General features: G+C 47.4%; 1 protein-coding gene across 1 annotated transcript; it reads right to left on the bottom strand.

The window, feature by feature from the left end:
• Positions 1-15,974: 15,974 nt before the first annotated feature.
• On the bottom strand, positions 15,975-38,254 carry LOC139279703 (serine/threonine-protein kinase Sgk1). Its single transcript, XM_070898842.1, has 13 exons — positions 38,041-38,254; positions 37,441-37,516; positions 35,838-35,913; positions 35,708-35,751; positions 34,746-34,803; positions 34,479-34,562; positions 33,808-33,939; positions 32,693-32,805; positions 27,857-27,980; positions 26,571-26,666; positions 24,833-24,988; positions 23,699-23,788; positions 15,975-18,564 (listed from the first exon to the last, which is right to left on the bottom strand). Exons 1-13 carry the CDS (start codon positions 38,108-38,110, stop codon positions 18,394-18,396), a joined length of 1,290 nt encoding a protein of 429 aa, XP_070754943.1. The 5' UTR covers positions 38,111-38,254; the 3' UTR covers positions 15,975-18,393.
• Positions 38,255-72,089: the final 33,835 nt, after the last annotated feature.

Here is a 72,089-nt window from a genome sequence, read left to right as displayed (position 1 = left end):
CATGCGGCAAACCAGTCCCACCCATCCCTTCCCTCAACGACTATCTGTCCCACCTGTGACAGGGACTGTGGTTCCCGTATTGGGCTGTTCAGCCACCAAAGAACTCACTTCAGGAGTGGAAGAAAGTCTTCCTTAATTCCGAGCGACTACCTATGATGATGATGAAAAGTAAAAGGCATTTGGGCCTCAAAGCCTCAGCAACTGGCCAAGGTAACAGTGGTTTGAAGTCATGCTATCGGTGCCTGGGACAACACATTGCTCAAAACTGTCCATATGTGAAGACAGAGTGTTTCTTCTGCAAGAAAACCGTACATTTTGCGAAGGCATACCGACTGAAGAGTAAACTGATATTGAATGCTAGAAGTAGAAATCGCCAGACACTACATAGCATTGCAAAGAAGGAACAGGATGAGGAGGATCTGGAGATTCACGTCATTAGGAGCACGAGGGTATCTAACAGCGATTTACAAAGTATCATCATCCAAGTAGATGTTGCAGGAACCAGGATACCCATAGAAATTGACACTGGTGCATCCATGAGCATAGTACTTGAATCGCTATATCTCGACAAGTTGAGTGATTTTTCTACTGGAGAAATCGAAGATAGAGCTGCGAGGCTACTCAGGAGAGCAAATTCCTGTTGTAGGACGTATCACCACACTGGTGAAATGCAAGGATCAGTTTCAGAGCTTGCCTCTCATAGTAATAGCAGGAAACAAGCCTGCCTTGATAGGTAGAAATTGGTTGGGATCACTGAAGTTGGATTGGATTTTTTGTGTTAAAATGACATTTGCATCAAAAGATGGCATCATCAAGCAGTATCCGAAGATGTTCCGTGAAACAGGCAGTCCAGTCTAAGGCTTCAAGGCGAGTAGCAGAGTGCAGAAGGACATTAGACTAGTTTACTGCAAGCCACGTCCTGTACCATATGTACGCAAAGAGAAAGTTGAGCAAGAACTCAAAAGACTAGAAACTGAGAATATTATCTCTAAGGTAGAAGTAGTGTTCTATTTTTCATACATTGATGAACTGCCAGTCACAGCTGAAGAGATTGGTAGAGGAACCAAATGTGACCCAGTTATCTCAAAAGTGTATTATTACATAACAAATGGATGGCCAAACCAGGTATCAGAGGAAGATATTCATCCATACTTCATTCGTAGGAATGAATTGTCAGTAGATAAAGATTGTATCATGTGGGATGCAAGAGTAGTTATTGCAAATAAAATCAGGTCCAAATTGTTAGGAGATCTTCATGACCAGCACCTGGGAATGTGCTTAACCAAGAGTTTTGCATGGAGTTACTTATGGTGGTCAGGTTTAGATAAAGATAGAACACATCGTTAGTCAGTGTACAACATGTCAATCGGTAAGCAAGAAACCACCAACAGTACGATTACTGCCATGGAAATGGCCTCCCAGGGTGTGGCAAAGGTTACATGTAGATTTTGCTGAGCTAGAAGGACAACAATTCTTAAGAGTGATTGATTGTCATTCGATGTGGGTAGAGGTGATTCCAACGCGGAAAATAACAAGTAAAATAATAGACAATTTGCAAAGATTATTTTCTTCATATGGCTTCCCAGAAGAAATTATATCTGACAATGGGTTGCAATTTTGTTCAGAAGAATTGGCACAGTTCATGAGCAAAAATGGTGTGAAACACACCAAAGTTCCACCATACCACCCTGCTTCAAATGGTGCAGCAGAGCACACAGTACAAATTGTAAAACGTGCCCTCATCAAGCAAATGTTGGATCCAAATCTAAGGAAATGGCAGTTGTCGTTAGATCACAAACTGGCTAATTTTCTGATTACTTATCATAATACTCCTCATACAACTACTGGTACAACAACAGCAGAGTTGTTTCTGAAATGATAGCCACAAACCAGATTATCGGTGCTAAAGCCAAACTTGGCACAGTCAATAGAAGAGAAACAATTAAGACAGAAAGAGAATCATGATAGAGGTAGAGTAAGAGAGAGAAGTGTGAAATTGAATCAGAAGGTTAGAGTGAAGAACCATGACCATAAATGGTTAAAGTGGTTACCAGGAAGAGTGGTGAAGATATGTCGCCCTCGCACATATTTGGTCAAGATATTTGATCATGGAAAGGTTAGGTTTGTTCACATTGATCACATTTTACCTACGGATGTGGAAGCAGTTGAAAGTTGGAATAATTCGATTATTTCTGATGAGTCAGATAGTCTTGTTACAAGTAGAATACCAGTAGCAAATCCTACATCAGAAGTACTGGAAACAAGTCCAAGAGAAAGTTAGAATTTAAATCTGAGTCCGAGTCAGGCAGACAAACAGTCTGAAGTTGTATAGAGTTCAAATGCAGATCAAATGTTGCCCTTGGAGAAAAACTTTTCTCAGGCTCAGCCTAGAATGAGTCTAAGTTGGACACTGTTTGGAAAGTTCTGTTTGAGAGCAAAAATGGTGTGAAACACACCAAAGTTCCACCATACCACCCTGCTTCAAATGGTGCAGCAGAGCGCACAGTACAAATTGTAAAATGTGCCCTCATCAAGCAAATGTTGGATCCAAATCTAAGGAAATGGCAGTTGTCGTTAGATCACAAACTGCCTAGTTTTCTGATTACTTATCATAATACTCCTCCTCCTTCGAAACAGAAAACCAGTGGTTGCTTGATTTGTAAATATGGAAAAATAAGTACATATCTTTTGTTATGTATACCATGAAAGTTATGAATGATGATTATTTTGCTATGATTATTTCTTCAATAAGGAGGGAGAAGTGTAATAGAGCTCCCCTAGTGGATTACTGATCCACCTAGAGGACTACCGATGTACTGCAACTACTGATGTAAATAATAAAGAATCATGTGACACAGGTTTTCTGTTAAGGAGCCATCTTGTGTAGTGTGTTTGTTAATGATATTGTAAGAATATATCACAGAGGTGGTGGTGTTCCCATGCGCTTGCTGCCCTTGTACTTCTAGGCGGAAGAGTTTCTGAGTTGCTATCGAAGAAGCCTTGGCAAGTTTCTGCAGTGCATCTTGTAGATGGTACACACTGCAGCCACGGTATGTCAGTGGTGGAGGGAGTGAATGTTTAAGGCAGTGGATGAGGTGCCAATCAAGTGGGCTGCTTTTACCTGGATGGTGTTGAGCTTCTTGAGTGTTGTTGGAGCTGCACTCATCCAGGCAACTGGAGAGAATTCCATCACACTCCTGTAGTTTATAGATGGTGGAAAGGCTTTGGGGAGTCAGGAGGTGAGACACTTGCCACAGAATACCCAGCCTCTGACCTGCTCTTGTAGTCACAGTGTTTATGTGGCTGGTTTAGTTAAGTTTCTGGTAAATGGTGACCCCCGGATGTTGCTGGTGGGGGATTCAGTGATAGTAATCCCATTGAATGTCAAGAGAAGGTGGCTAGACTCTCGATTGTTGGCGATGGTCATTGCCTGGAACTTATGTGGCTGGGTGGGCTGAAGAATGTCCGAGGGGAATGTCGCCGTCGGGGGTTAGATCGGCGGTGCGCACGGTGATGACACGCTTACCACGGATCAGCAGCAACGGACGGTAAGGGCGGGGGGGGGGGGATCGGGGCATTGCCGGGAAAACTCGGGAAGGCAATTGGGCAAGCAGCGGCCATTCCATTAAACGTCACTGGCCACTCCACCCTGCAGCATGGCCGCCGTTTTGCAGTGGTAACAGGCCTTAATGGGAGGGGCAATTTCGGCTCATACTCAAATCCTCTTGTAATAAAGGCCAACATACCCTTTGCTCTCTTAATTTCTTGCTGTACCTGCATGTTAACTTTCAGTGATTGGTGTAAAAGGACACCCAGGTCCCTCTGAACACCAACATTTCCCAATCTCTCACCATTTAAAAAATACTCTGCTTTTCTGTTTTTCCTACCAAAGTGGATAACTTCACATTTCTCCCCATTATATTCCATTTGCCATGTTCTTGCCCACTCACTTAGCCTGTCTATATTCCCTTGAAGCCTCTTTGCATCCTCCTCACAACTTACATTCCCACCTAGCGTTGTATCATCAGCAAACCTGGATATATTACATTTGATTCCCTCATCCAAATCATTGATATAGATTGTGACTAGCTGGGGCCACGCACCGATCCTTGTGGTACCCCATTAGTTACAGTCTGCCAACCCGAAAATGACATGTTTATTCCTACTCTCTGTTTTCTGTCCATTAACCAATCCTCAATCCATTCTAATATATTACCCCCAATTTTGTTCAATAACCTCTTGTCGGATAGATGGCAGTGTTATAGCTGTCCTGGAACATCTTGGCTCGAGGCACGGCTAGTTCTGGAGCACTAGCCTCCAGCACGAAAGCCAGGATGTTGTCAGTAGCCTTTGCTGTATCCAGTACGCTCAGCCATTTCTTGATATCACGTGGAGTGAATGGAATGGGCAGAAGACTGGTTTCTGTGATGGTGGGGACAGGAGGAGGCCGATATGGATCATAAGAACATAAGAATATAAGAAATAGGAGCAGGAGTCCCTCGAGCCTGCTCCGCCATTTAATAAGATCATGGCTGATCAGATCATGGACTCAGCTCCACTTCCCTGCCCGCTCCCCATAACCCTTTATTCCCTTATCGCTCAAAAATCTGTCTATCTCCGCCTTAAATATATTCAATGACCCAGCCTCCACAGCTCTCTGGGGCAGGGAATTCCACAGATTTACAACCCTCAGAAAAGAAATTCCTCCTCATCTCAGTTTTAAATGGGTGGCCCCTTTATTTCCCCAGCACTTTTGGATGAAGATGGTTGTGAATGCTTCAGCCTTGTCTTTTGTACTCCGTCATCATGAGAATGGGGATACTTATGGAGCCCCTCCTCCAGTTATTTTTTTAATAGTCAACCACCATTCACGACCAGGTTTGATCTCGTGGCTTGCTGATAATGGTATAATGAGGGATTTAAAAAAATAATAATTCATGGGATGTGGGCATTGCTGGCAAGGCCGGCATTTATTGCACATCCCTGATTGCCCTCGAGAAGTTGGCGGTGAGCTGCCTTCTTGAACCGCTGCAGTCCGTGTGGTGAAGGTGCTCCCACAGTGCTGTTTGGGAGGGAGTTCCAGGATTTTGACCCAGTGACGATGAAGGAACGGAGATATATTTCCAAGTTAGGATGGCGTGTGACTTGGAGGGGAACGTGGAGGTGATGGTGTTCCCATGAGCCTGCTGCCCTTGTCCTTATATGTGGTAGAGGTCACGGGTTTGGGAGGTGCTGCTGAAGAAGCCATGGTGAGTTTCTACAGTGCATCTTAATGGTGGGGACCTCAGGAGGCACTTCTGGATGAAGATGGTTGTGGACACTTCAGCCTTGTCTTTTACATCACGTGCTGGGCTCCGCCATCATAGAGGATGCAACTCCTCCTCCCACTAGCTGTTTAATTGTCCACCACCATTGTGGCAGAACTGCAGAGCTTTGTTCTGATTCATTGGTTGTGGGATCGCTTAGTCCTGTCTATAGCATGATGTTTCCGCTGTTCAGCTTGTATATAGTTCTGCGTTGTAGCTTCACAAAGTTGGCATTTCTATTTTAGCTATGCCTGGTGCTACTCCTGGCATGTGCTTCTACACTTCTCATTGAACCAGGGTTGGTTGCCTGGCTGGATGTTAATGTAGAGTGAGGGATGTGCCGGGCTATGATGTAACAGATTCTGGTGGAATCCAATTCTGCTGTTGCTGATGGCCCATAGCGCCTCGTGGCTGCCCAGTTTTGAGCTGTTAGATCTGTTCTGAATCTATCCCATTTAGCACGGTGGTAGTGCCACACATGATGGAGGGTGGCCTCAGTGTGAAGACAGGACTTTGTGTCCACGAGGACTGTGCGGTGATCACTCCTAACAATACTGTCATGGAGAGATGCAGCTGCGACAGGGTAGATTGCGGAGGACGAGGTCAAGTAGGTTTTCCCCTTGTGTTGGTTCTCGTGTTGGTTCCAAAAGTGACATGAGGAAAAACTTTTTTACGCAGCGAATGGTTATGATCTGGAATGTGCTGCCTGAAAGGATGGTGGAGACAGACTCCATCGTGGCTTTCAAAAGGGAATTGCAGGGCTACGGAATAAGGGCGAAGGAGTGGGACTAGCTGAAGTGCTCTTGCAGAGAGCCAGCATGGGCTCGACTGGCTGAATGGCCTTCTGTGCTGAAATGATTCTATGATTCTATGATTCACTGCCTGCTGCAGGCCCAGTCTGGCAGCTATGTCCTTCAGGACTTGGCCAGCTCGGTCAGTCGTGGTGCTACCGAGCTGATGGACATTGAAGTCCCCCGCCCAGGGTATATTTTTCCCTTGCTAGTCTCAATGCTTCTTGCAAGTGGTGTTCAACATGGAGGAGTACTGATTCATCAGCTGAGGGAGGGCAATAGGTGGTAATCAGCAGGAGGTTTTTTTGCCCATGCTTGACCTGAAGCCACGAGACTTCACGGGGATGGAGTCAATGTTGAGTACTCCCTGGGCCACTCCCTCCTGACTGTATACCACTGTGCCACCACCCCTGGTGGGCCTGACCTGACGGTGGGATAGGACATACTCAGGGATGGTGATGGAGGAGTCTTGGACATTGGCTGAAAGGTAGGATTCTGTGAGCGTGACTATGTCAGGCTGATGCTTGACTGGTCTGTGGGACAGCTCTCCCAATTTTGACACAAGTCCCCAGATGTTGGTGAGGAGGACTATGCAGGGTTAATTGGGCTGGGTTTGTCGTTGTCGTGTCCTTAGCCGGTGCCGAGGTCGATGCCAGTTGGGGGTTTCTCCAGTTTTATTCTTCTTATTGTTTCTCATAGTGGTTTGTTACAACTGAGTGGCTCGCTGGTCCATTTCAGAGGGCAGTTAAAGAGTCAACCACATTGCTGTGGGTCTGGAGTCACATATAGGCCAATAGGCCAGACCGGGTAAGGACAGCAGGTTTCCTTCTCTAAAGGACATTAGTGAACCAGATGGGGTTTTACAACAATCGGGTAGTTTCATGGGGCTAGAACCTCCACTTTTTCTGCCTGCTTAACACCCACATAACGGCCATTTTACCGCTGAAATGACGTATAACGCCCAGATATCACTCATTTAGCCAAAAAATGGAAACTGATGCCCATTTTTAGGAAACATCGCTGAGCGTTACTTTCCCTGTGTTCTTAACGCAGGGAAAAAATATTACCATCTGCCCAATTTTTTGGGGCGGAATCATGAGAATGGGCGAAATCAACACCCATAATATCGCCCAGCATTAATTTCCGCACTGATTTAACGTGGAGATTCAATAATACCGCCCGCCCACTTTTCTTTGTTGTAAAGAGCATATTTACCGAAACTACCGACCATGAGATCACCCAGCATCAATTTCACCACCTCGCACACATATCGGCCACAATATCGCTCTCTCAAAAAAATGCCCACAAAGAGTGGAACTGCTCTGAACGAACACCAGTGGTAACGCTGGCATTTTTAAAATCCCACTCTTACGTGAGGAGCTGATATCTGAACGATTTGCCTGAAAGAGCATTATGTGAGTGACAACGCTGACACACTGCTGTGTGTGTGCAGCTCAGACATCAATGGTGCCCATCAACTTGGTGCCAGTTAAAGTTTACGTTGATTGATGTTAAGCTGTATTTAACCCTTTCATGTTAAAGAATCACCCGTGTGTAACGGTGCAGCTATCTGAGACAATGCGCAACAAGGTTATGTTCAATACCAAAAATGTTATGCCAACCTTGGTCTGAAATCATAAGTATCACAGGCAATAACACCCAACCCCCGCCCACACCACACTTTTTCCACCATTGACATCAATCAAATGTTCCACATGTCCAGCAACACAGAATACAAAGGCAAAGCAGGAGCGTGGTCCCCAGCTCCCATACATTGCAACAAATTGCATACACTCAGATGGAGATATAACACAGCCATCACCTGCGCACATGCACTTCACTTTCCTTCCCACTCCCCTTCTTCTCCCCACCTCTACCCCTTCCCCTCTTCGCTCCACGACGCCTGGCCGAGGAACTCCTCAGGCGGTGCCTCATTGGGGGGAGCGGTGAAGGCAGGTGCGGTCGCTGTATGGGTACGGGAGCGGGGGGCTGCCGAGGGGGTAACATTCTCTGATGCAGAAGCAGGATCTTGGTCTTTGCTCTTATCTGTCATTCGCAGTGGTGGTGCGGAACCTAGGGGTGGAGTGCTGCGTTCGGGGACCATTGGGAGGCCTGTGGCAGCAGTGCCCCTGGCTATCGCATCCAGGGCCTCCGCCATCCGCGGAATGTACTCGGTCATGGTGGCCAGCTGTTAGGATATGCCCCCCAATGCTTCAATGAGCTGGTCACCAACATCTACAGTCCTCCTGGACAACTGTAGCATCTTTCCGCTGTCATGTGGCGCTCGTGGAACAGACCACGAGACCTCTGCGGGGTCGGCGCCGTCCTGGGACAAATGAGGCGCTTGGAACCGGTACCACTAAAGTGGAGGCGGGAATGACCGGAGGACCACTTGATGACCTTGGGGTGGAATGGCTTCTGGAGCGTGGCGATGCAAGTTCCTCGAAGTCCGCGCTCTCATCCGTGGAGAATAGACGCAGCAGATTGATGGGCGAGAATCGGAGTTCCTCAGCACCAGATGTAGGATTCCGCCAACTCCTGCCCCGCGCCCCCACCTTCTGGCCTCTGTGGTCTTGCCGTGGGACGTGCTGCTGGCTGAGCTGCAAAACACAAATGAGGTTATTAGAGGAGAATGGGGTGACAAGGTGAGTCCAGCGCTACACACAGCATATGCATGACAAAAGCACCACCGCTCTCAAAATCATCCCAGACATCACATTTCATGACCATCAACACATTTGCATTGCAATGAGTTTCATTAGGCCAGCATTATTTCTATGACAATTTTAGAAATCATCTATCATGTACGATTGTTCGGATACGAGGGGGTGTGGCATCTATTGACTTTACATCACGCAATGGTGTGAGCTTTACTCACGTGGCATCACTTCAGGGTCTGCAGATGCATCCGTGGCTGTCTGGGTGTGCATCCCCATGAGTGCGAGCACCCGCTCCTCCATGTCAGTGATGTCGCTGGGGATTGGTGGCCCCCCACCCGTTCACCTCTGCACGGACCTCATCGTCGATAGCTTCTTCTGTCAAAGGTGACAGGACGACATGGCATGAGATCATTGCGTGATATCATTGCTAGGTACTGTCACAGAGACTGGTACAACACATAACCGACAGATGTAATCATGATTATTATGATAATTATCATTCTTTACCTAAAGACATAAAACATTCCCAGTAAGAGTGAAAGACCTCACATCTGATGATAGTCACTCATGACTGTTATAAATCAAATTATATAAATACATAAGTACATGTAAATCAATGTAATAGTTATTCTTGCGGATCCCACAAGGTTGTTCCATCGTTTCCAGCATTTTTTGCCCTCACGAACCTCGTTGGTCGCCAATGAGACCACCTCTGTTATCTCGGTCCATATCTTGTGGTAGGCCTTTGGGATGGGCTTCTCACGCCCTCCCTGTGTCAAATCACCCCAGCGTGACTCAACCTCCTGCAGGAGGGAGGCATTTGCCTCGTCCGAGAACCTCCTGGTTCTTTGGGCCCTCCAATGTGCTCCTCTCCCACCTCACTGCTCTCTCTAGCATCAGTCTCCACAGCATGCTGTGATGCCTCCTCCTCTCTCTCCATTATAGGCAAAATTTGGGCAAATATGTGGCTGGTAACACCTACTTTTTGTTTGCCTACTTGCTGTGAAGCACTAAAGTCTCCCTTCTTCCTCCCAAAGCAGCCACACCACACCAGACACACCTTCAGTCCCTCTGAGCTCCTTCTCTCTCTGTCTCCTCTTCTGCACATGTCATGATGACCCTTGACCTCCTGAATCGCGGGCATCGAGCGTTGCCATGCCATTGCTAAGGACGGCCACACTTTACGGCAGAAGGTCAAAAATTTTAATGCTACCGCCCATTTTATATCACTCGCGGTAACGCCCATTTTCAAAAGTGAAGACTAGGTGCTTTGAGAATGGGCGAGAATCTGAAAACCCTTTTTTAACACCCACGCCGGAAATAGCGCCGATTTTTGGGTAATAACCACAACAGTGGAGGTTCTAGCCCATGGTCACCATTACTGATACTAGCTTTATTCCAGAATAAATTAATTAACTCAATTTAAATTCTCCAGCTGCCATGGTGGGATTGAATCTCATGTCTCTGGATCATTAGTCCAGGCTTCTAGTCAGTAATATAACCACTGTGGTACCGTTCCCATATTCTTTGTGCTATTCGCCTCAACAACTCCTCTAAACTCCCACCAAGTACCGTTTACCCATCACTCCTGTGCTCGCTGACTGACACTGGCATCCAGCCCAGTAACGCCTCAATTTTAAAATTCTCATCCTTGTCTTCAAATCCCTCAGCGACCTCGCCCCTCCCTAAGTCTATAACTTCCTCCAGCCCTACAAACCTTCAAGGTATCGGCGCTCCTCAAATTCTGGCCTCTTGCGCAACCCCGATTTTAATCGCTTCACTTTCGGCGGCCATGCCTTCAGCTGCCGAGGCCCCAAGCTCTGGGATTCCCTAAACCTCTCCGCCTTTCTACCTCACGCTCATCCATTAAGTTGCTCCCTAAATCCTATCTCTTTGCCCAAGCTTTTGACCATCTATCATGGTATCTCCTTCTGTGGCTCGGTTTGATTGATAACGTTCCTATAAAGCGCCTTGGGACGTTTTACTGTGTTAAAGGTGCTATATAAATGCAAGTTGTTGTTGCTATCCCTTAGTGGCCCTATCCCTATCCTGTTATTTATGTGTCTGTACATTACTTTACTGTTTCTTTTTATATTGCTTGAACATTTAATTAGCAGCACGGGGTTCCTGTGTCTGCTATGTTAATTAACCCACTTGTCTAATAGGTTAAACCGGTTGACAAAAGAATTTAATCGAACAGATTATATAGAATTAGATAGAATGTAGAGCACAGACCATTGAGCCCAACTGGTCCATGCCGGGCATCGAATGCAATCAGGATCTGCTTCTAATCCTTTCTCCCTCATGTCTTTTATCTAACTCCCCCTTCAATGCATTTGTTACTAATATCACACAATTACATTTCAAACCATTCATTTTGTCCCGTTGAGAACCCCAGGATCGGGCTGCTGTAAACGTCAGTTAGGCATTGATGAAGTGTTTTGTTCTGTGTAATGTGAACACAAGTGCACACACAAATCACTGTGTCGTGAGCAAGATGCACTTTCTCTTTCTCTCCCACGGTACAAGTGCAGAAGGTTTGTGTTATTTTGATCAGTGGCAGCCTCTCTCTGCTGTATCACTGCCCTCTGCTGCATTCCATCTGCAGCTGCCAATAAAATGTGCAGCTCCAGCGACAGTAAAGCTGAAGCTCTAAATTTTCCTCAACATTTACACTAATCGAAGTGTGATATCCATTGCATGCTGAACTTTAGGACATGGCTTAATGGTTGCCACTGAGAACATTGCATCACCTCATCATCATAGGCAGTCCCTCAGAATCGAGGAAGACTTGCTGCCACCCTTAGCATTAGTTCTTAGGTGGCTGAACAGTCCAATAAGAGAACCACAGTCTCTGTCAGAGGTGGGACAGACAGTGGTTGAAGGAAAGGGTAGGGTGGGACAGGTTTGCCGCACGCTCTTTCCGCTGCCTGCGCTTGGTTTCTGCATGCTCTTGGCGACGAGACTCGAGGTGCTCAGCGCCCTCCCGGATGCACTTCCTCCACTTGGCCAGGGACTCCCAGTGGGGATGTCACACTTTATCAGGGAGGCTTTGAGGGTGTTCCTGTAACGTTTCCTCTGCTCACCTTTGGCTCATTTGCCGTGGACGAGTTCCGAGTAGAGCGCTTGCTTTGAGAGTCTCGTGTCTGGCATGCGGACTATGTGGCCCGCCCAACGGAGCTGATCGAGTGTGGTCAGTGCTTCAATGCTGGGGCTGTTGGCCTGGACGAGGACGCTAACGTTGGTGCGCCTGTCCTCCCAGGGGATTTGTAGGATCTTGCAGAGATATCTTTAGTGGTATTTCTCCAGCGACTTGAGGTGTCTACTGTAAAACGATAGCTGCATTTCACATTCATTGTTTTTGAAGCATTTTAGACTGCTTCTGAGAGACTTGGTAAATTGTTATGCACTTTGCATTACTGAGGGAGTGCTGCATTGTTGGAGGTGATGGGGCCGAATTCCCGGGTCCGGATAAGGCCGTTAGCGCTGGAATGCGCGGGAATGAGGTGGGCAGACGGCGGAATCCAACAGCCACGAATTTTTAGTCGAATGGCTGCTGGCCAAATTCAGCATGGGGGGGGGGGAGGGTGTTTCTGGCGGTCTCTTCCTACGCCCTGCCGCTGCCGAGCGGCCGTGTGTGCGTCATCAGTGCGCGCACCGCCAGGACCCACCGCCTCCGTCCATATTCAGCCCGAGAAATCTAATGCCCGCCAAGCGGTGCCCCCGACAGCTTTAGCTGTCAATGCACCTTTCATTCCCTCGGTCAGCCCTGGCTGTGCGGCACCCATTAAAGGCGAGGGCCCAATGCCGCCACCGCTGCCATTTCATTTTTTTTGCCGACCAACTTCCAGGTTCGGCCGGACTATCGGACCACCACCCCCCCTCTCTTGGGTACCGGGCCGCTGGCCCGGCCGAAACCCTCCCTGGTGGCCCAGTAGCCGATCCTGAAGATTCACCGATTCTCTTCCCTTTAACGGAGGGGAGAGACGTGGTGATGCAGACACGCACTGACGTCACCACCACTCCGTTGCTGAGTGACAGCGGCGGAGAATCCGTCCCGCCCCCACTTCCCCCCCCCCCCCCCCCCCCCCCCCCCTCACCAGCACTTACCGCCACACTTCTTCCCCCATTATGGCCAACTTCCTGGCCGCTTAAAAAAAAAGACAAAGACCTGAATATCAATCAAGAGTCGACCACCTCCGAGACGGCGGTAAAAACACTTAAAAAAACGGTAAGCGCGTCAGCTTTCTGGCAGGCCTGAATTTCAGTCCGATGTCTTTTAGAAACATAGAAATATAGAAAATAAGTGCAGGAGCAGGCCATCTGGCCCTTCGAGCCTGCACCACCATTCAATATAATCATGGCTGATCATGCAACCTCAGTACCACACTCCTGCCTTCGCTCCATATCCCCTGATCCCTTTAGCCGTAAGGGCCACATCTAACATCTAAAAGTTGCGCACCTACACCAAGGAGCTGATCCCAGTCCTTGGTAGTGCGGATGTAAGTGTAATCCCTAATGACGTGGTGCACAAGTTACCTCTGTGGATTGTTGCAGATGTTAGCCCAATTGGATGAGATGTTAGCCCAATTTTCCTTTTCAAGTTGATGCAAAAGATCCCATGGCAGAACACGAAGAGCTGATGGATTGGTCATTCATCTCAATTACTATTTGTAGAATCTTCCTGTGCACAAATTGGCTGCTACATTCCCTTGCAGAAAAGCAGAGACTTTACTTCATAAGGTAATGAATTGGTTGCAAGGTGCCCTGCGATATGGTGAAGATGTAATTCATTGTGCATTGACCTTTCTTTTCTGGTTGTTGATTGGGCACTTAGCCCCAAATTAGTTTGGGAATCACACTGTATAAAAGTTAAAAGTCCAGGTTTACAGCTGATATTTAATACAGTCGCCATTGATGTTATAGCGTCATCATCATCATAGGCAGTCCCTCAAAATAGAGGAAGACTTGCTTCCAATCTAAAAGTGAGTTCTCAGGTGACTGAAGAGTCCAATATGGGAATTACAGTCCCTGTCACAGGTGGGACAGATAGTTGTTGAGGGTAAGGGTGGGTGGGACAGGTTTGCCGCTCGCTCCTTCCGCTGCCTGTGCTCGATTTCTGCATGCTCTCGGTGACGAGACTCAAGGTGCTCAGCGCCCTCCCGGATGCTCTTCCTCCACTTTGGGCAGTCTTTGGCCAGGGATTCCCAGGTGTCAGTGGGGATGTTGCGACCACAAGCTTGGTGCCAGGTTTGAGGTCCTGGTCTTCAAACACTCTCTTCCTCAGGCAACCGAAGGCTGCGCTGGCACACTGGAGGTGCTGTAATCGTGACCATCTTGAAAAAAGGGGACAAGTCCGACTGTGGCAACTACACAGGAATCTCCCTGTTGTCGGCCACTGGGAAAGTTATTGCAAGAAACCTCCTGAACTATCTTCTCACTGTGGCTGAAGAGTTCCTCCCGGAGTCACAGTGTGGATTCCGTCCACTAAGGGGTACAACAGACATGATCTTCCCCGCGCGACAACTACAAGAGAAATGCAGGGAACATCACCAACCCTTGTACATGGCCTTCTTTGACCTCACAAGTGCCTTTGACGCTGTCAACCGTGAGGGACTATGGAGTGTCCTCCGTTTCAGCTGTCCCCAAAAGTTATAGCACCATCAAGTGGGCAAATTGTTTTTTCCACTCCATTTATCTCCTCACTAGGGGAATTTCCCAGATTTTTCTCTTGAATTGGCTCAGATTTGCCCTCCCTCCCCCATTTTAGCCTCTTCCAAATTCCATGGCCGCTGGTGGAAGGGGAAGGGGTGATGCTCGGTCGCACAATGATGGCATGGTAGAAGCTCAATGGACCAGCTAATCTTCACCCACTGTCATTCTTCTGTTTGCATTGGGCCCAAGCTCACTTCACTGAGGGGCCTCTGCTTCTGCTCAAGTGTTGCAAGGTGAACATCCAGCTCATAAACCAATGGTCATGAGGAAATTGCAGAGCCAATGCAACAGCTCATGTGTCACAAGATCAGCTTCGCAATGAAACCAGGAAGTTCCTTCCTGCTGAAGGCTCTAAAAACGTTGAGTGTTGTGGACCCACCGCAATGAGAGAAACGTCATGCCACGAGATTCGTAAGATCACAATACAGATTTGTTTTAAATCCAAAGTAGTGACTAGTTAGCAGGTTGTTGTGGATCAGTTAGCCTCTTCGCTAAGGATTGCTCCTTAATTGTCTCTGTGGGGATCATAGACTGATGCAGCACAGGACGTTATTCAGCCCATCGTGCCTGTGCTAACTCTTTGAAAGAGCTATCCAATTAGTCCCATCCCCTGCTCTGTCCCTGTGGCCCTGCAAATGGTTCCAAAGTATTTATCAAATTCCCTTGACGTTTACTTTTGAATCTTCCACCGGCCTTTCAAGCCGTGCATTGCAGATCATAAAACATTCAGCTCTCCTGCTCCTTGGTTCTTTTGGCAATTATCTTAAACCCGTCTTCTCTGGTTATCAACTTGCCCATGGAAACAGTTTTTCCCTTAGTTACTCATTCCGCTTTCAAAACCCCTCCATTAAATCATCTCTTAACCTTCGCTGCTCTACAAAAAACAATTCCATCTTCTCCAGTCTGATAACTGAAGCCCTTGAGGAATTTACTTAAATTGGTCTCAGTTTTCCTGCCTTCCCCAGTAGATAGCACCAGTGGGTTGATGACGCCCTTCAATGAGATCATGGCTGATCTTCTACCTCACCTCCACTTCCCCACATTCCTTGGTTCCCTTAGTGTCCAAAAATCTATCACTCAGTCTTAAATTTACTCAATGACTGAGCATCCACAGCTCTCTGGGGCATAGAATTCCAAAGATTCACCACCCTCTGAGTGAATAAATTCCTTCTCATCTCAGTCCTAAAAGGCCAACCCCTTATTCTCAGACCCCTAGTTTGGGACTCCAGCCAGGGGTAACATCCTCCCAGCATCTACCCCATCAAGCCCTGTAAGAACTTTATATGTTTCAATGAGATCACCTCTCATTCTTCTAAATTCTAGGGAATATAGGCCTAGTCTACTCAATCTCTCCTCATAGGACAATCAGGATCAGTCTGGTTAACCTTCGTTGCACTCAAAAGGCAAATATATTCTTCCTAAGGAAGAACAGCAAGATGAAACTTAGAAATAAGATGGCTTGCTCCACTATGTTAAAAAAATAGAAACAAAACCAGCTAGTCTTTACTGTAATAAGCATTCTGTTTATTGTTTGGTCAAAATTTGTAGATTTAGAAATATGTTGCAGTTACAAGTCAATAAACACTGCAATACAAATGGTCTGATCTTGTACTGTGCTTATGTATATACAATATATCTAGAGATCTATATTTCACATAGGCACAAACACCAACTCAGTATTGCACAGATTTACATTGTTTTTAAACATTAAATTTCCAGATGAGTCTTCACACAAATCCACGTGTCTAAAACAAATCTAGATGGACTTTCAATCAGATTAGCCATTTGGGGAGGGCCATGTGCAACAAAAATTGTAAACTTATTCTTTGAAAAATTGACAATGTTTCTACACAGGCCAGCTCTTGCCCCATTGGTTGGCACTTGGTACCAGTGCCAGCATTGTCACTAGGCTTATTAAGCAGCTGGAACCAATAGACCAAGGGAAAAATGGCTCTTGCACTTTAAAATGTGAGATCTCCTTATTCATTGTCTCAAACTGCTCCCAATGCTAATACTTCACTCTAGTTTATAGGTTAAGATGCTCTCTCCAAAATGACGGTGTTTATACAGTTCAGGAAATTGTCAATGTTACATGTTCACCAGTACGGATATCCTAGTGACAGCACTGACTGAACCTATTATTAGATCACACCTATCCACTTTGTAACACAGCAGCGACATAATTGAAGACTGAGGCTGCGTGAGGCAAGTACGGTACTTGGTCATCAAATTCTTTGCTAGGATTAAAAAAATAACTATTTACCGAGTTTCAAAAATCAAAGATACATACCACAACATTTTAAACACTGCTCTCTCTCTCGCTTCTAAAAATGTTTCCAAGGAACGCCTTTGTTTACAACATGTGTAAATAAATACAAATTTAAATATAATCTTCCAAATATGAAAGAAATATCAATACAGCAGTTAGTTTTGTTTAAACCCGTTGAGTACAGCATACTCTATCTTTCACACTGCAATCTCATCAGTACATCAGTACATCTGTCTGGCTAGCACACTGCCATGTCCCACAAGGATAGTCCAAGTCCTCAGTTATTGAGAGATCCTCCTTTAATAATAAGTCTTGAACTTGTTCTCTTCATTCCCTCTCCCCTCCTTTTTAATTCTTCATCCAAAAGGTGGCCCCTGCCCCCCTCCACAAATTCACTCCTCTTCTCTCCCAGAAACTCAAAATTGGAGAACCCCCAAGCCTTTCCTTACACCGCTTGGCATCACTCAATTCTGATTTATTGTGTCTCTTTTGTTCAGCCTTTATGTTGTCCTGTGGACCTGCATCTGGGCTTCGCCAATTTAAAACAGACTCTTGAATGATTGATTCATGCTGTCAAATGATAAATATATAGAATTGGGAATAATTTAGTTCACAATATTCAACAAAACTAAAGGACTAGTACCTTTGACACAGAAAGATTAACTATAGTCTTCAACGGGTCAAAGCTTAACAGATAAGAATTGACATTCAACTCTTCATTTGAACACAGTTGCTCTTCTAAAAATTAAAAATAAGACTAAAGGTCTTCAGCCCATACAGTACCAACATATTCAATATTGTGGACAAAATAGTAAAATATATGCACATGAAAACACATGCAAAGTCTTAGTCCTGCTGGTATTAAGATTTCAAGTTTGAAAATAGTCCTGACTATTTCATCATTAAGTACTTTAAAGACTACATCAGTTGCTGTGTGGAATGTAGTATTTAGGATTAGGGTTAGATCAGTTGCTGTGTAGAATGTAGTATTTAGGGTTAGAGTTAGGGTTAGATCAGTTGCTGTGTGGAATGAAGCATACTGCTGGCAATGGAGAACAATCCCATGGATTTGATTGAACATGGGCACGTGTCCTTTTCCCCAAAAGGTTTTGGAAAATGGTAGCATCATTTGCATTGTGTACCAGTAATCACTTTCCCTCACAACCAGTGTCTGAAGTATGAACTGGTTTTCTGCCAAATTCTCACAATTAAAAAAATAAGCACTGGAGTTAAAGTGGTTCAATTTGAGAGAGTTGTCAGTAGAATGTTTAATGCACTTTGCTGCTGTGGTGGTGCTCATCTACCACATGCATAGCTCTGACGTATGTGCTTCGTAGTAGTGATATATTTCAAATGGACAGTCACCCTCGAGATCTCTTGTAGAGTACAGGTATGGGCAAACAAAGGAAAACTGAATATGGTCACACTTTATACATGGCAATACTTAAGAGGTAACTGGGTTCTTTCACTGGTGAGGTTAATGAAGACTGAAGTCCACAATAGGAAGACCCTTTCTCCTACAGAAAAGTTCTCTTCAGCAAAGCGATTGAGAGAGGGCAACTCATGCAGTAAGGTGCGCAATGTGCTAATGGTTTTTACCTCAGCTGTTTTGTTATTTAAAAAAAAATGATTAGAATAGTCCAGCTGATTTATTATAGATAGGTATTATCTACAGGAGGAACATAGGAGAATCCAAGGAAAGCTTCAGCAACCTCACTGGTACTAGATGTAATCAGAAAATCTTCAGAGGAACTTGCAACTGAGTTTGGAACTGGCTGTTGGGTAAATTCTGGGTCAAAGTGCTGCAGATCAGTGGGTCCAGACTGTGAAAGACAAATAAGAGATCAGAACCTTTTATTAAGATGGAATTTTGCCATTACACATAATTGCAAAACATTTATTGTGACCATCCTTAAGTTCTAAGCATTACCACTCAAACATAAAAGAATTTCATACAAATGTATTATCGGTCATTTTAACTTTGATCTAATTTAAAGAGGTAATGGTTATGCCAACTTAAAAAAATTCCATTCGAACTGGTTAAATGTTCAAAGGCCAATATCCAAAGAGTGTAATATTAAAAAAAAAGGAAAAATATACCCCAGTAAATAATGAGTATCTGGGTCTCCACTACACCCGAGTGTGTAAACCCATGAGTACTGAATCCAGCCAACAACTGATACCAAGCACACTGCACTGAAGAACCTTTTCATGTTTGAAGACACTGAAAACATCCACTGCATTTCTGGAATGCATTGCTGGCCCACTCCCCACTATTTACAGTGGCGTGTCCATATGAATGCGATTGGTGGTATGGGAAGCGCTAGGAGAGTACTCAACCACTGTATATACTGAAAGAAAATTACCAACAAATACCTACTGGAAGTCCGTATAACTGAGAATAAAGGTGTCTTCATTAATCATCCTTAAATTGTCAGAATTCCTTGTCCAATAAATGCAAGTGATTGTTTTAAAAGTAACACGATTATTGGTCAGATTAAATTGATTACATTTCTGTTCGGCCGGTTATTTTTTTTTGAAAATGGGTATTTCACTCATTACAGCACAAAGAGCAGAGTGCATTCTGACATGTGTACACAACCTGAAATTAGGATCAGTGAAGGAGGTTTAAAGTCAGTAGCCAGAGCTTTCTACTTTGACTCAAAAGCCACTGTTAAGTACTTGAGTGAAAGAATTGCTTTTCTTGGAGGATATCAGATTGGAGAAAATATATTTTGACCAATTGAAAAAAAACAGCAAGTTTAGAAAACAATTTTTAAAATCCTATTTGTTTGAGATTATAGCTGAAGCACTCATTTTTCCTGATGAAATCAGCCTCTGCGATCAAGGATTCCTAGTGAGAAATCACAGTTGATTCTTCCCAAAATAAACAGAACTAGAACACTCAAACAGGCAACTTTGAAATTGCCATCACTTTTTGATTATTTTAAATGTGGCAGTTTTACGTAATGGTAACTACACCCAATACCTAGAACTAAATAGCAGCAGCTTTTTCAAAGAATACTCAAACGTCACTATGTGGTAACACCTTTTGTTATCAGGGTTTTGCACCTTTCACATCCTTGCAGCCTGCGATAGCAGGAAGCTCAGTTCAGAGAAAACTAGGGTGTGCCTGAAATGACTACGCCTCAGCGTATAACATATCTGAATCTTCCTTCCATTTCAGAAAGTTCCATAATCAAGCAATATCAAATGTACAGCCCCAGCTTATAGCGAGCATCTTGGCGTCAACATGATTTGTCTGCTATATGCAGTAAAACCAAAAATTTCATTTATTTTACAAAAAACAGAAAATCTCTGAGCAACTGTCTCTTCTAATTGTTAGCAGTTGCACCAGAATCTTGCCACGAAGGTAATCACACTTTAACAAGGTACAAACAGCTGATTGCTGATGTCAGGCCCTCTAGCAGTTTGAGTCTTTTAAAATCGGTAAATACAATTCAGGGAATTAAGATGTGAACAGTTCATTAAAAACAGCTCGAGGGCCTGAAATTAGCAGAGCCTTTTAAAAAGGGTAAGTATTTATTGAACTGGCCAAAATAGTTGGTGCTGCTTAATACGTTATAAGCGGCACCTTTGTGATTGACTCCTGTGGTTTGACAAATGGTTAGCACGCCTCAATCATATGTTTCAATAAGATCACCTCTCATTCTTCTAAACTCAAGTGGGTATAGGCCCAACCTGCTCAATCTTTTCTCATAAGACAACCCCTTTATCCCAGGAAAAAGTCTAGTGAACCTTCTCTGAACTACTTCCAATGCAAGTATATCCCTCCTTAAATAAAGAGACCAAAACTGTACACAGTACTCCAGGTGTGGTCTCACCAACACCCTGTAGTGGCAGCAAGACTTCCCTACTTTTATACTCCATCCCACTTGCAATAAAGGCCATTGTTCCATTTGCCTTCCTGATTACTTGCATACTAACTGTTTCATGTATGAGGACACAGATCCTTCTGCCCCACAGCATTCTGTAATCTCTCTCCATTTAAATATTCTGCTTTTCTATTCTTCCAACCAAAGTGGATAACTTCACATTTTCCCACATTATACTCTATCTGCCAAACTTTTGCCCACTCACTTAACCTACCTAGATCCTTTTGCAGATTCTGTCCTCCTCAACTTGCTTTCCCACTGATCTTTGTACATTACACTTGGTCCCTTTATCCAAGTAATTAATATAGATTGTAAATAGTTGAAGTCCCAGCACTGATCCCATGAGGGCTTGTCTTGTGCAGTAACCTTATGTGGCACCTTATCGAATGCCTTTTGGAAATCCAAATAAACTACATCTACTGGTTCCCCTTGATCCACCCTACTTGTTACATCCTCAAAGGACTCTAATAAATTTGTCAAACATTATTTCCTTTTCATAAAACCATGCTGACTGTGCTTGATTGTATTATGATTTTCAAAATGTCCTGCTACTGCTCCCTTAATAATGGATTCCAGCATTTTCTTAATGACCAATGTTAGACTAACTGGCCTATAGTTTCCTGCTTTCTGTCTGCCATCCTTCTTGAATAGAGGCATTACATTTGTGGTTTTCCAATCCACTGGGAATCATAGAAACAGAAATCTACAGTGCAGAAGGAGGCCATTTCGGCCCATCGTGTCCGCAGCGGCCGACAAAGAGCCACACGGCCCTCGGTCAGCAGCCCTGAGGGTTACATATAAACCCATGAACAATGAACAATGGTGGACAGGTAAAGAGCATCCAACCCAACCAGTCCGCCCCACACAACTGCGATAACTCAAGTATCGCAACATTTTACACTCCACCCCAACCGGAGCCATGTGATCTCCTGGGAGAGGCAAAGATAAAAATCCAGGCCAATTGGGGAAAAAAAATCTGGGAAAATTCCTCTCCAACCTATCCAGGCGATCAAAACTAGTCCAGGAGATCACCCTGGCCATATTCGATTCCCTGCAGTACTCATCATATCTGCACCAGCCAACAAGAGGTTATCCAGTCTAATCCCACTTACTAGCTCGAGGTCCATAACCCTGCAGGGTACGGCACTTCAAGTGCTCATCCAAGCAACTTTTAAATGTGGTGAGGGTTTCTGCATCCACCACCCTTCCTGGCAGCAAGTTCCAGATCCCCACAACCCTCTGCAAGAAGAAGCCTCCCCTCAAATCCCCTCTGAACCTTCCACCAACCACCTTAAAACTATGCCCCCTCATAATTGACCCCTCCACCAAGGGAAATCAGTCCTTGCTGTTCAGTTTATCCAGTCCGCTCAGAATTTTACACACCTCAATGAGGTATCCTCTCATCCTCTGTTCCAATGAGAGCAAACCCAACCTATCTAATCTGTCCTCAGTAAAGATTTTCCATTCCAGGCAGCAAATCTCCTCTGCACCCTCTAGTGCAATCATGTCCTTCCTATAATACAGCAACTAGAACTGTATGCAGTGTACTCCAGCTGTGGCCTAACCAAAGTTTTATACAATTTAAGCATAACCCCCCTGCTCTTGTATTTATGCCTTCTTAACCACTTGGCCTGCTACTTTCAGAGATCTGTGGACAAGCACTCAAACGGTCCCTTTGTTCATCTACACTTTTAAGTGCCCTACCGTTTAATTGTATACCCTTTTCTTATTAGCCCTCCCAAAGTGTGTTACCTCACACTTCTGAAATAAATTCCATTTGCCACTGTTCTGCCCACTTGACCAGTAGATTGATATCCTCCTGCAGTCTATGACTTTCCTCATTATCAACCACAGGCCAATTTTAGTGTCATGTGCAAACTTCTTAATCATGCTCCCTATATTCAATTCTAGATCAAAAAGCAAGAGACCCAGTACTGAGCCCTACAGAACCCCACTGGAAACATCCTTCCAGTCACAAAAACATCGATCGACCATTATCCTTTGCTTCCTACCACTAAGCCAATTTTGGATCCAACTTGCCACTTTGCCCTGGATCCCATGGGCTTTTACCTTTGTGACCAATCTGCCATGTGGGACCTTATCAAAAGCTTTGCTAAAGTCCATATATACTCTGCACTCATCGACCCTCCTGGTTACCTCCTCAAAAAATTCAATCAGATTAGTCAAACACGTACTTCCCTTAACAAATCCGTGCTGACTGTCCCTAATTAATCCATGCCTTTTTAAATGTAGATTTATTCTGTCCTTCAGGATTTTTTCCAATAATTTTCCCACCACTGAGGTTAGGCTGACAGGCCTGGAATTACTCAGCCTATCCTTCTTAAAGGGTACCACATTAGCAGTCCTCCGGCACCACGTCCAAATCCAGAGGACTGGAAAATGATGGTCAAGGCCTCTGCTATTTCCTCTTACTTTGCTCAACAGCATGGGATGCATTTCATCCGGGGCTGGGGACTTATCTACTTTCACAGCTGCTAAACCCCTTAGTACCTCCTGTTTATTTCATCCAGAATTTCACTCCTCCTCGATAGCAGTATCTGTATTGCCCCTTTCCTTTGTGAAAGCAGACAAAGTATTCATTAAGAACCATACCAACATATTCCACCTCCAGAGATTACCCTGGTGGTCTAATAGGCCCTATCCTTTCTTTAGTTATCCTCTTGCTCAAATATATTTACAGAACATCTTTGGGTTTTCCTTGCCAAGAATTTTTCATGCTCTCTTAGCATTCCTAATACCCTTTTTAATTTTACCTCTGAACTTTCTATATTCCTCCAAAGATTCTATAGTATTTAGCCGTCCATATATGACATAAGCTTCCCTTTTTTTCCTTTATCCTCCCCTGTAAGTCTCTAGACATTCAGGGAGCTCTAGAATAGTTACTCCCACCCTTTTTCTTTATGGGCAGTAAAAACTGAAATCACAAATAGAATTCAAATTGAAGGAACATAATTAGTCTCAAATAACATTCCTTGTATAAAAGCAGCCTGAAGCAGATTAGTATCTCCAAATATAGTCCAAAGACTGAGGTTCTACTCACCACTGCAGGAACAAATGGAGGAGAGATTTTCTTAGCCATGAGGTCATCCCAGTTAATTGGTGAAAAGAAAGAATGGAACTTTAGCTCCAACTGTGGAAGTGAAGAATAAAGAATTACAAACCATGTTAGGCACCGATAGGTCAGTGAGTTTATCCAGACAGTAGTTGGCTGACAGGATTTGGTTGTGTGATACCCTGACAAGGTTAAATAGCTCTCAATCTCACTCTCCAGACTCATACACAAGGAACTGCCCCTTGGGGGAAATGCTGCTGAATGCTTGGAAGCTACAGAATCATCCCCCAGCAAAGTCAATGCCTTCAGGAAAGTAGGGGAGCAGGGTGAAAATAAATTAGCAAACAAAATTCCAGCAATAGATCTCTGGGATTTGAATGCTGCAATTGAAACTGGATCAGTACCAGCACAGGAAGGACCAGGTGGGAAGGCTTAAAATTTAATTGGGCTGAGCAGTTATTTAATTTGAGAGGAGAACAAAGCAAACTGGGCAGTACAACGGAGTGACATTTACATTACTCTTACAAGGTCAATCCCAGTGTAGTGTAACAAACCTGTAAGCAAATGGTGCCTTGCATTGCTATTGAAAAATGTTGAGAAGGCTTGATGTTCAAATTTACCAGATTGATTCCCAGGATGGCAGTACTGACACATGGGACTGGATCAACTGGGCTTGTATCCACGAGTTTAGATGAATGAGAGGGGATCTCAAACATAAAATTCTGACGGGATTGGACAGGTTAGATGCAGGAAGAATGTTCCCGATGTTGGGGGGGAGTTCCAGAACTAGGGTTCACAGTCTAAGGATAAGGGGCAAGTCATTTAGGACAGAGACGAGGAGAAACTTCTTCACTCAGTGGTTAACCTGCAGAATTCTCTACCACAGAAAGTTGTTGATGCTAGTTCGTTAGATATAGTCAAAAGGGAGTAAGATATGGCCCTTACGGTCAACAGGATCAAGGGGTATGGAGAGAAAGCAGGAAAGGGGTTCGGAGGTTGAATGATCAGCCATGATCATATTGAATGGCAGTGCAGGTTCGAAGGGCCGAATGGCCTGCTCCTGCACCCATTTTCTACGTTTCTATAACCCGCCCCCCTCACCCCACACTATTAGTTACTTACAAAGTCATCCTTAGCCCCCAGTCGCTGCCCTCTGTCTTTTTGCAGCAGACCCTCCAAGAGTTGATGGGCGGAGTTGGACACATTGGGTTTGAGCTGCAGTGCCTTGTGTAGGATGTTGTTGTACATTTCAGCTGTGTTTCGGCTGTAAAATGGGGGCTGAGAGAGAAAGGATTGGATTAGAATCTGGTGTACATGCAGAATCTCAAAAACAGGAATGGAGGTCACAGCTTTCGCCATACAAAGATACAAACAGTTTTCAAATAAAAGGAGCATTTTACTTTCTGAATGCAACTATACAAATGGAATGGAATGCATTTATTCTCCATGTGACCTTATAGCACCAACTTCAAAACCTTCCATGGTCACGCTCCATTCAAATGCCCCAATCTTCTCCTTCGTACATCTTCCACTCTGACTCTGGGCTGCGAACCTTTCCTTGCCACTCCACCAACAGCAGAGCCTTCAGTCACCAGCACCCTACTCTCCAGATCTCATTCCTCAAACCTCTGCCTTTTTACCACTTTCCCCATCTTCAAAAGCCTCCTTTAGCTTTGGGCATTCTCATCTACTTCCTGTTCAGCTCCCCGATAAAAATACCTTGGGATATCTTACCCATGTAATTAGTTGCTAATGTTAAAAATAGCTGGTGCACATTAAAGGACTCAAACTTAAAATTGATTTTTGCTAAATATTTTAGGGGTAACCGGTTGCTCAGTGTAATTCCCACCTTGGAGTCAGATGAAGGGATCAAACCTCACTCCAAACAGCCCTGGCTGTGAGTACCAGATGGATATCCAGCTCCGGTGAGAATAGGCGGTCCACCCCCATCATAGAAGCATTGAAGCACTGACCACACTCGATCAGTTCCGCTGGGCAAGTCACAGTCCGCATGCCAGACACGAGACTGCCAAAGCAAGTGCTCTACTCAGAGCTCCTTCACAGCAAACGAGCCAAAGGTGGGCAGTGGAAACGTTACAGGAACACCCTCAGAGCCTCCCTGATAAAGTGCAACATCCCCACCGACACCTGGGAGTCCCTGGCCAAAGACCACCCTAAGTGGAGGAAGTGCATCCGGGAGGGCGCTGAGCACCTCGAGTCTCGTCGTGGAGAGCATGCAGAAACCAAGCGCAGGCAGCGGAAGGAGCGTGCGGCAAATCAGTCCCACCCACCCCTTCCCTCAATGACTATCTGTCCCACTTGTGAGAGTCTGTGGCTCTTGTATTGGACTGCTCAGCCACCAAAGAACTCACTTCAGGAGTGGAAGAAAGTCTTCCTCGATTCCGAGGGACTGCCTATGATGATGAGGGGGCTCTTTAGTTTTGGTTGCAGCCCATCTCGGAGAAAGTACTCCAAAGATCAGGCAACAGGAAGTCACCTCAGCTACTCCCCTACATCTTTTGAATAGTGCCACAGGATCTTTTACATCTGCCCGAGAGCAGACAGGGCCTCGGTTTAACGTCTCATCTGAAAAAAAAAGGTACTTCTGACAGTGCAGCGCTTCCTCAGTACGGCACTAAAGTGCCAGCCTAGATTATGTGCTCATGTCTGGAGTAGGACTTGAACCCATGCCCTTCTAACTCCAAGGTGAGAGCGTTACTTGCTGAGCGTTACCAGCTGGGAATGTGGGATGACTGAATGAACCCATTTATATTTACTTGCCATCACACAATAAGTGTTATTAGCGAAAGTCACATGGTCTTGGATATAACCCATTGTATGATTTATTACTGATACCTACTAATCCATACAGCATTTCATACAGCACTGATCCTAGGCACCACCAATCAACTGTTCGATCATAGGCTTGCTTCTGTAACACTTCAGGGGCCAAATACTGAAAAGGCACAAGCATTTATATTAGATACTTTTGCAAACCACCTTATGCTGCATTTACATTACATACTTCAGGTTTTTTTTTTGAGCAATGGAGATGTAATCGTTGCCCACGCCACATATGGGGTCAGGTTTGGACTACACTGATGGCTCGCCATGTGTCAATAAATGCTGGTGCCAGCCAAGGTTCCGACCACCAGCGCACGCGGTGCAAGTTACCCCCCGCCCCCCCAACATTTTAACTCTGGGTAAAGGCCTGAGACAAGTTCAGCTCATGTCAGCCATGACCTCCCATATAGAGTAAAAAGGGATTTTTCACATTGAATCAAAAGCCCCCCCCCCAAAGACATTGGCTCCCTAACACAACCCTGGAGGAGTACATTCAATTAATACTGGATTAAGTTCATGAATGTTAGCTCCCAATCAGGAAAATTGGAAAGATTTTGTTCTATCCAATCACGGACTGGATCAAGGAGAAGATTCCCTCTGGTTGCCATGTGCAGTGCCATCAGCCAACTTAGGGGGGGGGGGGTTGGGGAGGGATTTCCGATTTTATACTGAAATGATGAATGTGTTTAAATAGAATGGGGTGAGAATTCCTGCGGGCATTCTCCTCATGGAAGATCCCCGGATAACTGATGGAAAGTTTTTCAATGCAGTTTCTCCAGGTCAGAGATAACCAGCAGTCCCCCCCCTCCCCCTGGGGGAAGAGCACATCCAATATGATGTATGATTTCAATGGGAGTATGTCGAAATCATGCACAGGCAGCGGAAGGGGGGTGTGGCAAACCTGTCCCACCCACCCTTTCCTTCAACGACTCTCTGTCCCACTTGCGACAGAGACTGTGGTTCTCGTATTGGACTGTTCAGCCACCCAACAACTCATCTTAAGAGTGGAAGCAAGTCTTCCGATTCCGAGGGACTGCCTATGATGATAATCAATGTGTGGCGAGGGGACGAGATTTCCTCTGTGTGCTACGTGTAACAAAATGTGAGCCTGTTCTCCACCAGCAGGTTTCTGATTTTGTAACAATGAGGGAATCTTGCTGTGGTGGTTATAGTCAACCAGAGGACACAGCTGTCCCCCACAGCTGTCTGTATCTACCTAGTGCAGCAGGGTAAAGATGCAGTCACCTGCGATTCCATTTCCAAACCCACATGTCACAGTAGGAAAGAGGTTTGATACTTTACCTCTGGGGTACCACAAAATGTGGAGGTGGTTCCATTTGGTTCCACTCCTTCTTTGCACAAGCCAAAGTCTGTTAACACGATGTGGCCCTGAGAGTCCAGGAGGATGTTCTCAGGCTTCAAATCTCTGCATTAAAAAAAAAGTGTATATTTATTAATTTATGTTGGTTGTGTACGCAAAGATAGAAATGAATGCAGGAGCCGACACGTGTCGGGCCAGTTACAAGGAAAATCTGGTGAAGCAAAGAAAGCCATCATTGAGGCAGACAACAACCTTCATTGATCTAGCAGCCTTAACATCGGTAAAATGTCTCAAGAAGGAAGGACTGAACATACAAGACAATAAACTGATCTCGAACATTCCTTCCAGCTAAACTGTGACAGCAGGACGAGGGACAGGTTCCAACTGGCAAGTAATTGAAGGCCAATGTTAAGACTTTTTTTTCACCCCACTCGAGTGATCAATATTTGAAATGAACATGTGTAGGGTGGTAGAGGCAAGTCTTGGGATCATTTAAAAAAAAAAAACAAGGGTGTAATCTTAACCAGAGTCACTGGGCAGGAAACCCATATTAATCTCCATTCACTCCAGTGGAGAGTCATATCGCACAGGTGTAAAACCAGAGCTATACCCGATCTAGTCAGTTTCCAGAGGCGTGCGTCAGGTTAATATCACCTCCCAATTCAGTGATGGAGTGGAGCACTAGCTGGACTGATGAGGCAATATCGACTGAATGGCCACAAGCTTCAGGTTGTGAGTTTATTTAAGATCTTTCAAGTATTACAGTTCAAAAATTGTAGCTTTTAACATGTGCCCTTTTAGAGTTTGAGTCTCAGATTTGTATGTAATCTCTGAATTATGGCATCACATGGTATGTATACACCTTAGAAATAGTATGTATTGCAGTCCAACTCCGGAGTCATAGAATGAATTGTTCCCTGTAGACCGTGGGCCGAGTTTTAAAAAAATGCTTTTCTGTGGCCCCCTCTGTGGAAGTACTTCATATTCACACCATTAGTTTAAGGATCACTTATCACAAAAACCAATGTTCCCTTCTTCAAAAAGTGAGCATTTTGCATAAACCTCGTCAAAACCCAGAGTGATGATGTAATTGAGAGTTACTTAAATGACCAATCACAACTGCTGTATTTGTCAGTACCACAAAATCAGCCAATCACGATCTCTATACTAGATCGGCTGGCATGCACGTAGTTGCGGGAGACAAAGGCAATATTTCGGACGAGCTGGAACCCCTCCTCTCCTGAGTGTTCATCGGTGGAAATTTACTGGGACTAGAGAAGCTAAAATTGCAGAAAATGCAATTGGAAGTTTAGATCTGGAGCTGGTTATTGCACTAGAAAGTCTTGCAACAATGTCACATTCGATTGGATATCATCGGCAGTGCTAGATGCAGTTCACTGATAAATCCAAGATCGACAGAACCAAGAAAAACCAAGAAAGTCAAAATCAGAACTATGAATGCGAGTACATGTGGTTTTACAGTATTTTCTAAGAAACCGCGTCAGCTTACAAAGGTTTATATCCAACTTTTATTCCTTATTGCAATGGCTATGTCGTTTGACACACTCCATTCCGTGGGCCTGCTTCAGCCCCATACATTTCTTTGTGTAGACTGACTGACTAAACTTCTCACTCTGGTCATAACATGCACAAACAGCAAAATCAGGTATTTTGACCAAGGGTCATGGTCAGTGGGGCCAATTAGAATAGCCATTTTATCATTCCTCTGCAGCCATTGCAGAACCAGTACAGAAAGAAGGAGAGGAGTGAAGCCACCACCAAGGCCCGACTGCTTCGCTCAAAGACGGCAGACCCCAAGGTTATACCTGCGAGGGCTTCCCATCTTCTTCCAGTGCCTGCTCTGCAAGAAGGGCAAGAACATTGTGGAGAGACAGCAGAAAGAGAAGAGGAGAAAGACTGGTACAATGCGAGACTAAAACTGCAGGTAAGCTGCTCTTGGCAGCAGAAACCCACAAAGATGAGGCAAACCTGTTGCATATCCGTGGACAAGATCTTGTTGCCCTTGATGCTGCTACCAGAGCTACACCAGATTTCTGAGCAGAAAGGCCCTCCAGAAGGCAACCAGACAGGATATCAGCAGTTCTGTGATGGTGATAGAGGGCAGGATTGTAATGAGCCATGAAGTCCTTAGGATGACAAAGCTGAACAGTTTGTTTAAGAAATGCATTTTTAAGAGGGTATCGATGCTTCTTATAAAATATATAATCTTAAACGTAGAATGCAAAAATCTTCTGTCCTGAAATTTGTCAGACCACCACAGTAATGAGTGTGATCTTGTTTTTGTAGAAGATCTTGCAATAGAAGTCGTGGTTGAGGAGGCAGTCAAGAGATTTGCTTTCAGAAATAAGCTCAAGGGAACCCGACAGACATAGATACCAGCCTGGATCGTGGAGCCATAAATTCCCATTCGAGGATTGGATTGAAGACCCGATTGCAGACCCTTGCACCGTGCTGCTCGGGCACTGAACCATTTAATGAGAGAAGTCTGGTGTTGTCCCTCCGCTGAGATGGCCACAACTGCCAAGGAATTAACTCTGGATGCTGCAAAGAATTTGGCAGCAGATGAGCTTTTTAATTTCCTGGCATGGACAATGAGAATCACCAGTGAGCTTCCAGGCGACAATTCACAGGCAGGTGACATTAACAGCCACCAAGGTAATTTAGGTTTGCCAAGAAATCATGAATCTCAGATTGAAAGGGGGGCAGCTCATTGCTAAACAGTCTGGTCTGGCCTTGTCTGACACATGACTGGCTCAGCACAGTTGATTGGCCTTCTGCACTGCTCTTCAAATTCTCACGTACAAGAACATGACACAGCATTGGCTGAGCTTCAGATTCAACGAGGTGAGCAGTAAATCCCATCCAGTATCAAGTCCACTGTACACACTACACTGGTTTGGGACAACAGTGATTTCAGACTGGAGACACTGTCAGGAAAAGGCGCAACTCAATACAAGTGGCACAATAATTCAGCAGACCAAAACAACCAGAACTACCGGCCTTGAAGAAAACAAGAAAAAGGATCCCAACAACACCCCCACAAATATTGAGTTGTATCGCAGAGATCGAAGGGAAGGCCCACAGCCATTCGGTGAGGGTGTACAAGGCATTCGATAAGGTGCAACATAAAAGGTTACTGCACAGGATAAAAGTTCACGGAGTTGGGGGGTAATATATTAGCATGGATAGTGGACTGGCTAACAAAAAGTCGAGACAAATGGGTCACTTTCCAGTTGGCAAAGAGTAACTAGTGGGGTGCCGCAGGGATTGGTACTGGGGCCTCAACTATTTACAATCTATATTAATGACTTGGATGAAGGGAGGGAGTGTAATGTAGTCAACTTTGCTGCTGATGATGCAAAGATGGGTGGGAAAGCAAGTTGCAAGGAGGACACAGAATCTGCAAAGGAATATAGATAGGCTAAGTGTGTGGGCAAACATATGGCAGATGGAGTATAATGTGAGAAAGTGTGAGGTTATCCACTTTGCCAGGAAAAATAAAAAAATCTAATTGTTATTTAAAATTGGAGACAAACTACAAAGTGCTGCAGTACAGAGGGACCTGGGGGTCCTTGTGCATGAAACAAAAAGTTAGTGTGCAGGTACAGCAAGTAATCAGGAAGGCAAATGGAATGTTGGCCTTTATTGCAAAGGGCAGAGAGTATAAAACCAGAGAAGTCCTGCTACAACTGTACAGGGTATTGGCAAGGCCACACCTGGAGTACTGCATACAGTTTTGAGCTCATTTAAGGAGGGATCATAGGCGGCCCCTCGTATCGAGGAGGACTTGCTCCAACGTCAAAAAGGGATGAGTTTCAATGAAGGACCTAATATTTCAGGTCCCGAACTACATGTTGAAGTCTGGAAGATGCCTGTGTATGGATTTAAAAAAATATATAAACGTGGGATGGCCGTTGCACACCAGCCACCACACAGGCTTGACAGAGCTAGGCCTTGGTTCAGTGGCAAGGTTTAACCAATACGACTGGAGACCAGCTCTGCTGCACGGACCTAGTGCACACACATATTGCAGTGTGCAGGAGGGATATACTTGCATTGGAGGCAGTTCAGAGAAGGTTCACTAGGTTGATTCCTGAGGAGGGGGTTGACTTATGAAGAAAGGTTGAGCAGGCTGGGCCTATATGCATTGGAGTTTAGATGAATGAGGGGGATCTTGCTGAAACATAAGATACTGAGGGGGCTCGACAAGATTGATGGAGAGGATTTATCCACTCATGGGGGAAATCTAGAACTGGGGGCATAGCTTAAGGATAAAGGGTCGCCCATTTAAAATGGAGATGAGGAAGAATTTCTTCTGAGGGTCGTAAATCTGTGGAATTCTCTGCCCCAGAGCTGTGGAGGCTGGGTCATTGAATATATTTGAAGGTGGAGATACAGATTTTGGGAAGATAAGGGAGTGAAGCATTATGGGGAGCAGGTTGGGAAGTGGAGCTGAGCCCAAGATCAGATCAGCCATGATTATATTGAATGGTGGAGCAGGCTCGAGGGGCCAAATGGCCTACTCCTGCTCCTATTTCCTATGCTCCTATGCCTTCTGAAAATCCAAATACACCACATTCATTGGTTCCCCCTTATCTATTCTGCTAGTTACAACCTCAAAACTCTAACCGATACATTAAACATGATTTCCCTTTCATAAGCCCGTGCTGACTCTGCCCAATCCTATTATTTTCTAAGTGAACACAAGACACTCAAGTGCACAGAAGGAAGTAACAGAAAGGACATTGTCTTTGCGTGTTAAGCAGACACACGGTTGTCTAGTTCTAGTCACACACCTGTAAACAATGTGCAGCGAGTGGAGATAGCCCAATGCACTGGCAATCTCTGCAGTATAGAACCTTGCTCTAGGCTCCAGGAACACACGCTCTCGCTGAAGGTGATAGAACAGCTGAAAAACACCCAAACAAAAAGATTAATCTTTCAGTCGGTTACCATAAATCGCTACTTGCATCACAAAGGCAAGCAGGGCCTAGAACGGCTCAGAAACCATCTCGTACTGTTGTTCACAAAAATACAAGCATGCAGTGGATCAGGAATTGATGGCATCCCACAAATAAAATACTTAATTGTACTGAGATTAAAACACTAAATTGAAATTAATCTTTTCCCCCAATCCAATGTTTGCCTTACCTCTTCTATCCTAAATTTAAATGTCACCAACAGCACCCAAATGCCTATTCTCCTCATGACCTTGAACTGGATGTTATCTAAAACATACTTCAGGTGGGAATCCATCAGATTTCCCCCCCCACCTCCACATACCTAGTGGGACAGTGAGGCAAATCATGGCCCTGCCTACTGTCTGAAATGTTTTAATATAGACTGGGGACAATGGGACTCTCCCCAGCATGTATACAATGGGTATTGACTCAAGAAAATGGAGTAGAGAGCATTGAGTTTTAAAAAAAATAAATTGTCTGCTTCAAAAATAGTAGAAAAAGAACGACTGCTCAATATCTGCTGGCTGGAGTGATTAATTTGGAAGTCAAGTACACTAGATACCATCTAGTTTAAACTTTGTGAATTGTATCACAGCAAACGTGATAATTTCACAGCAATTACTGTCCTTTTGTCAGAGCAACAAACAGACTGAATAAAATCTATTAACCCAGATGTGTGCGTCAATGGGTTATGTATCCAGAGCCAAGCCTAATCTAATGCCAGTGATGCTGAAAAGCCACCAGCAGGGCTCAGTGGATAGCAATCAGATCAGCAGATGAGACCAACAAGTTTGGCCTGACCAGAGTCAGCATGTACTAGACACAGAACCTGGGACTCTGGTCTGTACACTTTCATACCATAGCTTGCATTGCCTTTATCTGCTGATCATCAGTGGAATGGGGCGTTGGGGATTCTTTTTATGCTACTAAAGTTACTATGAATTACTTACTTCACCACCGTTCACATAGTCCAGGACAAAGTAGAGCTTGTCTGTAGTTTGGAAAGAGTAGTGGAGCCCTACTAGGAAAGGGTGGGTCATGTTTTTCAGGAGGACACTGCGCTCAGCCATGATGTGTTTTTGCTGAGAATAGAAACAAAAAAAAACATTTAGCTTAGTGTTGAAAGGGTATAATTCCACCAACTGGTACGTGGGACGAGAGCCAGGGTTTTCTGTAGAACCAGCAAGTCAGGTGATTTTGTAAGATTGGAATTCCTGACACGCCAAAGTTTCTGCTTATCTCAGTAGCCCTGTTCAAGGGTGGGACCTCCCAGTTAAAGTGGGCCAGCTGAGAGGCACGATAGCTATTCCTAGTCGTGGCCAGTACCACCCTTCAGGTGGCCACCAGGGGGCATGCACCAGCAGCTCTGTCTCCCTCTGGTGGTGAGGGACCCGTGGGTTGTTCCAAAGTGCAACTCAAATGGAGGAACTGAGTGTGAAATAAAAGTTGCATCGGCCATGCTATGGTGCCCCAAAATTGTGTGCGACCACAGCACTATGCTTGTTCTAAAATCCCTTAAACCAGCAAAAAGAAAGGGGTGCATTACAGTACCAGATTTCCCACCTCCCCACTGGCTTTAGGTTCTGCTTTGACATTTTAATAATTAAACCACAAAGCCTACCTCTTTCTTCTTCAGGATCATCTTCTTCTGCAAAACCTTTACTGCAAAATATTTCTCCGTTTGTTTGTGCTTGGCAAGAAGTACCTAGAATGAATGATGATCACATTCTCAAATTGCAATCGGTACAGAAAGATTTGTCCTTCTATGGCAGATTAAAGCATCAACTACAAATTCAGTGACTGAAGTCCAGCAAATTAACACTACATCAACTGATGACATCAGTAAATTCAGCTATCAGAACAGATAACAAGGAAAGTCTGCACCAACCTTTCCAAAGCTGCCTTTTCCAATTATTTGAAGGTAGTCAAAGTCTGACGGCTTCACACTGTATAAAAAAAACATGTTATTTTAAACCATAAAATGCAAATATTAGAGTTAGAGTACTGTTCTTGTGAAATAATTACTTTATGTTGGCAGACATGGCAGCCACCTTGCATACAGCAGAGGAGTGGGACTAGCTGAGGTGCTCTTGCACAGAGCCAGCATGGGCTCATTGGGCCGAATGGCCTCCTTCTGTGCTGTAACCATTCCAAGTCTAAATCCAACAAATGGCAGCCCTAAGCAGCCAGGTTATGGTGATTAGTTGCAGGAGGAATATGAACAACATGTACTGCATTTATATAGCACCTTTAACATAGTAAAGCACCCCAAGGTGCTTCAAGAGTATTACAAGACAAAAAATGTTCTACACCACAAGATGAAATTAGGGCAGGTGACTAAAAGCTTGGTCAAAGAGGTTGGTTTTAAGGAGAGTCTTGAGGAAAGAGGGGTAGAGAGGCAGAGAGGTTTAGGCAGTGAGTTCTGGAGCTTAGGGCTTTGGCAACAGAAGGCAGGGCCACCGATGGCTGAGCGATTATAATCAGGGATGCTCAAGGGGACAGAATTGGAGTGCAGATATCTCAGGGGGTTGTAGGGCTGGAGGAGATTACAGAGATAGGGATAAACAGCACCAAACAAACTTGCTCTTCTTTGAGATGAAGCCATCAAATCTCTAATATACACCTGAACCCTTGGAACAGAAAATAATAGATAGTTTACCTATCCTATCCAAAAGGCAGCACCTGTGACAATGCAGCATTCCCTTGATACTGTAAACCAATATGAGCTCAAGTTCTGGAGTGGAACTTGAACCGTAACGTTCCAATTCATATGGAGGTACCAACAAACTTAGCCAAGCTGACCCTGTTAAACTATCGGACATATTTCTATGTGTCGTTATAGGTTCCTACCTATATGATGTTGGAAGGTCAAAGTCCTCTGAACCAATGCTTGACTGTAGGGAAATTAAAATGGAAATTGTTAGATTTGAGATTCAAATGCCATGGAAATGTGCTAAAAAAACTTACAGCATATACTCACTCTATTAGAATTACAATAGGCTTCTGCTCCCTCTGGTTGGTTTTGGTCAATTTGTAAGAAAACACAGACATCCGGGCTGCAAAATATGAGCATTTATTGTAATTGAGTGAAGACATGAAACAGAGATGACAACATCGTGACAATTTTAAGAGCAAGATTTATGATCAAGAGACTGATTTGCAAACCCACAAATAGAACTGTGCTTATTTTCAGGAGCTAAGTCTTTCTTAGGCAGTCCCCAGAGCCGAGGATGACTTGCTTCCATATTAAACAGCGTTCTAAGGTGATTGATGAGACCAAAGCAGGCCAGGTCCCGAACTGCATTTTAAACGGTGGAAGATGCCAGTGTGTGGATTTTTTTAACGTGGGGTGGCCGTTGCACACCAGCCACCACACAGGCTTGACAGAGCTAGGTCTTGGTCCAATAGCAAGGGGATCGAAGGCAACTGGAGACCAGGCTCTGCTGCATGGTCCCAGCACACACACACACACATTCCCACTGACCCCCTCCCTCCCTCCCTCCCTCCAGTCCCCTCTCCCTGGTTTACAGAGATCGCAGTGTAGGTGATCTTGGAGCAGCTTGCATTACCGACACTGTACCCCAGCACCCCCCACCCCCCTCCCCAGCATACTAATCTCCATGCACTTTTCCAAAACTCTCTCCAGCTGCTCACACTTTGGTCATTGGTTGCCACGCATGCTGCAGGAGGGCGATGGCTGCGAAGCCAGGTCGCTGATTGCAGTGCGGGCAGGTACAGCAGGAGGGGCGAAGGAGCGGCAAGAGTCCGTAGAGGGAAGTGACTGGGGCCCAGGAGAGGCGTGAATCTGGGGCCCAGGAGAGGAGAGGGCCCAGGGGCAGCACGGGCCAGCCCACACAGATATGTGTGCGCGCATGGTCTGTGCAGCAGAGCAGGAGTCCAGTTAGTCTTGGGTAATCCTTGCTGCTGGACCAAGACCTAGCTCAGTCAAGCCCGTGTGGTGGCTGGTGTGCAACGACCACCACACGTTTAAAAAAATCCACACACAGGCATCGTCCACCCCTCAGGATATAGCTCGGGACCTGGAATATTAGGTCCTTCATTGAAACACCTGTGAACTCATCCCTTTTTGGCACAGAAGCAAGTCATCCTCGCTTCGAGAGACTGCCTATGATGATGATCTAGCCACATGTCCCCACCATCCTGCGCTGTACCTTCCCCGAGTCCCCACCACTCTGCTGGCCCGTGGTAAACCCTTCCTGGGCCACAACCCGGGGCTAAGTATTGACTGAAGTAGTATTAAGTTGAATGACGGAAGTAATCGTTTTAAACGCGCTTTCCGGGCCGATTTACAGTAACCACTAGGTGGTGCCATTTCTCAGCTTTTAGTTTCTCCAACACCAACAGGTTCAAAAAACAATTCATGGAGCACGATTAACCTTTCCAAGCTCGTTAAGTTGATTAAAACTGTCACTCGCTCTACTTCAGGCGATACAAGCTTACACAAGATTAATAATGCATCACCCCCTGCAGCAAGACCTAAACCTGGTCTACACCAAGAACACTGAATTATGCAAAAACTCAACTTCAGGATGAGTTACGAACCGGATTTAAAAAAAACTTACTGCTGGCAGATCTGAGTGTTCGACACCAACTTCTGGATGAAGTCATTCAAACCCATTTTTCGTTGCTTTATAAAAGCTGGAAGAAAAGAAAAGAAATTACAAACACAGAACTCAATTAGAATTAGGCTCAAATCCCTCTAATAAATTAAAATCGTTATTTAAACACAAACGCCGCCCTGCTGACGGTGGAGACGACATTTCTCGCTTTTATCTTGCAATATCCATGCTCCAGAGCTGCGTGTGCGCGGAAGCGAAGGATTGTTCATTACAGCGTGTTACAATGTAAAAATGCCAATTCATGTCTCACTGAGACAGTCTGGGGGCCGGGCCACATTCGGCTCCGTCCTCACCTTTACCAACAATCCAATTCCCAAATCGCAAAAGCATTTGTTTGAAGGCAACTGTCAATTCCGAAAAAAAGAAGAGGAATTGATCGGGAGATTTGAAACTTTTATTTCATGCTTATCAAGACATCATTTAAACTTTAAGTGGTCTATAAGTCCAGAAGAGGCAAGTGCCAAGAACTCCCGAGTTACTGATACAGGCGCGAATTCTTACACCATTCAATTGCTGCATCTTTGACTAAATCTACCAACATACCGGCTAGAAACACAACGATGCCTCTCATTTTGGAATAAGTGAAATCGCTTGCGGTTTCAGTCACAGCCATGGTGTGGGGTCCCCGGGTTGGGGGTTTGGGGCTTGGGGCTTGGGGCTTGGGGCTTGGGGTCGGTCGATTGGGTCTGTCTGTCTGCCTGTCCCCCCCCCAGTTAATCCTCCGCAAACTCTCCCGGCCTGGGAGCGGCGGACTGAACCTGGCGCTACGGCCACGCGATCATCTTATACCGGCGCAGAGCGCGCTCGCCCCGCCCACACCTACGTCACAACCGTTACTCAGGCAACCGGGCTCTGTGACACGGGGGGAGGAGTCCCCACACATTAGAGGCAGGCGGTTGGTTCGAATGTGAATATCAATCAAAGCGGTGGCCGAAATGGTTGGAGGATCTCAGACTGACCCTGGGATCTTAAACTGACCCCTGGGAATCTCAGGCTGACCCATGGGGATCGCAGACTGACCCTAGGACCTCAGCTGACCCTGGGATCTTAAACTGACCCCTGGGGGTCTCAGACTGACCCTGGGGACCTTAGACTGACCCTGGGACCTCAGCCTGACCCTGGGATCTTAAATTGACCCCGGGGAACCTCAGGCTGACCCTGGGATCTTAAACTCACCCCTGGGGACCTTAGACTGACTCTGGGACCTCAGCCCGCCGCTGGGATCTTACACTGACCCCTGGGGATCTCAAGACTGACCCTGGGGATCTCAGGCTGACCCTGGGACCTCTGACTGACCCTGGGACCTCAGACTGACCCTGGGATCTTACACTGACCCCTGGGGATCTCAGACTGACCCTGGGATCTTACACTGACCCCTGGGGATCTCAGTCTGACCCCTGAGGATCTCAAACTGCCCTGGGGACCTCAGACTGACCCCCGAGGACCTCAGACTGACCCCTGGGGCCCTCAGACTGACACCTGGGGACCTTAGACTGACCCTGGGACCTCTGACTGACCCCTGGGACATCAGACTGACCCTGGGGACCTTAGACTCACCCCAGGACCTCAGACTGACCCCTGAGGATCTCAGGCTGACCCCTGGGGATGAGTGAGCACCGAAAGACTGGTGAATTGTTCTTGGTTACAGTTCATTGTATTTGCAAACGGCCTTACAGCGAGATATTAGTTAACTGGTAGTTAACCAGTTCTGTACCAAACATTATTGTGTCAAACGGTGGAACTTAATTGCTCTCAGAGCCAAAATCGGCCACCACCCGAAATGAGGGGCACCGGCCTTGATGTGTTTTGGCTGCCCTAATGCCTGGGGCGACGTAACCATCAAAATTCAGCATTTCGGGGATTATTTTGGAGCGGGGCGGAAGACACTTCATCATGGGGGCGGAAGTGGGGGCAGGGTGGAGTGGGGACAGGGCAGTGTGGGGGCGGGATGGAGTATCCGAGGCTGGCAGTCATCAGCGGAGTGCTGATGATGTCATCACGCTGACGTGTCACAGCATTTCTCCCCCTCAGTTAAAGGGGAGGGCCGCTGCGATCCCTGCGGTCACTTTATTGGCAAACACTGGGCCACCAGGGAGGGTTTCGGCTGGGCCAACGGCCTGGCACCCAAGAGGAGGTGCTGGTCTGCCTGTTGGCAGCCCGGCCAAGCCCGTGGCCATAATTGTCGGCCCAACCTGGCAGTTGGGCCGACAAAAAAAAAAATGACATGGCGGCCACGGCAGTGCGCCCTCCCCTTTAAGGGCGGCCGGGCCACCCAGCCACAGAGAGAGTACCGATGGCAGAAGCAGTCGGGGGCACCAACCGGTGGCAGTGCCACTCCCACAGGGCAATTTTCTGCGGGGCAATTCCGCGAGGGGGTCCCCGGTGGTCGGTAAGGGGTCGGCACGGGGTCGGTGCATACACGCCGTGGTGCAGTAATGTGCGGAGCGGCCCAGGACACTGCACTGAGGAAGGGCAATTTGAACAAAATGGCAGCCCCTCTGCAGAGACTCACCGGCCATTCCACACCGTGGCCGCCGTTTTCAGGCGATCAGAGGCCTTATCGGGAGGGGCAACTTCACCCGAGCAGTTTCCAGCATTGACCCTGCTTTTATACTGTTTCCTGCCAACTTGTTTATTGCATTGGAGACTGTGAAAGACAGATATTTGATAAAAGTGTGAGACTGATCACAAACCCAGTTACACACCTGAATTTCACATTTAGGTTTATTTTGAACAGAGATTTTAAAAATGGGTCACTTGGCAGGGTTTATAATCTTGTTAATGCAGTTTCTGAAGAAAACGCCATAGAACCAATCAGTTTGAAAGTAGCTCGGTCAATACAATATATAAAAACCGAAGAAGACGCAAATTAATGTTAAAAAATCCAGATATGAGATGTAATTTGTACTGTATTCAGTGGCTTCCCTCCCTTCGTTTATGGCAAACGAGCCAAAGGTGGGCAGAGGAAACATTTCAAGGAGGCCCTCAAAGCCCCCCTGATAAAGTGCAACATCCCCACCGACACCTGGGAGTCCCTGGCCAAAGACTGCCCTAAGTGGAGGAAGAGCATCCGGGAGGGCGCTGAGCACCTCGAGTCTCATCGCCGAGAGCATGCAGAAATCAAGCGGAAGGAGCATGCGGCAAACCTGTCCCACCCACCCCTTCCCTCAACGCCTATCTGTCGCACCTGTGACAGGGACTGTGGTTCCGTAATGGACTGTTCAGCCACATAAGGACTCATTTTAAGAGTGGAAAGAAGTCTTCCTCGATTCCGAGGGACTGCCTATGATGATGACGATGATCCCTTCGTTTAACCGGCTTTTCTGACACAGCTTCCATTCATTCATCGGGGACTTAAGGCGGCTTGACTCAGATGGTTATTAATCCACGTGAGGCTGTGGTTGTAACACTGCACACACTGCACACTGATATGCTGCACATGACAAAACTCAATCTTAATAGAAATCAACAGAATCATAGAATAATACAGCACATAAAGAGGCTCTCTCTCCCCTGCTCTTTCCCAGAGCCCTGCTCATCTCCCCTTGAAATATTTATCCAATTCCCTTTCTAAAATAAAAAATGCTGGTAATATTCAGTAGATCAAGCACCGTCTGTTTCTTTCTCCACAGATGCTGCCTGACCTGCTGAGTTTTTGCAGCATTTCCTGTTTTTAATTTCAGATTTCCCAACATCAGCCTACACTGCTTGCCTTTCCATTCACACCATCATTTGTCGAGGTCTATATTTCTGCTACTGCTAGTTTGTGAGGGAGGAGAGAGTTTGCATGAACTCGCCCCCTGACAAGACAGAATATGCGGCGGGGCGGGGGGGGAGCCCCACAGAAAGACCGACCACCTTCGCCATTTGCATTTCCTAACTTCAAAACTCCTGGGCGAAGTTCAATATGCGCTGGCAGCAGCTTCAACAAGAGAGACGTTTTCGAGGTCTCCAGTGTGGAAATTTACTGCAGGGTTGAGTAATCCAAAAACTCTATCAGGAGGTCGACTTCTGGCCCGGCCGGAAGAATGTTTCAGATCCGCCAAGGAGCCAATGATTGCATCCAATGTAACTGACTGACTGATAGCGTTCTTGGATCGCTGGATTGCCACTGACTGTTTCTGAACCAGTGCCCAAAGCAGCCTGTTTAAATCAAACATCCATTTGTCATAACTGAGCGCTATTATTGGGAAAGTGCACAATTTCACCGGCTGCTCCTTGCAATTATAAAACAATTGGGAGCCCCGGGGCGGTGCAAACCGACCACTAAAAACACAAAGTCTGATGTCCCTTTATCAGCACCGACTCTCTTCATGCTAAAGCAAACACGCAACTGTACAATTCTCAAAGTACAATAACATCTCACCAATGAATGCTCTTTTTGCACTGGTTGTTTTCATGGATGTCGGCTCCAGCAGGTCCCTCTGCACTGACCGCCTTCCTTCCTGTATGATGTGAAATCACACAAACCCCAACCCTAAACCAAATCTTAACCATAACTCGAATACGAACCCTAAATCTAACCCTCATCCTAACACTAATTCTAATCCTAACCCTAACCCTAATCCGAACCCTAATCCTAACAGAAACCCTAACACCAACCTGAAACCTAATCCTAACCCTAACCCGAATCCTAACCCTAATCCCAACCCGAACCCAAACCATAACCCTAACCCTAATCCTAACCCTAACCCTAATCCCAATCCTAACCCCAATCCTAATCATAACCCGAACCATAACCCTTCCTGTATGGGGCACATCACCCGAAACCTAACCGTAATTCTAACCCTAACTCTAATCCTAACCCAAACCTTAACCCTAACCCTAAATTCACAATCACTCTAACCCTAACCCTAACCCGAATCCTACCCATAATCCTAACCCTAAACCTAACCCGAATCCTAACCCTAACCCTAATCCTAACTCTAACCCTTATCCGAACCCTAATCCTAACCCTAACCCTAATCATAACCCTAACTATAACCCTTCCTGTATGGGGCACAATTACCCTAAACCTAACCTTAATTCTAACCCTAATCCTAACCCAAACCTTAACCCTAACCCTAAATTCACAATCACCCTAATCCTAACCCTAATCCTAACCCTAACCCTAACCCTAAATGCACAATCACCTTAACCATAACCATAACCCTAATCCTAACCCTTCCTGTGTGAGGCACAATCACCCTAACTTTAAATGCCAGCTGTTCCCTGTTACCAGCCTGGACTAACTAACTGAAGATTGGCAAGGTGAAATATGGAGATTAATAGGAAATAGCTGAAAAACCCCAGGCTGATTCTTATGTCAAATCTATCTAATTTATATTTTGGAATTGGATAAATACTTGAAAAGGAAAAGAATTGCAGGGCTGTGGGGAAAGAGCTGGGGGAGGGGGACTAATTGGATCACTCTTTCACAGAGCCACGATGGGCCAAATGTCCTGCTTTTGTATAGTATGATTCTATGATTATATATTAACATTCCATGGGTCAATGCAAATTTCTGTATAATACCGGAAGGACAGATTATCCTGTTAGTATTGGATCACCTGAACACAGTGCAGGGAGTAAAATTGGGTGAGACAGATAGCGCACTTTTAATGGAGGCTGCCCCATTTTCTGTCCATTTGAATTAGCGGATGGAATAATGGCTGGGTTCCCTTATTTTTTTAATTTGTTCATGGAATGTGGGCGTTGCTGGCAAGGCCAGAATTTATTGCCCATCCCTAATTGCCCTGATAAGGTGGTGATGAGCCGCCTTCTTAAACCGCTGCAGTCCGTGTGGTGAAGGTGCTCCCACAGTGCTGTTAGGGAGGGAGTTCCAGGATTTTGACCCAGCGACAATGAAGGAACGGCGATATATTTCCAAGTCAGGATGGTGTGTGACTTGGAGGGGAATGTGGAGGTGGTGGTGTTCCCATGCGCCTGCTGCCCTTGTCCCTCTAGGTGGTAGAGTTCGCGGGTTTGGGAGGTGCTGCCGAAGAAGTCTTGGCGAGTTGCTGCAGTGCAGATTGTAGATGGTGCACACTGCAGCCACGGTGCGCGGTGGTGGAGGGAGTGAATGTTGAAGGCGGGTGGATGGGGTGCCGATCAAGCGGGCTGCTTTGTCCTGGATGGTGTCGAGCTTCTTGAGTGTTGTTGGAGCTGCACTCATCCAGGCAAGTGGAGAGTGTTCCATCACACTCCTGACTTGTGCCTTGTAGATGGTGGAAAGGCTTTGGGGAGTCAAGAGGTGAGACACAATCATCCCTACATGACTTTCTTCTATGTATTGTATCCAGCTGAGGTGGTTTGTCCACGCACATGAACAGGGAAATCTGCCCCAGCAGATCTACAGTTTATTAACTGACCTTTGCAGAATCCAAGCCAGTGTTCTGATCGGCAGCCTGACCTGTAAGGGAAACCAGTGCTCACTTCAAGAACAAAGAGCAATTGTATCTTGCAGCCTTAAAGAGACATACATCTGGATGTTAGCAGCAGAATACGTTGTACACTGTTCCTGTCTTTATGAAACCTACCATCAGCAGAGCCAAGCGAGATTCACTCGAACATATATCGCTCTCCAACCTCATATTTCAAATCTCATACTTTGTTGCAGATGCAAAACAATCTTTAAAAAAAATGTTCAGTCTATTTTTTATTTTCTCATCTTGGGATCTTGCTTTACTCTGGATTACTAGTCCAGTAGGTAACCACTACACTACGTTCTCAAATAATGGGCAAATATGCTGCAATGGTAGAGATATGTTACCATAAGGTGAGCCGTAATGGACAGAATAGCCCATTATGTTTCACTTCTTCAATGTTCTTGCAGCTAAATTTCAATGGCCTTTATTTTACTGATTAGCTTGTTGTACTTGGTCCGCGGCAGAGGGGTGGGTTAGCTGAGGCACAGTAACATTGATAGTTTGCAGGGGCGTAGCCAGTATTTAGCAACACCTGCACGTGGCTACATGTTTTGTAAAGACAAACATTCTCATATGTGGAAAATTTATCGGTTACTTGCTCCCAGCAAATTGGTACCGACAATCCCTCCTCGAGGGGCGGGCGTAACTGATAAAGGTAAAGGTAACTCTACGGTTACCTTTACCTTTATGAATTTCCGATTTCAGTAAGCAGAAATTCCTGATAATTCTCTCCCTTAAACTTTGCTAAAGAAACCAGAGTAACTGACAATGATAAACAGAACAATTAATCTATTGTGATAAAAATAGAAAATGCTGGACATACACATTGGGCCCATCAGCATTCCTGCAGGAACTGAAGTGCACAGTGGACATCGGTAATATTTTCATAAGTTTCCTATCCAATCTTTCCTCACAGCTAAAGTTTTCCAGTCCTGGTAACATCCTTGTAAGTCTCCTCTGTGCCCTCTCTAATGCAATCACATCCTCCTTGTAATGTGGTGACCAGAACTGCACGCAGTACTCAAGCTGTGGACTAACTAGTGTGGCATAACTAGTTCTAGCATAACTTTCCTGCTCTTGTATTCTATGCCTCGGCTGATAAAGGAAAGCATTCCATATGGCTTTTTAACTATCTTATCGGCCTGTCCCGCTACCTTTAAGGATCTGTGGACATATACTCCAAGGTCCTTCTGTTCCTCTACACCTCTCAGTATCCTCCCATTTATTGTGTATTCCCATTTCTTGTTGCCCCTCCCCAAATGCATTGCCACACACTTTTCCAGATTGAATTCCATTTGCCACTTTCCTGGCCAACTGACCAGTCCATCGACATCTTCCTGCAGTCTAGAGCTTTCTTCCTCATGGTCAACCACACGGCCAATTTTTGTATCATCTGCAAATTTCTTTATCATGCCCCTGACATTTAAGTCTAAACCATTAATATATATTACAAAAAGTAAGGGACTGAACCCTGTGGAACCCCACTGGAAACAGCCTTCCAATTGCAAAAACATCCGCCAACCATTACCCATTGCGTCCTGCCACTGAGCCAATTTTGGATCCAATTTGCCACTCTACCTTGGATCCCATGGACTTTTACCTTTATGATCAGCCCGCCATGTGGGACCTTGTCAAAAGCCTTGCTTAAATCCATGTAAACTACATCAAACGCACTGCCCTCATCGACCCTCCTTGTTACCTCCTCAAAGAACTCAATCAAGTTAGTCAGACACGACCTTCCTGAACAAATCCATGCTGACTGTCCTTGGTTAATCTGTGCCTTTCTAAATGAAGGTTTATGCTGTCCCTCAGGATGGATTCCAGTAATTTTGTACTACAATTCCCACCAGAGCCCTCCCTTTTATATTACAACCCTCTTGATATAAAAGCCAACATTTCATTAGCCTTTTTGATTCATTTTTGTACCTGGTATCGAGATGTGGGTAAGGCCGCGATTAGTGCCTTTTCCGAGATGCTCTGAGAAGGTCGTGGTCCTCATAGATAAATCGCTGCAGTCTTAAAGACTATTTCAGCATTATGTATTTTTATTTTCATTTTTCAGCATTCAATTTTGCTTTTTATCTCAAATATACTTGAATTTCGATCTTTTAAAACATAGGCTGTGTGCGTTGTTCATTGTTGTACGACTCGCTCAGCATAGCATGACTGTAATGTTATGAAGTTTCCAATTACAACAAGGATTTCGCTAGCAATCTCAATAACCCAACAAAAGATTTTCTTTAATTCAGTTTTTTTTATCATGCTGTCAAAAACAAATTACATTTACTAAGTAGATAATTTATACCGGGCCCAGTTTTTATTTCTTATGGGATATTCAGGGATTGAACGGGATAGCACGGTGAAACATTAACCTGTGCTCTACCTGACCTGGGAGCGCTTGTTACTGAAATGAAGTATAAAAGATGTAAAACGCTACATTCCCAGTCTAGACACTCCTTCCCTAAATCCGCTTCTATAGTCACCAGTACCGCCGCCTTTCGATGGGCAGCTCTTGCTGCTAACCAGGACACCCAGGAAAAAGCTGCCAGCTATAGTTTAAAAACATTAAATCTTACATACGAACATAAGAAATAGGAGCAGGAGTAGGCCATTCGGCTCCTCGAGCCTGCTCCGCCATTTAATACGATCATGGCTGATCTGATCATGGACTCAGCTCCACTTCCCTGCCCGTTCCCCATAACTGCTTCTTCCCTTATCGTTTAAGAAACTGTCTATTTCTATCTTAAATTTATTCAATGTCCCAGCTTCCACAGCTCTCTGAGTCAGCGAATTCCACAGAATTACCACCCTCTGAGAGAAGAAATTTCTCCTCATCTCAGTTTCAAATGGGATGTGGGCAACACTGGCAAGGCCAGCATTTATTGCCCATCCTAGAGGCACTGGTGAGCTGCCTTCTTAAACCTCTCAAGTCTGGGTGGTGAAGGTGCTGTTTGGGAGGGAGTTCCATAGTGAATCTGACATAAATATTAGTAACCTTTGGTATTGCTGTGAGCTGTCTGGGACCAGCACATTGGGAGCTGACAGTATAATAGCAATTAAATAAGTGGCTTAGATTAGAGAAAAATTCAATCCCAGTGACAAAGAAGAATTTGTGGCTCAATGGGTAGTACTTTTGCCTCAGAGTCAGAAGGTTGAGGGTTCAAGTCCCATACCAGAGACTTGAGCAAAAAATCTAAGCAAGCTTTCCAGTGCAGTGCTGAGGCAAAGGTGCAGTCTTTTGGATGGGACATTAAACCGTCTCAGGTGGATATAAAAGATCCCATGGCACTATTTCGAAGAAGAGTAGGGGAGTTCTCCCTGGTGTCCTAGGGCCAATATTTATCCCTCAACTAACATCACTAAAACAGATTATCTGGTGATTATCACATTGCTGTTTGTGGGAGCTTGCTGTGCGCAAATTAGCTGCTGTGTTTCTTACATTACAACAGTGACGACACTTCAAAAGCACTTCGACTATAAAGCGCTTTGGACGTTCTCAGGTGGTGAGAGGCAGCGTTTAAACGCAAGTCTTCATTTCTTAGAAAATTTAATTTTGCAATATTGTTGCAATAAAAATCAGTCAGCAAGAGGATCAATTATTTTGCCGGTTTGTGGATATTTTGACCTCACTGTTCAGGCAAGCTGTGAAGACGTTGGTCTAACTGACGGGTTATTAGTTTGTGTGAATGAAAATAACACAGAACTATCAGGCCAAACATACAAACCGATCTGGTGGAACGAGCTGTGACTTTAGAAAAACAAAACAAGCAGGAAGTGTCAACTTGATGCCGAAATGCCGTACAGATGATCCCACAATACACTGAACTCAGATGCCCTGTTGGTTTCAACAATGCCCACATCAGGGGTGATCTTGCTGCCCTAAATCTCTCTCCATGCAACGGAACATTTTTGTGACACCCTTTCATTTTGGCCACCGGAGTCGGCTATCTTTAGAACCAGATGCCTTAATATGATGTGATCCTCTTTCACATGGAGTTATTTATCACAAACTGCTCCCAATTAGGCCAAAATGATTCTTGTTCTCTGCGAAGTTACAGCATCCGCGGGTGGCAAAGTCAGGCGGTAATTTCCAGGACTGGTTAAAGAGATCCAGCCTTTCAGTCCCGACACCCATCCCCTTTCCCAGCACATTCTCTTTGCCGTCTGATCTCCCCCCTCCACACTGGCCTCTTCCTGCCCGGGGACACAAGTTCCTGTTCTGAACACAGTTCTGATACCGTTCACCAAGGTTGGTTTAGCAGCAGTGTTGCCGGGTGCAGGTTGGGTTAGTCTCCGGTCCACAGAATGATAGTACAGAGAGATCAGAAAGAGAGGCACAAAAGGTTCCAGCTTCCAAAATTTAAAAAAATACGGTTTAGATTCTCTTCAGTGTCAGTGGCTCCTGTCACCAGAACTCACTAACGGGCCTATACTAGATTAGGGTTTTAACGATGTTATTATGTATGCATTAAAGGTTCAAACTGAGTACTGTTCAACTAAGCAAGGTACAACCTTGCTCCAGCTTTATTTTGGCCCAAAGTGCCTGACTCACAAAATGGCTGGCCTTTTATACCAGAGCAACACCATGTGTATGCTGTTCAGTGGCCTCCAGCAATGACACCATCTGGTGGCTACAAGCAGCATGTACACACATGACAGATGGCAACCTTCCCTGCTTGAAATCCCACAATGCACCTGGTGCACAACCTATATCCAGTTTTGCCTGAGCGGGATATCAGTTCAAGAAGAAGAAAGAATGATTTGCATTTCTATAGCGCCTTTCACAGCCTCAGGTGATTTCAAATGTCGATGAAGTTCTTTTGAAGTGTAGTCACTGCTGTAATGTGGTAAACGCGGCAGCCAATTTGCGCACAGCAAGCTCCCACCAACAGCAGTATGATAATGACTGAGTGTTGCAGTGCCTGAGCACTGTGCAAGCTCAAGTTCTTAACTCCACCCAAATCAAATCCAAGTGCTGTAAGTTTACCTCCTGGGGCGAGAGATTTCATCCCACCTCGGGAATCAAAACCTTAGCTACGTTGCCACTTAGTGTTGCTGCGCAATCAAAATCACATTAGGTCAAAGTGAGAGTGTAAGCTCCCACAAGCAGCAGTGCGACAATGACCAGATCATCTGTTTTTAGTGATGTTGGCTGAGAGATAAAAATTGGCCAGGACATCAAGTGGAACTCCCTGCTTTTCTACAAAATAGTGCTATGGGATCTTTTACATCCCCCTGAGGGAGCAGACAGGGCCTTGGTTTATCATCTCGTCTGAAAGATGGCACCTCTGACAGTGCAGCACTCCCTCAGTACTGCATTGGAGTGTCAGCCTGGATTATGGGCTTAAGTCTCTAGAGTGGGACTTGAACCTGTTATGTATGTGAACCTCACCTGTGTGTAAGACTTGCCACTAGGGGGCACACCTGTGGGAGACCTATGGGTCACCTGTGTACCCTGGAGCAAGCAGGTATAAAAGGCAGTCCACCATGCTGCTGCCTCACTTTGGAGTTATATTAAAGAGACCAAGGTCACAATGGTTTGAGCTTACAACACAGCCTCGTGGAGTTATTCTGAACTTAACAGAACCCACAACCTTTGATTCAGAGGTAAGAGTGGTACCCACTGAGCCACAGCTGACACTGCTGTTTACTCTTAAAAGTCTCTTTAAAAGCAGTAAACTTGAGAGTTTCAATGAATATTCAACATATTGAGTAAGTATCATTTATTGTGTCATGCTTCATTTACCTGTAAACGTTCACTGATCTTAGGAATGCCAACACTGGTGAACTTTAAAGGCACCTAACACTACGATGTTTCATTTGCTTATAACAGACTGAATGCAAAAGGATTAAATATTTCTTCTTGCTCAATAAGAAAAATATTGGATTTTGCCTGAAGACTCCGATGGGAAATAGAAACATAGAAACCTACAGCGCAGAAGGAGGCCATTTCAGCCCATCGTGTCCACGCCGGCCGACAAAGAGCCGCACGGCCCTTGGCCAGCAGCCCTGAAGGTTACATATAAACCTATGAACAATGACGGAAAGGCAAAGAGCATCCGGCCCAATCAGTCCGCACAAATAATCTGTGCCACATGGCTCAGGATGGTCACAGGCCTGACCTGGGTCTGTGCCAAGTTCTCAACCAAGGCAGTAAAGGGTTGTCTCAGTTTCCCGAGGCGAAGGAGAGCGGGGTAAAGCCAGCAGGTCTCCTGCTCCTGATTGCTATACAAGTGAGTGCATGTGTGGGTGCTTTGAGAGGGCAGGGTGAGGGTCAGCAGTGATGCATCAAATTATCCAGTGAGTAGTTGAACCATGTAAAAGATCCCAGAGTCCATTCCGGGTTCATGGTGAGTCAGGTGATCTCAGCCAGGGTGACGGCAGAGTGCAACAATGGGTCTCAGTGCCTCTGGGTTAGTGAGGGTGAGAATCACCCAGGGTGCTACCCCTGCGTGCTCCCCAGCATTCCCTGCTGGAGGTGTGACCCAGTACTGGCTCTTGGTGCTTATACATGAATTATGATTGCTTCAGTGAGGTACTGGAGGTTCAGGAAGGCTATATTGGCCGTGGAGGGGAGCAGCGCAGGTTCACCACAACAATACCGGGGCTAAAAGGGTTAAATTTTGAGGACAGATTGCACAGACTAGGTGTATTCCCTTGAGTTTAGAAGCTTAAGGGATGATTTAATTGAGATGTTTAAAATGATTAGCGGGTAGGGTAGATAGAGAGGAACTATTTCCTCTGGTGAGGGGAGTCCAGAACAAGGGACATAACCTTAAAATTAGAGCCAGACAGTTCAGGGGTGATGTCAGGAAGCATTTCTTCACACAAAGGGCGGTGGAAAACCAGAACTCTCTCTCCCAAAATGCTGTTGATGCTGGGGGGCAATTGAAAATTTCAAAACTGAGATAAAAAATTTTTTGTAAGGCAAGGGTGTGAAGGGACATGGATCCAAGGCGGGTAAATAGAGTTGATGACAGAACAAGCCTGAGGGGCTGAATGGCCTACTACTGTTCCTATGTCTCTGTTAATCATAGAATCATAGAAATTTACAGCATGGAAGGAGGTCATTTCGTGTCCGCACTGGCCGACCAAGAGCCACCCAGCCTAATCCCACTTTCCAGCTCTTGGTCCATAGCCCTGCAGGTTGCGGCACTTTAAGTGCACATCCAAGTATTTTTCAAATATGGTGAGGGTTTCTGCCTCTACCACCCTTTCAGGCAGTGAGTTCCAGACCTCTACCATCCTCTGGGTGAAAAATTTCCCTCCATATCTCCTCTATGTGCCCTGGTTGTTGATCCCTCTGCCAGGGGAAACAGGTCCTTCCTATCCACTCTATCCAGGCCCCTCATAATTTTATACACCTCAATAAGGTCACCCCTCAGCCTCCTCTGTTCCAAAGAAAACAGACCCAGCATCTCCAATCTTTCCTCATGGCCAAAATTCTCCAGTCCAGGCAACATTCTTGTAAATCTCCTCTGCGCCCTTTCCAGTGCAATCACACCTTTCCTGCAATGTGGGGACCAGAACTGCACACAGTACTCCAGCTGTTGCCAAACCAGTATTTTATACAGTTCAAGCATAACCTCCCTGCTCTTGTATTCTATGCCTCGACTAATAAAGGCAAGTATTCCGTATGCCTTCTTAACCACCTGAGCTACCTGGCCTGCTACCTTTAGGGATCTGTGGACCTGCACTCCAAGGTCCCTTTGTTCCTCTACAGTTTTCAGTGTCGTACCATTTAATGTGTATCCCCTTGCCTTATTAGACCTCCCCAAATGCATTACCTCGCACTATCTGGATTGAATTCCATTTGCCACTGTTCTACCCACCTGACCAGTACATTGATATCTTCCTGCATTCCACAGCTTTCTCCTTCATTATCAACCACACAGCCTATTTTAGTGTCATCTGCAAACTTCTTAATCATACCCCCAACATTCAAGTCCAAGTTATTGACATATACCACAAAAAGCAAGGGACCCAGCATTGAGCCCTGTGGAACCCCACTGGATACAGCCTTCCAGTCACAAAAACACCCATCAACCATTACCCTCTGCTTCCTGCCTCTGAGCCAATTTTGGATCCAACTTGCCACTTTGTCCTGGATCCCATGGGCTTTTACTTTCATGATCAGCCCACCATGTGGGACCTTATGAAAAGCCTTTGCTAAAATCCATATACACTACATCATACGCACTACCCTCATCGACCCTCCTGGTTACCTCCTCAAAAAATTAAATCAGATTAGTCAGACATGACCTTCCCTGAACAAATCCGTGCTGACTGTCCTTGATTAACCATGAAACTATATCACAGCATGAACGAAAGGGGGAAAAACTTTTTTTTCAAAGTGAATTAAGAGTGTCATCTTCATCTCAAACCTTGTAAAAGCAAACATATCAAAATTCATGTTATCTGTGTGCAGCCTCACTGTGATAACAATGATTCATGGCTGATCTCTTTCCAAAGTCTTTTTCATGAAGGCAGTGTCCCTTTAAGATAGCCACATACTGTGAAATAATGTTAATAATTAATTTTTGACTGAACAGAAAATTACCCCAATCAGCAAATGTTTAGGCAGGAGTCTTCCCAGCCCTGTGAGTGCGAGTTTGGAGATGGGTCCACTGCCAAAATGGCCGTGATTGACAGCAGGGCGGAAGTCCGCTCTGAACCCACCTCCTTGTAAATTTCCCAAGTGCCGACTCTGCCTGCAGTTTGTAGTCCCGGCACTAAGCAGCAGGTCAGGCAATTGTGGTAGTTAAGAAGCTGCTTAAACCTATTTAAGCAGCATTTTACCAGGTCCAAAGGATTTAACAAAGTTTTTTACGAGGTTCCCGTTGCTCAGGCTTCACGTCAGGTAAGTGCGTCGGGTTCTCAACAATTCTGGATTGGTTTGACTTGTTGACAGCTGCAGAAGTTGGATAAAAGCGACCATTTCACAGCTGTTCATTTTCCAATCAAAGAAGCTGGAGTCTTCAGGATTTCGAATACACTTTTCAGCTTTATGGAGGTTTGAAGTGTTTGCAGTGAACTCTCTATCCACTGCCACCTCCTTGAAGCAACCTCTCTCACCATTGACAGATCGCTTCTGTCATCTCAACTTCAGCTGCCATCTATTCCATCAGCATCGGTGCCTCTGAAAAAATCTCACCTTTGTCCTCAGAATCCCACCACGATCACCAACACCAGCAGCACCAGGCACACCAACAACACCAACAACAACCCCAACCTTCTCCGCAATCACCTGGTGCTGCACAATACTCAGGGCATCAGCACCCGACCACATTGCTGCCCGGGAGGCCAGAGATGGCCTCACCATGGCCAGATTTACTTCACCTGACACTCTACATCCTGACTGCCACATGATGCGCCAGGTTGGCACCACCCTACACCAGCTCCATAAAACATCCCTACAATGCCCAAGTCAATCTTTTCACACTCACCACCATTGTGCAGAGTACACTTATTTCTCACCATTCACTGGAACTCACTAAGCCACTTCCAAAGGTGCACACAAATCTGTCCAAGAATGCAAAGTGTGCAAAATAAAGATTTCAATGTTTGACAACACATTAGAAACATAGAAACATAGAAAACAGGTGCAGGAGCAGGCCATTCAGCCCTTCTAGCCTGCACCGCCATTCAATGAGTTCATGGCTGAACATGAAACTTCAGTACCCCATTCCTGCTCTCTCGTCATACCCCTTGATCCCCCGAGTAGTAAGGACTTCATCTAACTCCCTTTTGAATATATTTAGTGAATTGGCCTCAACTACTTTCTGTGGTAGAGAATTCCACAGGTTCACCACTCTCTGGGTGAAGAAGTTTCTCCTCATCTCGGTCCTAAATGGCTTACCCCTTATCCTTAGACTGTGACCCCTGGTTCTGGACTTCCCCAACATTGGGAACACTCTTCCTGCATCTAACCTGTCTAAACCCGTCAGAATTTTAAACGTTTCTATGAGGTCCCCTCTCATTCTTCTGAACTCCAGTGAATACAAGCCCAGTTGATCCAGTCTTTCTTGATAGGTCAGTCCCACCATCCCGGGAATCAGTCTGGTGAACCTTCGCTGCACTCCCTCAATAGCAAGAATGTCCTTCCTCAAGTTAGGAGACCAAAACTGTACACAATACTCCAGGTGTGGCCTCACCAAGGCCCTGTACAACTGTAGCAACACCTCCCTGCCCTTGTACTCAAATCCTCTCGCTATGAAGGCCAACATGCCATTTGCTTTCTTAACCACCTGCTGTACCTGCATGCCAACCTTCAATGACTGATGTACCATGACACCCAGGTCTCGTTGCACCTTCCCTTTTCCTAATCTGTCACCATTCAGATAATAGTCTGTCTCTCTGTTTTTACCACCAAAGTGGATAACCTCACATTTATCCACATTATACTTCATCTGCCATGCATTTGCCCACTCACCTAACCTATCCAAGTCACTCTGCAGCCTCATAGCATCCTCCTCGCAGCTCACACTGCCACCCAACTTAGTGTCATCCGCAAATTTGGAGATACTACATTTAATCCCCTCGTCTAAATCATTAATGTACAATGTAAACAGCTGGGGCCCCAGCACAGAACCTTGCGGTACCCCACTAGTCACTGCCTGCCATTCTGAAAAGTACCCATTTACTCCTACTCTTTGCTTCCTGTCTGACAACCAGTTCTCAATCCATGTCAGCACACTACCCCCAATCCCATGTGCTTTAACTTTGCACATTAATCTCTTGTGTGGGACCTTGTCAAAAGCCTTCTGAAAGTCTAAATATACCACATCAACTGGTTCTCCTTTGTCCACTTTACTGGAAACATCCTCAAAAAATTCCAGAAGATTTGTCAAGCATGATTTCCCTTTCACAAATCCATGCTGACTTGGACCTATCATGTCACCATTTTCCAAATGCGCTGCTATGACATCCTTAATAATTCTCCACTCGATAGGAACTGATCCAGAGTCAATGGAGTGTTGGAAAATGACTGTCAATGCATCCGCTATTTCCAAGGCCACCTCCTTAAGTACTCTGGGATGCAGTCCATCAGGCCCTGGGGATTTATCGGCCTTCAATCCCATCAATTTCCCCAACACAATTTCCCGACTAATAAAGATTTCCCTCAGTTCCTCCTCCTTACTAGACCCTCTGACCCCTTTTATATCTGGAAAGTTGTTTGTGTCCTCCTTAGTGAATACCGAACCAAAGTACTTGTTCAATTGGTCTGCCATTTCTTTGTTCCCCGTCATGACCTCCCCTGATTCTGACTGCAGGGGACCTACGTTTGTCTTTACTAACCTTTTTCTCTTTACCAATCTATAGAAACTCTTGCAATCCGCCTTAATGTTCCCTGCAAGCTTCTTCTCGTACTCCATTTTCCCTGCCCTAATCAAACCCTTTGTCCTCCTCTGCTGAGTTCTAAATTTCTCCCAGTCCCCGGGTTCGCTGCTATCTCTGGCCAATTTGTATGCCACTTCCTTGGCTTTAATACTATCCCTGATTTCCCTAGATAGCCACGGTTGAGCCACCTTCCCTTTTTTATTTTTACGCCAGACAGGAATTGTTGTAATTCATCCATGCGGTCTCTAAGAAGAAACTCTACATGAACATTGGCTTTGGCAAAAAGACCCCAGTGCCTACCCTTGTCTGTTGTAGTTCATATGATTGGACAAGGATGAGGGTGAGTGTGAGAGGTGGCTAGTGAGCTGGAGCTGGGGAAGTGATAATGTAGATAGAGAGGGATGGGTGGAGGTGCAAGGTAAGTTGGTGTGAGTAAGGATGTGCAGGGGTAGGGTAGGGAAGGCAGAGTGATGGGGATGTGATTGGTGGCAGGATAAGGTTGTGTGTGGCTTTGCAGTAACGTTTCATGATTCACTGAGATCATTGAAAGGTTTGCACCACTGCAGCCTGGTCCTCCTGACCACATCCCTGCTTGTGGCCTCCTGTGCAATGTGCAACCAGCCTGCATTGGGTGTCCTGGGGAGGTCTCTTCCGTGCATGGGAAGGGAAGAGAACCTACCTGCATGCTGCGACACTGATGGGAGAGCCTGGGTGCAGCTGTACCCCTCTGTGCAGTGATTGCCAGTGTTTGCAGCACCTCAAGTGCTGAAGAACACTGACAGCACAACTGTCAAAATTAACGTGGGCGTGGTCCCTTTAAGGAAACCGGCTGATGGCGCATCATCAAATGACGTCATCAAATCCGCTTCCTTTTAATTGTCCTGGAACCTCGCAAAGCGGGCTTAACAAGCCCTATCAGGGGAAAATCACTTGGAGAGAGCTGGGTGAAGACGAAAGCGGGGTACAGTTCACACCCGATGTCACACTCCTCACTCCCGACCCGCTAGGAAATCACAGCCTTAAACACAGATACAGTAAAATGACATTGTGCACTGGAGCTAAGAAACCAACTAACTATGTGTCAGTAAGGGGTAATTTAGTTAGTTAGCATTAACAGACCGTTTTTGCCCTTGATCGAAATGCAAAGGACCCAGCATGTGTAAATTTACTCCTGCTCATTTTCCAGACCTTCATATGATGCTCACTATAAAGGTGGCATTGAGGCAGCAAGAGAGTTAGTAGTGGTGCAGCACAGAGCAGGGCAGGAAACATTTGGGGTAGAAATTGGACTGCGTTGCACCCAATCTCAGAACCAATGTCCTGCACCCCAAGGACACCGGAAAGATTTTGTGTTGGATGATTTTTCAGGTGTTCCTGGTGGCCACCTGCAACAGGCCCCTTACATTTGTCAATGAAGGGAATGGGGGTAGTGGACGCCAGCATCGCCTGGCGTGGGTGTGGGAGAGGAGCCAGCCGCCATCGAGAAGGGTGCTTCAGTAATTTTGGTAGAAAATTCACGTGGAGGCAGGAGGAACTGGAATGCGGTTGGTCCATTTTCTCCTGCTGTCCTCCCCCCGCCGCCCCCACTTCCACGGCACTTGCCAGAAGTCACTGCCAGCAAGGTAGGTGACCTGAAATCCCCGAGTGCAGAAGGACGAGTTGCCTGTGGAGGCTCAACAGACGCCAGCAGCTTACCCCAATGATTTAAATCCCAGCTCGAGCACGCACTGGGACCACACTGACCAAGAAAGCGCTTGCTGACAAATTCCTACGCCATTGTAAAGTGTCCACACGACAGCGTGGGTCGGTCTCGCTTTGCTGGAGATGTTAGAGAGGGAGAACAGGCAGCACAGAGAGACAGGGAATTACCCCCAGGCAGCGTGTCTGCTGTCGGTGACTGAGCAAACCCTCCATCACACCCAGGAGCAATGTGTGCGGAAGGCTAGTCTCAGCAAGGGAACCATAGACAAATTGCGCTATCCCCTAGAACCTCGAACCAATCAAGGGTGAAACATCGACACAATGCTGGCAGCAATGGTGAAACCAGTGATGACACAACTTTCTTCCCCAGGCAATGGCAGGAGGCTTGGCAAGCATCAATCAGTTCCGGGTTTGTTGGGCGGTGTGTGCCAGCCACCTGCGGCACATGAACCAGTGCAGCCTGGTACTTTTGCTCCTTACATGATGTACTGCTGGAAGGTCAGGGAGAGCCGCAGAGCTTCAGTGATTCAAACCTCGATATGTGCTCGGCCCAGATGGTGCTGCATTTGCACCAGGAATAGTCTCTCCTGTCCTGTCCTGGTCCGACTTCGGGGACCAGCTGCCTTTTGGGGCTTCACCTGATGTTTGTCCAGTGTTGGTTACAGGCAAAGACTGGCAGCAACTTGAGAGGCACTTCACCTATTCCTGTGCTCTGTGCCCGTGCTGGTGGCCCACGACTCACTCTGGCCCACTGCTCTGTTTGAGCACAGAGCACTGCACTGCCAGAACATTGCCAGGTACAGCAAGTGATCAGGAAGGCCAATAGTATCTTGGCCTTTATTGCAAAGGGGATGGAGCATAAAAGCAGGGGTCTTGCTACAGCTATATAAGGTATTAGTGAGGCCACACCTGGAATACTGCGTGCGGTTTTGGTTTCCATATTTACGAAAGGATATTCTTGCTTTGGAGGCAGTTCAGAGAAGGTTCACTAGGTTGATTCCGGAGATGAGGGGGGTTGACTTATGAGGAAAGGTTGAGGAGGTTGGGCCTCTACTCATTGGAATTCAGAAGAATGAGAGGTGATCTTATCGAAACGTATAAAATTATGAGGGGGCTTGACAAGGTGGATGCAGAGAGGATGTCTCCACTAATGGGGGAGACTAGAACTAGAGGGCATGATCTTAGAATAAGGGGCCGCCGATTTAAAACAGAGATGAGGAGAAATTTCTTCCCTCAGAGGGTTGTAAATCTGTGGAATTCACTGCCTCAGAGAGCTGTGGAAGCTGGGACATTGAATAAATTTGACAGAAATAGACAGTTTCTTAAACGATAAGGGAATAAGGGGTTATGGGGAGCGAGCGGGGAAGTGGACTTGAGTCCATGATCGGGTCAGCCATGATTGTATTAAATGGCGGAGCAGGCTCGAGGGACCGTATGGCCTGCTCCTGCTCCTATTTCTTATGTTATGTTGTAACATCTTGCAATCCCTTGCTCATGCTTCGCTGGAGACAGTCTAACCCTAAGCCAACCATATTGTTTCATGAAGTGTGGACCTCAGAGATGTATCAGTGGGAGCTGTGCTCGCTGACTCTGCACCCAACGTCTCCCTGGCAGGTGCCAGTGACATCACTTTTTAACCAATAAGGGAATTAAGGGTTATGGGGAGCGGGCGGGTAAGTGGAGCTGAGTCCACGGCCAGATCAGCCATGATCTTTTTGAATGGCGGAGCAGGCTCGAGGGGCTAGATGGCCTACTCCTGTTCCTAATTCTTATGTATGTTCTTATGATCACGTACCGCTTAATGGCCGACTGTAGAGCCGAGAATCCTTGGGGACTATGGGCTCAATTTTCCCCAATGCCAGTTTTTGGCGTATTGCCAGAGTTACGCCCGGTTTTTTGGCCCTGACTACTCTCCAAATAAATAACTAGCAAGTTTCCCCGTTCTATTTTTTGAAATTGGCGCTGCGCAGCCCGTCCTTTAGCTTTGGGGGGTGGAGCCTAATGTCTGCACCGGAAAAACGATGCCCCCCCCCCGCCCTCCTTCTGCGCATGTGCGAAAGAAAAGGACGTTTTTGACGTGATTGCCATGGGCGCATGCGCAGTACACCTCCCGGTCTGCATTCGGCCATTTTTAAAGAGCCAGTTGTGTGTGTGAGAACGTTGAGTGCTGTGTGAGAACTTTAAGTCTCACTGGAAAAATCGGAGCTGCAATACAAGATGCAACGCAGCTCAAGGACCAAGAATTTCTTACAGGACGAAGTGGAGGCACTAGTTACTGTAATTGAGGGCAGATGGCACGAGCTGGACACCAGCAGAGGTCACAGAAAAGTTTCACCAAAAGAAATGAAGAAACGCTGGAACCAACTTGTGGAAGATTACTGTGTAATGGTGACCACCCCGAGGTCTGGAGGCCAGTGCAAAAAGAAGTGGTCAAGCAGTTAGTGTAAGTAATATTTTCATTTATTCACTGGAATTGCAATTGTAAATGTGACTATTTGTATATGTCCCACGCAGCAGAAAGATACCCTCTCTAAAAAGTTATATTTTCATCTTTGCAGAGGAAGGTGGTACACAACAAAAGGGAAAGACCTGGAACAGGAGGAGGCCCGGCAAATCTGCACCCACTGACACCCCTGGAAAAGAGGGTCGCTGCTTTGATGGGTCCTGCCTGGAGAAAAGCAACCACCACTGCACAAGCTGGGCTCACACTCGAGGGAGAGGGTAAGTCCTGCAAATTTCACAGTCTGGCTTTGCTGAATGTTAAGTACTGCGGGCTAGCCAAGCTTCGGTTCATGGGGATATCTCCGTCAGCTACGCTTCAGTTGATGCAATGTGCTATCATCCATCGTGGTCCTTCAAATCAGCCCGCTGCCTGCACTGTGTGAGCCTACTCATGCCACCCTGTCCCCACCTCTGCTGATAACCTTTATCTATTCTGTTATATTTTGCAGAATTTGAGGCCAACCCTGACGATGCAGAAGAAGATTCAGACAAGGACGAGCCTGATCTTCCAATCCCACCTTCCAGACCAAGAGCATGGGAGTGAGGTGGAGTTGGAGGAGTTGGATGAAGCCCTCACTGTTGTACTCACTCTGGAGGAGGTGCAGGTGCCGCCCATTGAGGTGCTAGGCCATTTCCTGAGTGGTACAAGTGTTGGGACATTCCATGGTTTCTCACAGTCCGAGACTGCGGGTCCCAGTGAGATGCAGCGAGGCACACCCAGGGCCCCACCGTCCGAGGCTGCGGATCCCAGTGGGATGCAGCGAGGCACACCCAGGGCCCCACCCTCCCAGGCTGCGGGTCCCAGTGGGATGCAGCGAGCACACCCAGTGTGAGGAGGAGAAGGAGAGCTCGACAGCGCTCTCCTGAGGTGCAGGATCAAACAGATGTGATTCAGATGATGGCAATGAGTGTGGAGAGCATTGACCTTACGTGATCACTCCTAGACATCATCAGTGGGGTGGGTGATGGGGTATCGGGAGGAATTCTCTCTCCCCAAGGTTGACGCCCTAGTATGGACCACATCCAGCTCTGAGCATGCGCAATAGGCTTGCTTAGATCGGGAAACCCCTCCCCTCCCCCCTGCTGTTGGCCACTGGGAAAGTCATCGCTAGAATCCTCCTCAACCATCTTCTCTCTGTGGCTGAGGAGCTCCTCCCGGAGTCACGGTGCGGATTCCATCCATTACGGGATACAACGGACATGATCTTTACGGCACGACAACTGCAAGAGAAATGCAGGGAACAGCACCAACCCTTCTTTGAACTTACAAAGGTCTTTGACACTGTCAACCGCGAGGGACTATGGAGCGTCCTCCTCCGTTTCGGCTGCCCCCAAAAGTTTGTCGCCAACCTCCGCCTGCTCCACGACGACATGCAAGCCGTGATCCTGACCAACAGATCTACCACAGACCCAATCCGTGTCCGGACCAGGGTCAAGCAGGGCTGTGTCATCGCGCCAACCTTCTTCTTGATCTTCCTTGCTGCAATGCTCCATCTCACGCTCAACAAGCTCCCCGCTGGAGTGGAGCTAAATTATAGAACCAATGGGAACCTGTTCAACCTTCGTCGCCTCCAGGCTAGATCCAAGACCGTCCCATCCTCTGCCGTCGAACTACAGTACGCGGACGACGCTTGCGTCTGCGCACATTCAGAGACCGAGCTCCAAGCCATCATCAACATCTTCACCGAAGCGTATGAAAGCATGGGCCTTACACTAAACATCCGTAAGACAAAGATCCTCCACCAACCTGACCCCGCCACACAGCACTGACCCCAGTCATTAAAACCCACTGCGCTGCCTTGGACAACATAGACCACTTTCCATACCTCGGGACCCTATTGTCAGCAAGGGCAGACATCGACGACAAGGTCCAACATCGCCTCCGGTGCGCCAGTGCAGCCTTCGGTCACCTGAGAGTGTTTGAAGATGAAGCCCTCAAATCTGGCACCGAGCTTATGGTCTACATGGCTGTAGTGATACCCGCCCTCCTGTATGGCTCAGAGACGTGGAACATATACAGTAGACACCTCAAATCGCTGGAGAAATACCACCAACGATCTCTCCGCAAGATCCTGCAAATCTCCTGGGAGGATAGATGCACCAACGTTAGTGTCCTCGACCAGCATCGAAGCATTGACCACACTCAACCAGCTCTGTTGGGCGGGCCACTTTGTTCGCATGCCCGACACAAGAATCTCAAAGCAAGCGCTCTACTCGGAATTCCTACACGGCAGACGATCCTCAGGTGGGCAGAGGAAATGTTTCAAGGACACCCTCAAAGCCTCCCTGATAAAATGCAACATCCCCACCGCCACCTGGGAATCCCTGGCCCAAGATCGCCCTAAGTGGAGGAAGTGCATCCGGGAGGGCACTGAGCACCTCGAGTCTCGCTGCCGAGAACATGCAGAAACCAAGCGCAGGCAGCGGAAGGAGCATGCGGCAAACCTGTCCCACCCTCCCTTTCCTTCAACCACTGTCTGTCCCACCAGAGGACACAGATTTAAGGTAATTGACAAAAGAACCATAGGAGAGATGAGATGAATTTTCTTTATGGCATGAGTTGTTGTTTTCTGCAAGCTTCCTCTCATACTCTATTTTCCCCCTCCTAATTAAACCCTTTGTCCTCCTCTGCTGAATTCTAAATTTCTCTGTGTCTTCAGATTTGTTGCTTTTTTTGGTCAAGTTATATGCCTCTTGCTTGGATTTAACACTATCCCTAATTTCCCTTGTAAGCCACGGACAGACAGAGACTGTAATTCCCGTATTGGACTGTTCAGTCACCTGAGAACTCACTTTTAGAGTGGAAACAAGTCTTCCTCGATTTCGAGGGACTGCCTATGATGATGAAGGGGACCAATCAGAGACAAAGGGTGGCCAATTTTACAATACAAATAAACGTATCCTAGAGTTAACGTTTCAGGTCGATGACACATCGTCATAACTGGAAAAAGGTAGAGATGTAACAGGTTTTTAAGCAAGTGTGGGAGCAGGGAAAGGGGGAAAAAGAGGAGAGAACAAAAGGCAGAAGTGATTAAGAGATAAAAGGGATGATGGTACAAGACAAAAGTAAATGATAATGGGACAAGTTAAGAAATAAAAGATGAGTCTAGATAGGATGTAAATGGAGATGGCAGAATCATTAACAGCTGCTGTGGGAAAGAGAAAAAAACAGAAAAAAAGAAAAATAATTGGGGCAGAGGTTACGCTCTGAAATTGTTGAACTCGATGTTGAGTCCGGGAGGCTATAAAGTGCCTAAACGAAAGATGAGGTGCTGTTCCTCGAGCTTGAGTTGAGCTTCATTGGAACAGTGTAGGAGGCCGAGGACGGAGAGGTCAGAGTGGGAGTGGAGCGGGGAATTAAAGTGACAGGCGATTGGAAGCTCGAGGTCAGGCTTACAGACTGAATGGAGGTGTACGGCAAAGCGGTCACCCAATCTACGCTTGGTCTCCCCAATGTAGAGGAGACCACATCGTGAGCAGTGAATACAGTATACTAAATTGAAAGAAGTGCAAGTAAATCGCTGTTTCACCTGGAAGGAGTATTTGGGGCCCCTGGACAGTGGGGAGGGAGGAGGTAAAAGGGCAGGTGTTACATCTCCTGCACTTGCACGGGAAGGTGCCGTGGGAAAGGGAGGGGGTGCTGGGGGTGACTATGGAATGTACCAGGGTGTCGCAGAGGGAGCAGTCCCTTCGGAAAGCTGAGAGGGGAGGGGAAGTGTGATTGGTGGTGGGATCACGCTGGAGGTGGTGGAAATGGCAGAGGATTATCCGTTGAATGTGGAGGCTGGTGGGGTGAAAGGTGAGGACAAGGGGAACCCTGTCATGGTTCTGAGAGGGAGGGGAAGGGGTGAGAGCAGAGGTGCGGGAAATAGAACGGACACGGTCGAGGGCCATGTTAACCACGGCAGAGGGTTAACCACGGCAGAGGGGAAACCCCTGTTGAGGAAAAAGGAAGACATGTCGGAGGCACTAGTGTGAAAGGTGGCATCATCAGAGCAGATGCGACGGAGACTGAGAAACTGGGAGAATGGAATGGAGTCCTTACAGGATGCGGGGTGGGAGGACGTGTAGTCCAGGGAGCTGTGGGAGTCAGTGGGATTATAGTGGATACTGGTCGAAAGCCTATCCCCAGAGATGGAGACGGAGAAGTCGAGGAAGGGAAGGGAAGAGTCGGAGATGGACCATGTGAAGGTGAGGGAAGGGCGGAAATTGGATGCAAAGTGAATGAAATTATCTAGTTCAGGGCGAGAGCAGGAAACGTCACCGATACAGTCATCAATGTACCGGGCAAAGAGGTGAGGGAGGGGACCCGAGTAGGACTGGAACAAAGAATGTGCCACATATCCCATGAGAAGGCAGGTATAGCTCGAACCCTTGTGGGTTCCCATAGCAACACCTTTAATTTGGAGGAAGTGCGTGGAGTTTAACGAGAAGTTGTTCAATGTGAGAACAAGTTCAGCCGGGTGGAGGAGGGTGGTGGTGAACCGGGAAGGAGCGGAGCGCCCTCAGGCTTGAGCTTCCTGGTTTATCAGTGCTTTGCGAGGATAATGCCTCATTGGAAAAGCCTGATGTAATGTTCACGCATGAGATGACCCTTGAAACGTTACAGTCCAGTCATCTTCATAAGGGAACCAAGAGAGAAAAACACATGAACTAAATGGCTGTGTGCTGATCTTATTTTACAAAAAGTTGGCAAAACCCATTGTGCATCTTTTGAACAGTGCACTTTGCAACAAGCAGTGTGAATGCTCAATCTGACCAACTCTGCTCTTGTAAGCCTCACTTAATGAGAGGCAAAGTGCATTTTTTTGGTGCATCTCTCATTCATTTATACAGGTTCGTTCATGCAGATCTGAGTAATGAATTACTAATGCTGTGTTCCAAATGTTCTCAAGGTGAAATTAGCAGCAACATTTCTTAGACAGCATTATTTCTTCATCACCAAGTGAGTCAGAAACATTGTACGGTGCACATATTAACTGAAAGAAAATTTAGGAGGAATTTGTGCTCAGACTAAGAGATGGGCCCGAATTTGGTCAAGGCCTCCGCCGCCCAAAGGACAGCCGATGGTCGCCGAGGCCCTTGAAGGTCCCTCAGAGGTCGGCGGGCGGCAAAGCAGCGACGTGCGCCGCCAATCTGGGCGGCAGCGGGCGGGAAGTCTCATTCTCGGCGGCAGAGGCGCTTGCTGCCCAAGTACCGCTGAGGATGGAGTCGGGCCCACGGAGGGTCGAGGACCTAAAAATAAAAAGCATAAACCACCCCCCCCTCCCCGCCAAAAAAAAAATCTAACGACCTTCAGGGGACCCCATCCAGGTCCCGATAAAGAAATAAATGTTAAAAATGTCACTCACCAGTTTCCCCCCATCTTCACACTCACCGTTCAGGACAGAGCAGCCCCCACGCAGCGGTCCACCGCCGACTACCGCCCGCACCAATCCGGCATCTCAGCGGGGGGGAGTCTACTTACGCGCACCCGCCGTCCGCTGATGTCGGCGGGCGCTTCCCGGCGGCTCTCTCCCCTCCCACCCGCTCCAGGCCACCTTTAAAGTGACACTGGGCAGTTCGAGCAGAGGGATGTCACCGGCAGTGGGCAGCAGCGGGCGGTAAGGTGATCAAAGTCGGGCCCATATTGTTCCATTTTTGGCAACCAGTTCCAGTGTCAAATAGCCTCATGTTCGATGTAGCACGGGTTTGATGTAGCACACGGATCAGTCCACAGTGTCCAACTATTCTTCCACGTGACAACTGAGTTTCCCACACTTCCATCTTTGTAGCCTATACCGTGACTGGATCAATTCAGCGTCAAATCACATACTGTGGACTGAAGACAAACTGGTTTCAGTTATGATTCTTACAGACATTAGTATGGCTAGTAACATAGAAACATAGAAAATAGGTGCAGGAGTAGGCCATTCGGCCCTTCGAACCTGCACCACCATTCAATAAGATCATGGCTGATCATTCACCTCAGTACGCCTTTCCTGCTTTCACTGCATACCCCTTGATCCTTTTAGCCGTAAGGGCCATATCTAACTCCCTCTTGAATATATCTAATTAACTGACATCAACAACTCTCTGCGGTAGGGAATTCCACAAGTTAACAACTCTCTGGTTAAAGAGGTTTCTCCTCATCTAAGTCCTAAATGGCCTACCCCTTATCCTTAGACTGTGTCCCCTGGTTCTGGACTTCCCCAACATTGGGAACATTCTTCCTGCATCTAACCTATCCAGTCCCGTCAGAATTTTATATGTTTCCCCTCTCATCCTTCTAAACTCCGGTGAATACAAGCCCAGTCGATCCAGTCTCTCCTCATATGTCAGTCCCGCCATCCCGGGAATCAGTCTGGTGAACCTTCGCTGCATTCCCTCAGTAGCAAGAACGTCCTTCCTCAGATTAGGAGACCAAAACTGAACACAATACTCCAGGTGAGGCCTCATCAAGGCCCTGTACAACTGCAGTAAGACCTCCCTGCTCCTATACTCAAATCCCCTAGCTATGAAGGCCAACATACCATTTGCCTTCTTCACCACCTGCTGTATCTGCATGCTAACTTTCAATGATTGATGTACCATGACACCCAGGTCTCGTTGCACCTCCCCTTTTCCTAATCTGCCGCCATTCAGATAATATTCTGCCTTCGTGTTTTTTCCCCCAAAGTGAATAACCTCACATTTATCCACATTATACTGCAAGTGCTATGCATTTGCTCACTCACCTAACCTGTCCAAGTCACCCTGCAGCCTCTTAGCATCCTCCTCACAGCTCACACCACCACCCAGCTTAGTGTCATCTGCAAACTTGGAGATATTACACTCAATTCCTTCATCTAAATCATTGATGTATATTGTAAATAGCTGGGGTCCCAGCACTGAGCCCTGCGGCACCCCACTAGTCACTGCCTGCCATTCTGAAAAGGACCCGTTTATCCCGACTCACTGCTTCCTGTCTGCCAACCAGTTCTCTATCCACGTCAGTACATTACCCCCAATAATGCACATCACTCTCTTGTGTGGGACCTTGTCAAAAGCCTTTTAAAAGTCCAAATACACCACATCCACTGGTTCTCCCTTGTCCACTCTACGAGTTACATCCTCAAAAAATTCTAGAAGATTTGTCAAGCATGATTTCCCATTCATAAATCCATGCTGGCTTGGACCGATCCTGTCACTGCTTTCCAGATGCGCTGCTATTACATCTTTAATAATTGATTCCAACATTTTCCCCACTACTGATGTCAAGCTAACCGGTCTATAATTACCCGTTTTCTCTCTCCCTCCTTTTTAAAAAAGTGGTGCTACATTAGTTACCCTCCAGTCCATAGGAACTGATCCAGAGTCGATAGACTGTTGGAAAATGATCACCGATGCATCCACTAGAAAGGACAATGTGCAAACCCACTAGAATTGTCTTCATACATCGGGCCAAATTCAGTCCTGGCTACGGCCTGCCCATTTCTCGGCAGCCCCTAGGCGGGAGGTCCGTTTTTGCCACTGGGTCCCGCCGGGAGCCAGTCTCGGCTCCGTTGTGTGGGCGGGAGCGGGAGCGTGAGTGAGCAGTCGGGAACGGGCGGGAGTGAGCGGGTGGGAGCGGGAGTGAGCAGGCGGGAACGGGCGGGAGTGAGCGGGTGGGAGCGGGAGTGAGCAGGCGGGAATGGGCGGGAGTGAGCGGGTGGGAGCGGGAGTGAGCAGGTGGGAACGGGCGGGAGTGAGCGGGTGGGAGCGGGACTAGGCGGGGGGGCAGGAGCGGGCAGGCGGGAGCGAGCGGGAGCGGGTGGAAGTGGGCGGGAGTGCGTGAGCGGGAGCGGGCAGGAGCAGGCGGGAGTGACTGAGCGGGAGTGGGTGGGAGTGAGTGAGCGGAAGCGGGCAGGAGCAGGGGGGAGTGAGTGAGCGGGAATGAGTGAGCAGGAGCAGGCAGGAGCAGGCGGGAGTGAGTGAGCGGGAGTGAGTGAGCGGGAGCAGGCAGGAGCAGGCGGGAGTGAGTGAGCGGGAGCAGGCAGGAGCAGGCGGGAGTGAGTGAGCGGGTGTGGGCGGGAGTGAGTGAGCGGGAGCAGGCAGGAGCAGGCGGGAGTGACTGAGCGGGAGTGGGTGGGAGTGAGTGAGCGGAAGCGGGCAGGAGCAGGCGGGAGTGAGTGAGCGGGAATGAGTGAGCAGGAGCAGGCAGGAGCAGGCGGGAGTGAGTGAGCGGGAGTGAGTGAGCGGGAGCAGGCAGGAGCAGGCGGGAGTGAGTGAGCGGGAGCAGGCAGGAGCAGGCGGGAGTGAGTGAGCGGGTGTGGGCGGGAGTGAGTGAGCGGGAGCAGGCAGGAGCAGGCGGGAGTGAGTGAGCGGGTGTGGGCGGGAGTGAGTGAGCGGGAGCAGGCAGGAGCAGGCGGGAGTGAGTGAGCGGGTGTGGGCGGGAGTGAGTGAGCGGGTGTGGGCGGGAGTGAGTGAGCGGGAGCAGGCAGGAGCAGGCGGGAGTGAGTGAGCGGGTGTGGGCGGGAGTGAGTGAGCGGGAGCAGGCAGGAGCAGGCGGGAGTGAGTGAGCGGGTGTGGGCGGGAGTGAGTGAGCGGGAGCAGGCAGGAGCAGGCAGGAGTGAGTGAGCGGGTGTGGGCGGGAGTGAGTGAGCGGGAGCAGGCAGGAGCAGGCGGGAGTGAGTGAGCGGGTGTGGGCGGGAGTGAGTGAGCGGGAGCAGGCAGGAGCAGGCGGGAGTGAGTGAGCGGGTGTGGGCGGGAGTGAGTGAGCGGGTGTGGGCGGGAGTGAGTGAGCGGGAGCAGGCAGGAGCAGGCGGGAGTGAGTGAGCGGGACTGGGCAGGAGCAGGACTCACTGGCCGACATCACTACCATGCGTCAGTTGGAGGCCTCTCCACTCGGGAATCTTCAGAGGGCCTGCACTGCGCATGCGCGAGATTTCGGATTTTGTTTTTGTAGTTTTCTTGATCTTTTCATGGCCCTTGGAAGCTGATTGGGGAACTGCGCATAACAGGCGAGCACTTTATTCCATCTGAGAGTATGAGAGGGGAGAGGACAGAGTTGGAGGTTAGAGAGCAAAGAGCTGGCATTAGCGAGGGGACAATCTGAGTTGCAGAGGATGCAGTGTGAGAAATTTAAACCCACAAACTCTTCAGCAGCCATTCCTCTCATCATTGAGGATGAGTGGCCAGAAATCTTCAATGAAGATTGCCAAAGCCAGGCCCAGAGCTCCGTGGTTCCAGGAACAGGAATTAGAGGAGCTAGTGATGGAGGTGGGGCGTAGGTACAACAAGCCCACCTGGGACAGTCGTGGCAAGCCTCCACCAGCCCAATACCGACGCCTTTGGATGGACATCGGTGAGATGGTGACTGCAATGGGCAAAGTGGAGCAGGATGGGGACCAGTGCCACAAACGTTGGAACCATTTGCTGGCGGCAGCTAGAGTGAATACAAATGTATTCGCCTCCTCCTGTCCAAGGCCAAAAAGGTTGTGTGCCAGATGTGTGTGTGTGTGTGTGTGGGAGTGTGTGTGGGAGTGTGTGTGGGGGGGGCATCAGCAAAGGGGCTAAAGGCTGCAACGTTTCTTTGTGCAGAGAAAACAAGCAGCCAAACAGGCGAGCCTGAGTGCGACCTGAGGGGACCCTGAAGAGGTGGTTGAATTGACCAGGCTGGAGGAGCGTGCGTTGGCATGGGTGGGTGACCGCCGCCATGCAACCACACACATTGATGCAGATCCGGTGCTACCGCGTGGTAAGGTTATACTCATCTCTGGTGTCAGCAACGCTCATGGCATGAAAGCACATGCAATGTTAAGGAACTCACGGTTGAACACACTCTTTGTCGCCCGTTATTGGTGCGGACATGTAGAGATGGAACGCCTTGCTGGCTTAATGTGAGGTGGCATGGCTCACATCCCAGCTTGACCACCATCACCGCTCGCCCCCACCCCCCCCTCCCTCCCACAGACTGAAATGTTGTCCTCTACTTGCAGATGCTGAGTCAGACAGCACGGATCTGGAGAGACCAACGACCTCTGGCCGTCACAGAAGCCGTCAGACTCCAGCGTCTCCCACCCCGACGTTCTCCACACCCGAAGACACCGGATCATTCCTGCACACCCCCGCGCCCCCCCGCCCCACCCCCCACCCCCCACCCCCGCCCCACCCCAGATCATCATGTTCACCTCAGCCATCTCCGCCACCCAGGGCCAGGAAGAACAGGAGAGAGACAAGGGAGAAGGGCCCGTCTTTCCCCTTGACCTGGAGGAGTCGGAAGCGGCTGACATCAGCCTCCTGCCATGTGACCCAAGTGCCCGCAGAACCTCGGTGTCGGGCTCCCATTTCCTGGGCTTTCCAACGGACTCCACAGACGCAAGCTCAACGAAGCGGAGAGGCCGTGGCTCGAAGGGAAGCAAGGCCCCAGCACCCAGCAGCAGTGAGCAACCACCTGCGGATACATCGCGGCTCTCTGCATTGAAGCAGATGGTGCAGCTATCACGCACCGGCGTGGAGATAGGTCGCGACATGCTGCAGACCATGGCTGGGATAGCTGGCAGCATCGCCTCCTTCACCCAGCCGTATGATCAGAGGATGGACCGGCTCATTACAGTGTGGCAGAGCACAACGGAAAGTGGGAGGCCATGAGGCAAGAGATGGCTTCTGCACGCGGAGTGCAAGCTCCCGAGCCCACGCCCTCAGGGCAGACAGATCCGGAGGAGCAGGAGGTCCTGGCGACTTCGGCCATGCCCCCCCCCTGCCTTCGCACCAAGACGCACACATCTGCAGACATCACGCTGTCCTCCTGCACAACCCCCTCAACCAGAGGCAGTGAGGGGCAGGGGAGTGGCCACGCCGTGGTGTAGGCAGGGTGAGGAAGAGGACATTGGGCATCACTGCAAGGATGGGGGGAGGGGGGTGGGGGAGTTGAGAGAGGTGGCGGTGCTGGGTAGAGGGGTGGGTGTTGCTCCTGTAAATTTATGTAAATGTAATAATCTTATGTAACCTTTGTTATTGTGCACTTGTAGATACACTCACATTGCCGATCCTCTGTTGGTGCGAGTGTCATTTTAACACCATGTGTGGTGCGTTGTGAGATACACACATCTGTCCCTCAGGTCATCTACTTCATGAGGAATATCTTCCCATCCACATCCGACCGCAGTGTATAATGGGTCCTGTCATCAAACCATCGCAAGACGACAAGGAAGGGTCACCAATGCAGGAAGCCTGCCATTCAGTTATTCTCACTTTACCTACTTGCAGGGCAGACCTGAAGGCTTGCACATCAACCCTATTGTTTCGAGGCCAAACATGACGGAGTGCCACCCCTGTGATAACATGGTCACCAGTTACATTCAGTACATTGTGTGACATAATTAATGAATCAGCTTGGATGTGCAAACTGTGACATGCTGAACACTTTTCAGTTACTCGTAATAACTTTCTCTTCGCCATTGGGCTTCTCAATGAAGGACTTTCAGCAAGGTCCAACAAAAAAGCCTCCATCAGCTGCGATGCATTTCAGTCGTTTTTATGACATCCAATTTAAACATCACCAATAAAGTAATGCAACATGACCGAACTTTTTTCCAGCAGTCCCACTCATATGGTGCGGTGATGTGATGACCTCCAGCACTCCGTCACTGCTGTCCACGTCTCCCTCGCTCCCACCCACCCGATCTCACTCTCCCTACACTTCCCCCTCACTCTCCCCCCCTACACTCCCCAGCACTCCCCTCACCCCCCACACTCCCCCCTAACCCCCTCACACTCCTCCTACTCTCCCCCCCACCAGACCCCCACTTTCCCCAGCCCCCACTCTCACCCCCACTTCCCCCACTCGCCCCTACCCCTCCCCACTCTCCTCCCCACACTCACCCCCCCACTCTCCTCCCACCAGCCCCCACTCTCTCCACCCCCCCCACTCTCCCACCACCCTCCCACTCCCCCCTACCCCCCCATCCCCCCACTCTCCTCGCACACACACCCCCCACCCCCACCACAATCCCCCCACCCCCCACTGTCCCCCATCAGCCTCCAATCTCCCCCACCAGCCCCCACTCTCCCCCACCAGCCCCCTACTCTCTCCATCAGCCCCCCAGTCTCCCCACCCCCACTCTCCCCACCAGCACCCCACTCTCCCCACCCCCCCTACACTCCCCCACTCCCCCACTCCCCCCACTCACCCCCCCCACCGCCCCCACTCACAACATGCTCCCCCCCACACGCTCCCCCCACACGCACCCCCCCCACACGCTCCCCCCCCACGCTCCCCCCACACACACCACCCCCACACGCTCCCCCCAACATGCTCCCCCCCACACGCTCCCCCCACACACACCCACCCCACACAGTCCCCCCCCACACGTTCCCCCCACATACCCACCCCACACTCTCCCACACGCTCCCCCCCCCCACTCCTCCCTACCTCCCCTACTCTCCCCCCCACACACACACCCACCCCCCCCCACTCACCGCTACCACCCCCACACCCCCCCCACTCACCCCCCACACACCTCCCCACTTCCACCCACACCCCCCCCACACTCCCCCCCACTCTCCCCCCTACCCTGCCCCCCCCCCTCCCCGCACTCTCATGACATGGGTTTAAGATTCCTGCTGCCCCGTGTTTACCAAACGAGTCTTTACATTACACAGCAGAAACCAACAGCATTGTGGAAACCAGCAGCTGAGCGA

This window comes from Pristiophorus japonicus, chromosome 14 (assembly GCF_044704955.1).
Source record: "Pristiophorus japonicus isolate sPriJap1 chromosome 14, sPriJap1.hap1, whole genome shotgun sequence".
Lineage (NCBI taxonomy): Eukaryota > Metazoa > Chordata > Chondrichthyes > Pristiophoridae > Pristiophorus > Pristiophorus japonicus.
This window is presented reverse-complemented; position numbering and strand designations above follow the sequence as displayed.

Excerpts from the sequence above, each read along its gene's own strand:
- LOC139279703 (XM_070898842.1), bottom strand. The coding sequence starts at position 38,110 with ATGGCTGTGACTGAAACCGCAAGCGATTTCACTTATTCCAAAATGAGA. Across the intron at positions 37,517-38,040 it reads CATCGTTGTGTTTCTAGCCG|CTTTTATAAAGCAACGAAAA; the intron begins GTATGTTGGTAG and ends CTTTTCTTCCAG. Across the intron at positions 24,989-26,570 it reads ATGAAATGCTGTATGGATTA|CCCCCATTTTACAGCCGAAA; the intron begins GTAGGTATCAGT and ends TTTCTCTCTCAG.